Source organism: Silurus aristotelis (assembly GCF_946808225.1).
Source record: "Silurus aristotelis genome assembly, chromosome: 2".
NCBI lineage: Eukaryota > Metazoa > Chordata > Actinopteri > Siluriformes > Siluridae > Silurus > Silurus aristotelis.
In genome coordinates this window covers 22,796,983-22,869,071 of record NC_139575.1, presented here as the reverse complement: position 1 = coordinate 22,869,071, position 72,089 = coordinate 22,796,983, and the positions used below count along the sequence as shown (strand labels likewise).

Genomic DNA, 72,089 nt, shown 5'->3' with positions numbered 1-72,089 from the left:
GTTCCTTTTCGAGCCATTGGCTGAGGCATTCTGAAGGTTCCTCACATTTAAAACTGTATTCCTCCTGGCCATTTCCTGTGTCAAGAGAGTAGGGGACCTTCAGGCCCTTTCTGTGACCCTCTCTTTTTGGAAGTTCACTCCAGGCATGGCCAGTTCCTTCCTATACCCAATAACCAGGTACATTCTGGGAAAAGCTGAATCGGCTGTCGGTGCGAGTACTGGACATTTACGTCCACAGTCCGTGGAGGAAGTCGGAACAACTGTTCATCTGCTATGGCCCTTCTAGGAGAGGCCTCCCTGAAAACAAGCAGACGCTTAGCAGGTAGATTAGCAGGTGCATCCTCCTACAGGTCTTCTGGTCGCCCCGCTCCCTTTGGAGTCGGAGTGCACTCGACCCAGAGTGTGGCAGCCACTAAGGCTAACACACAAGGCAGGGACTGGTCAGTCTGGCGGTATTGGACTCTTGTTCCCAAAAGTTCTGTTGTTCATGCAGCTCGAGTTCTGGCATGCTGGTTTCACTCCATGCGCATTTTATAGCTTCCTGGTCATGACGTCACCCCGCCGGTGACACCGCGCTTTCCATTGGACAGATTACACATATGATTTAAAAATTCCCAAAGCATTGTTGATGCAGCATCTCATTCCCTCAGGGAACCAGGATTACATACGTAACCTTGAGATGTTCTTCATATTCTCACCTCAGTGACAACCTGTCAGACTTTGTGGTGACTGAATACCCTGTGCTGTTCTACAAGTCTTATTACTATCATTTGTTTAACATTGTAACAGATATTTGTATGCCAGCAGCAACCAGAGGTATATACAGTACAAGCTTTAAATTTAGTAAACCTGACTTGCCCACTTCTGCTATCTAGGACTCCAGAGCCATAGTGTCTTGCCAGCATTGAGGTTCTTGAGTTGTAAATGAACATTTTGTTTGACTTTATTTGCCATTTCGGTGATTTGCAACAAAAGCGCCTCACTAAAGTAAAAGTGAAAGTTGTTATTGATCTTGTCAAAGACTTTTAAAGCTCATCCTTGCTATTCGTATGAGCTTCTTGAGGACTTAAACACACCTGATACAAGGCACTGATGTAGTTTTTACAGATAGACCATCACTTACTACTGCACTCTGACACTACATCTTTATCCAGTCCAGTGGACTGTGTTTATTTCTTAGAGATTTTACCATCTATGTATTTTAAATAGTGAGCTGCCTTATCGAAGGACAGAATGTGGGCACTACTTTAAGACCTTAAAGGCACTATTAAAGGCATTTGCTGCTTGATCTGCTTAGCTATTAGATTTCAGGGTATGGTATCATTATTTCCTCTGTACCAACCCCTTTGCTGCAAAGCTGATAGATATTGCAGACATGGTCTATAACTCCAGTGACTGTTGCTTATGTCTGCATCATTGTTAAACTGCTGCCAGAGGTCCCTGTTTGCACACTTTGCAGACCACTTTACTCACTTAGCAATGTTCACATGTATTGCCTAAAGCAAGAACATGAAAGGTCTTGACACTGTGGGGCTGGTCCTCCATCTCACTAGGGGCTTCTCACCACTTGCTTCTTTAAACATTGCTGACAGACTTTGGCCTCATGAATTTTCAATCAGTGTTTTTTTTTCCAAAACTGTCCCCATTTGCATACAGCACTTTTCATTTGATACATTTCAACAGCTGCACTGTTAACACTGTATATTGGTATTTTCTGGAGGCAGGACAGAGGCTGCTCTCGCTTTTAAACTAGTAATTAATTGCTTTAATTTATTTAAATTTACACAAACAATTTATTTATTCATTTTGCAGATGTTTTTAGGCAAAACAGCTTACAATTGCTAAGGCAATACAGCCATAGTCATGCCATGTTACTACTAGTTATTAAAATTAATAAATATATTTGCCAGTATATTAGCTTTTTTGGCTTACCTAATATCCTGTGCATGAGTAGTCCTATTTCTTCCTCTGTCCTGACACTGGTTTGTTCCTGAATGTGTCATGGTTTCCAGTAAGCAATGTTTTCTATATTCTATATTCTGTTTACTGGTTTTGGCTATCACCTGCTCATGTGTGTCGTGCTAGACAACCTACTGGTATAAGAGTGGTGCAAAAAACTGGTTGTTATGAAACACCCAAGTAAAAGAAATATGTCAGAGGTCTCCAGCCTTCTAAAAAAAATACCAGTTCTTGATTACCAGAGAGTACCCTCTCCAGAATTATTTTAGGGGGCCACTTACTACAAAGCCCCTCGTGGACAGTCAGCTAAGCCCAAGTGATCTCAGCATCAGGACAACAAAGACTGTCCTGCCTGAGGCTGGAAATATGGCTTTTCTAGTTAAACCAAAGGGTGGCAACACAGCTACACCATCTTTGTTTGAGACCTGTGCAGTCATTGGATAGTTCTGTTTAAGGACCTATCCTGAATGCAGTTTTGCTTTAGGAGCCACACTTCATAAGTGGGTTCTGTTACAAATTCCTCCTTATTAAATAGTTACTCTCATTCCCTCTGAATTCATGTACTTCATCATAGCAATGTGCATTTGATTTTTTGATTTTGCTTTTTCTTAGCCCTTTTCATGACTGTCATGACTGTGTTTCTTGATTGTGTCCAGGTGTTCTTTTTATATTACCTGTTGTCTCTTAGGTTGGTGAATTGTTTCTTAATTTTGTATGAATTTGGTAAGTAATATGTATCACTTTTGTCTCTTTATTAACAGTCAATAAAAAACACTAAATTAATTGTATGCACTTTTGTCCTTCTTTATCCATTTACTGCACATTAAAATATGCAACAATTATTACATCCAAATTAATAGATATCTAATTCTGATTACAGAACTATGCCATTTGTTCAGTTGTTGTAGCAAATTCTGATAATAGGTTAATTATAAATGTTTTGGATGTCACATTTTTGCACAGCTTATCATTAAATAATTAAATAGTAAAAAATGTTAGTGTTCAGTAGACTGTGAATATAAAAATACAATATGTTCTTAATGTTTTTAATAAATTTCATAGAAGGTTTAGGCCTTGAAAAAAAAGATGAATGTTTACTTGACAAATATAGATCGTTCATAGAAAAACTAATTCAGGTGTTTGCCCAAGCAAACACACTCTTTGCCTTTCAGACATTATTGATTTTAAAGGGTTCAAAATCAGTGACAGAGCATATACAGATATGAACTGAACAAATTAATATTTTATTAATCTGTTTTATAATTTAAAATATTGATGTGCTCATTAGTTTTTGTAACCCAAACTGATGCATCTGGCTCAACCTCTGGGCTAGGCTCTTTTTTTTTTTTTTCCAAATGACAAAAATATGGGGTCATATGACAAATATGGGGTGAAGATATTGGCTATCAGATTCAAGATTGAATATAAAAGATAAAACCATAATAAACCATTTAATTTAATAGGTTAAATATTTATTTCTTTGAAATAGAAAAAAATCTAGAAAATTACACTATAGAGTACAAGATTTTCAAAATAGAATACTTTAGGAAAATAATACATTGTTACAAAATTATATAAATTATATTAAAAATGACTTCTCTGAGAACTTGTAGTATTGGCATTTAGACATAAGTTACTGTGTATTTACTACTGTGTAATACTAAAAAAAAAAAAAAAAAAAAAACAGTATACATGTGAATCTTTAAGAAACAAGCAAACAAACTAAATAAAGCATCTAAAACTAAGCATTATATTATTACATTTTGACAGATAAAGTGCAGCCTCAAACATGAAAAAAAAAGCTTTCCTGGAAATCCTACAAGTGTTTAATTCAAACATAGACGTTATAAAGGCAGAAGTTACATAAGCCTGTCATTAAAAAGACTTTGTTCTTTTTCTGTGGCCCTGATGGTGAAATCAAGAGATGTGTAAACATGGAATATGAAGCAAATGATGATGCCATAACCCTGAAACATTCCCAAGCTAATATATTTTAGGACAGGAAGTGCTTTAACAATCAATCATAAGAAAACTTGTTTTGAACCTTAGGGAAATGTTCTCTTTGACTTCCATGGTTTGTGAAAAGTCTAAAAAGCTTAACAATATCTAAACAACAGTAACATGTCTAAAGAACAAGTCTTAAGTTAATAAAAAATAAAAAGACATCTATATCATACATGCACAGACAACACAAACACACATACACACACATACACCATTTGCAAATGCTAAACGTAACAAAAACAGTACATAAAAAAGATTTGAGAACTTTGGTAAAACATATGTTTCGTCTGGAATGCAGATTCAGACATAATCTAAGTTATATCTAAGCCTTACAATCCAATAGCCAGCAGACATCACTATTCCATTTACCACCATGTCTTCTTAGACCTTCATTTTAGCATGTGGCAATAATTAAATGTTTACCCATCTCATTGGGTAACCAGGCAGAGGTCAGGCCAGTGGCCTCAGATGAAAACTAATCAAACAGTACAGTGAAAGGACTTGAAGCCTCTCTATAATTGCTTTAGAGGTGTCAGTTCAGTATATATAGCTGATTTGAATGGAAAAAGAACAGAATGATTTATAAAAAAAACTCTGTTCTGTTGGGTTGCTTTATATTATTACTGCACATATGTTTCCATGGGTATTTATATGTGTGTTTACAATCTCAGAACCTTTATGGTAAAAGTGTCTTTCTGCAACATGAACTTGACTCTAACACTTCTTATGGGTTTATGTGCACCCACAGGACTCCACGATCATGTCAGGTACATCAGTCTTCACAATGCTGTGCTGTGAGTTAAAATAGACCATGGAGAGTGGACGTCTCTGGATGGGAACACAGCAGGATGAGACAGCTGTGTGAATGCCATTGGCTTTCAGCTGGCTGAACACTGTGGCATGGAAGGAAGAAGCAATGCCTGGTGAGCCGGCCAGGTGCTGAGGGCACTGGCCCATACAGTAGTTCATGTGGTAGCCCTCAGGAGCGATGATCCAGTCCTGCCACTGGATGTCCTGGAACTTGATGTAGAAGTCTTTCTTGCAACAGACACTGACGTCATCACCACAGCTCAGAGAGCGCTTGCTCAATGTATGCTTGGGGTCATCATCACGAAGCTGCACCTGTGCCACCAGGTAGGACCTTTGGGATACATCAGCACTACTCTGGCTGCACAGGTCTTGGCCTTTCACCTCACAAAGCACTTCCAGCTGCAAATGCTCCTGCCCACCATCCAAGAAGGCCTGCATGGTGCGGGTGATGGGAAAGGTCTGCCACCCACCCCGTGATATCTCAATGTTGCGCTGAAGCAGGAGGGTTCGGTTGCCACTGCTCGTGTCTGACAAGTACACCTGAGCAGAGACTCTGCCTGCTGGAAGGGGACTGTTGGCTGGGCGAACATATACCCATAGGGAGGATTGCAGCACCTGGATGCTTTGACCTTGCTCCTGCAGAAATTGGAAGGACAAGATGGAGCTGGTCCCAATGGCATCATCTGGAAAGAAAGAAAAACTTCCTTTATATAAAAAAAAAAAAAAAAAGAAAAAAAAAAGAGAAATAGATGCAGGAGCAGGAAGACATGAAACTAATGGATCGTAATAGAAGTTTTTCACAGATATAACCTGCCTTAATAAATCTACACCTTAAGTTGTTAGAAAGACCTTAATTAAGAATTTGTGAAGTAAGTTGTAAATGAAGTGCCACATTCATGGCACTGTGAGTCACAGCTAATAACTGTTAAAGCTGACACCAAAATAGCAGGTGTTTAGATTCCATTCTTGTACACTCTTAAAACAAATCTAATCTTAAAGCCTCTGTGTAAAACCCAGCAGCTGAATGCTTCCTGGTCATAATGACTACCAATAAGAAGTTCAGAACTCCTAAGAATCCTTGAAGAACCCGTAGTTGGTGCAAAACTGTATTCAAAAGATCGGATAACAAGGGTTTCCAATCATATCCAGTAAAGACTGGAGCGGGTTTTTTCTTTCCAAGCAAGCAGGAGCCACAACTGAGTCTATTGAAAGTCAAGACTAATTAGAGTAAACAGGTGGAAACAAACGTGGCTCCTGCGTAACTGGAATGACAAAATGATAGTATGTCAACCACATAAATCATTGTGGTCTTTCATTATTAGGATATGTTCACAATATATTTTGTAAAAAAAAATTCTTAAAAAAAAAAAATTTAATAAACCAAAAGTGTACAGTTGCTTTGCGTGAAACACTACTGACATACTGACACACTAAACAGTATTGATTTTAGTATTTACTAACTACTAAAATTATGCTGGTTTCTTGAGTCTTTTTTTCATTCCAAATTCAACTCCTTACCCATGTTAGCGAAACTGACAATCTCGTACGCCTGGTCTGTTTGCTGTGCGCTCGCCAGGTTGTTCTCCAGCTCCACTGTCCCGTCCCCCCGGACGCGTCCCGCATTCAGTTTGCGCAGGGCAGTGGCGAGCGCGGCGCGCGGCAGCGTCTGCGTAATGTTGGGTCTCTCGCGCAGGTGTAGTTTGCTCAGGATCTGCTTTTTGGCCAGTTCGATGAGGAACTGCGCCTCGGAGCCCTTGTCCATTTGGTGAACGCCACACGTCGTGCAGCCGGTCACCGCGCCTAGGCCCTCGGGCACGAGTGCGCTGAGCAAAACGAGCCAGGTGAAAACAATGCCGCGCCACCCATCAGCACACAGGTATGCCCACACAGCAGGATAGAAAAAAGAGACCGGGGCCGAAGATGAACACATTTTGGAATCGGTCCTTTGGCATTCACAAGAATGTGGGGCTTTGAAGGAGAAGAAAAAGTAAGTGATGCTGTCGCTCAGAGGTGAAGTGACTGTGGAGACCGGTGTGTTTCAGAGGCTGAACAAAAACTGGGGTAATCCACCAAAAGTTATGACACGTCCAAAGAGCGCACCAATGAACGAGTCAGGACGCGCGCGCGCACGCACTCACGCACGCACTGTACACACACACGCACACACACACACACACACACACACACACAGAGAAGGGGTAAAGAGAGAAAAGGAGCGAGAGAGAGAGAGAGAGAGAGAGAGAGAGAGAGAGAGAGAGAGAGAGAGAGAGAGAGATGCAACACTGTATATGCAATAAAGAGTATTTATTATTACTTCTGTCTATGCGCACACAAAAGCCAAAAGAAGAGACCCACAACATGCAGTATAGCTACACTAAAAGGCCCAAATTGCTGGTCCTTAGTCAGTGCATCACTTGCAGTGAGAGTGAGAGGAGCTAGAGATTGAGACAGAGAGAGACAAAGAGAGACACAGAGAGCTAAGTCCGGAGCTCATGATCTTTATCCCAATGACCTCCATCCTGCCACACATCCAAACTAAACAGTCAGCTTTAGGAAAGCATGCGGAAGCACGTGTTGTAAATATCATGCAATCGGCTGTTCACCTCTATGGGAAAGAATAGACCCTAATCTAACAGACTTTCAGGGTCGGGGACTGGAGGCAGCTATTTTTATATGGCTTGCTTGCTCTTGCTGCTGAAGCTGTGACTTGAGTGAGAATAAAGCTCTGCACACACACACACATATATATATATATATATATATATATATATATATATATATATATATATATATATATATATATATATATATATATATATATATATATAATATGTGTGTGTGTTTAATGACTGCATTCGCACAGATTATTTTGTGATAACCAGACAATTTTCCCTAGAAAGCCTGTTCGCCGCCTAGCTGTGGGACCCTGGAGGTGCACCAAATGTTACTTGGGCTACAGTCCTCGAATATCTCTAAGAAACTCAGACCTCATTAGTCAAATAAAAAAAAAAAAAACAATAGAGGCATGGGACATTTTACCTTTCACACCGAAGCTGGTCAGGGAGACAGAGGGACTCGTTCCGGTCAACAGATTGGTACATCATACCACCCCCTCCAAAAAAAACACAAACCAAACTTTTGTGTACCAGCAGGATAAGGTTTTAGTTGAAGCAAACGGATTTTCAGGAAAAGTCCACAAAAATAGGACATGCATTACACAAACCCCATCATTTGCTGAGAATTTTAACCCTAGAGAGAAAGAGAGAGAGAGAGAGAGAGAGAGAGAGAGAGAGAGAGAGAGAGAGAGAGAGAGAGAGAGAGAGAGAGAGAGAGCGAGAGAGAGAGAGAGAGAGAGAGAGAGCACTTTTTTATCTGTGCTGGACTATGGTGATATATTATATATGCATTCATCTGCTCAATGCCTTCAAATGATTGACGCAGCCTATCATGCATCGCTGAGATTTATCACTAATTGTAAAGCTCGCAGCCACCACTGTGAGCTGTACTCTCGTGTAGGGTGGTCTGCTCTGGCCACACGGAGGCTTTGTCATTGGTACACATTTATATATAAGGCTATTCTTGGTGTGCTTCCATCCAATTTATGTTCACTTCTTATGAAAAAAAGTGCTGGTCATTACTCTCTCCGTTCTCAGGCTGTTGTCTTGCTTTCTGTCCCACATGTCAGTACTGAGCTGGGTAAAAAGGCCTTTGTTTATTCTGCTCCCTTTACATGGAATTTGCTGCAGAACAACTTAAAACTTAGTAAATTGATTCCTTTGAGTGTTTTTAAGTTAAAAATGAGATCTTTTGAGTTGGACTCCCTCACATGTCAATGTTTTTAATTGAGATTTCATTGTAAGTGCATAATTGGCTTTCAAACTGTTTCTATTAATTTATTTGTCTTTATTTTCATGTTTTTGTGTGTCTTTGTACGTATGTAATGATGTGATGTAATTCAGCTGCCTATCTTGGCCAGGTCTCCCTTGCAAAAGAGATTTTTTATCTCAATGGGCTTCTCCTGGTTAAATAAAGGATAAATAAAATAAAAAAAATCTATAAAAAAATTGACATTCAAGTAGCACAATACAATTAAATAACACAAAATCACACAATGGGTAAGTCAGTCTGCCAGGTGAGAATAAGGTTACAAGAAGGTTACATTTGGCACAAATGCTTTCCATCAGAGGATTCAGAATAACTTTCACAACACATATTTTAGAAGAATAATGCAAGGAAACTAACTTTCATTGTGTGTGATTGCACCCACAAGGTGCAGCAGAAAGATGCATGGATTAATGCTGTATGGTTTATTTTATTTTCCTTAAATCCTCTTATATCTATCATCTTATAAAATTTTATTTCTATTATTCCAGGTGAAGGATACACATTAAAGGTGCAAAAGACAAACATATCACGACAGTGCCCGAAGAAAGATACTGTTTATAATTAGCATTAGCATAGAGTGTACTTTCTTTTCTTTTTTTTAAAACATTACACAAACAATTGAATCGTGCAGTCATGCAACAGTGAGTTAACCTGTACCTTGGACTGAACAAGAGCAGATCTGGATTTTACAGGTGGCCTCATATGCACGCTGTTGACTGTGGAGCAAAGGTCACAAGAACCTTCCAACTAACAGTACCATTAGACTTCCAGAATATCTGTGAAAGTTAACAATCTGGATGATGTCTAGGCTATGATGTCACTTTAATTAATGTTTATTCATGTGACTTCAGTGCCAAATGACTGTACGGTTAATGATATCAGAGTTTGCTTACAGTATACATGACGTGAGTCAGCTGATCATAGTATCTATCTATATTTTTTATCTATTCGAATGACAAGGTACTGACAATGATATAGAATTTGATACTTTTTACATTGGTATAAGAAGTAAAATGAAAGCGGTAAGTACATTTATCTCTCATTCTGTTATTGAGTAAGATGTTCACAACCCAATAAATATGTTGGAGACTGATTACCATTTTACTTGTGCTCTGACACACATAGTTTATAGCTCATAGCTCATGAAGAGCTTCTTTATGGGATGATTGAATGAATTAGATATGCAAACTATTTAAAATCATTGGACTATTAACTATATGAAGGGCTTTCAGAGCAGAAGTTGGTGACCTTTATAGAAGAGCACTTGATGGTTTCCAGAAACTGCCTTTGTGTCTGCCTTATGGAATTCTGAAGCTTAAACCTCAAACCCTGGATGATAATTATTTTAAGAGGAAAAATTAGGTAGAAAGCTGATATAAACACAAAAGACTGCAATGAAGGAAATTGCAATGTCTTGCTTTTATATATAAAAAATAATGAATTACATTAGGGAAAAAAATCTCCACAAAACTGCACATAGTGCACAATTCAAGAAAAAAGCCTGTAGTCCACTATTAGTGTTGCAATGGTATGATTGTGTGAATATCTGTAAAACATCGGATAGACCACAAGGTGGAGCTACACAGAAGTACAGAGAAGTTTAGGTCAAGATGAAATTTTTGATAAACTGAAAACTAAGCTATTTAATGTACTTTCACACCCAGACCGAATCAGAGAACAACACTTTTGGTTTACTAGTTATTTGATTTAGTTTGACACTACATGCAATTATCATATAGAAAGATTTAAGATGTCCTCTAAGGTCACCTTCTGTAAGATTTGACATTTTGTGAAATAGTGTTATGAGACTTAATAAATTGAGTGACTTAGTTTAGTTGTTTCATGAGTGTGTGTTCTTCTGGGAAATCAAATAAGCATATAAACATAGGTTAAATGTGGCCTTACACTTAGTTACATAAATGTAAATCTTTGGACACTATCAACTACCTCCTATGTTAATATTTACTTCTATCTGGCATAGGACAAAATGTATATAATATTTAGGATTTGTTTTGTTTTTTTTAAGTTTTGTTGTTTGTCTTTAAAATATTTTTTGTTTTTATTATATAAGGGATCTTGCAATATATCAGTAAAATGGATCCAACACAAAGCGTATGATTCAAAGGCACATTAAAAACAATATTTAAAATAAAACAATGTTTTTTTTATATATCAAGGACCATAAATATGGAACAGTTTCCATACTGGTCCACAAAACAAAACCAAACAAAAAAAACTTTAAAAGGTTTTGTCAGACTATGCTTTCCAGTTGTGTCTATATAATTGAAACGGATTTCATCACCTCAGCTCTCTCTTCATAGCTCTCGAACATCTAGTGACAGAATGTGATATTCGATCTTGTAAAATAAGTTTAGCCATTGTAACACTTTAACATTGTAAAAGGAATACCAAAGCAGAACAACAATCTTTGTGTTTTTTATTTTTAGCTGTTCGTGTTAAAGGTTCCTTATTGTTGCTGCTCAAGTCACTATCATATATTACTTAATGCATAAAAGAGCTTTAAGCGTCGACGTCCATGCCACAAAGTCCTAAGATCACATTTTTCCTATTGTGAAGTTTGAGGTAAACAGTAACTCTAGCTCATGACCTGAACCTGCATGAGCTTCTGAGTGTATAAACAAAACACAACAGAAGTACTGTGCAATTCCACATAAAAAAATCTAATTATTTAAAATGTTATCAACATAATTCACCTAATAACCAAATTGAATTATTTCGTAGTTTGCCAGCTGAATATTTCCTATGATGAACACAAAAACAAATACTTCAGAAGGACTATACTGAAAATCTTGTCCACAAAGTAGAAACTCATTGCAGCAATAGTGAATACACCTGTGATCACTGGCACACAAGTTCACTAAGCTTATAAACAGTGTTTGAGTACAGCTGTGATTTCCACTTTGCCAAATTTCTTAACTGTAGTTATAAAATAACCTGTAAACACCAGAACGTTTTCAATTTTGGACCTATGGGTTGTGTCTCCAAAATGGCTTTACTTGAAAAAAATTGGCAAAGGAATAAAATAATCTGACTGTGAGATGTAAAATGATACAGTTAGATCTGTGATTAACAGTATTCAGGAGGTATAGAACAAGCCTTTCTCCTAAAATGACACCAAATACAGTGTGCTACTTGTACAATTTAGCTCTGCATGACTTGGCCCAGAGGTTATCAATGGAAATTTGATATCATTGTTTCATTTTAATCTAAATATGTTTAGTGTGGATGGGGGTCTGGAGATCTTTCACTTTAACCTTTGGCAAAACATGTTTTCATGGATTTTGTGTATTATCTATTATAATAAATGGACTATTATAATAAATGGAACATGTTTGGGCCCTTAGGTGGGCTGAACCCTAAAAATGGTGTGCTTAAAACTTTGTGGCAATAGATAGATAGATAGATAGATAGATAGATAGATAGATAGATAGATAGATAGATAGATAGATAGATAGATAGATAGATAGATAAGTGAAAAGTTTAAACTAGTCAAACACTGACTTGATGTAAATGTAATATCGTTTATAACAATGGGATATAATTCACACATATGACAGTTTATTTTGTGAATAAATGTTCCCCTTGTATTGTATTACATTTATTGTATATTACACCAACAGCATGCGGGTTTTTTCAGGTGACATAATCCTGTTGCTATTGTTAAAAGTCTACACAGTGTGTGTTCATAGCGGTTTTGGGTTGAAGTGCGCTCTTTCACACAGCGAGTCTGGTCAATGGCGGAGTCATGAGCCCGAGCTAAGCTAAATTAAGCTAAATTAAGCTAAGCTAAGCTAGACGGTGTCTAGCGGCTCGAGCAGCAATAACTAGCCGCTGTGTGTAGCTAACGGGGGGCTTTTAGGCAGCGGCCAGTGAGAGGCACGAAGCGGCGAGCTCGTGCGCAGGAGCTGCAGCCTGGTCCTCAGCGAGCAGAACCACATGCACACACGCGCCGACTGCAGCACCTGTTCTGCACGCAGGCGGTTTTCTGAGTGGGATTTCTGGCACGCTGCAATAAAAGCTAACGACAAGTTACGCTTAGCCAAACCCGTAGAGCAAGACGGACATTTTTCAATCAACCGGTGTCCAAGCTCGATAAATAACAGTGCTTTTTGTTGTTGTTGAATGTACACCAAAATACACGGTAAGTTCCTTCAAGTTTGAAGCGCTATAGACACTTATGTAACGTAGCCGGTGATGGTAATGTAACTTGTAAGCTGGTAAATGTAAGCTCGCTAACCAACCGTCAAACTTGCCCATAGCTGCAGCTAGCAGGCTAGTTAACCATCCATCAGCCGTCCTGACCCGGCTTACTGAACATAGCATAAAGGCTAATTAGTTAGCGAGCAGCCTGGCGTGATACCGCGTAGCTTAAAAGACACGTTTAACCGTGTATGTGTGTTCGTTTTATTTTCCACGAATTTTCTAATGAATAGTATTCTTCGAGACAATAGGCAGGTACATGGGCAACGTTTTCATTCAGACTAGCTGAGGAGGCTAACCTAATAATATTAGCCCTCATAGCTGTGGTTTCACACTGATGGATTTGTCGCATCCATGATGAGAGAGTGAGTTCTTCTGAGTTTTTGCTCCTGCCACACCGGGAATAGTCACTCCCTGTCCTGCACATCCAGAGGTGACAGATGTGAAACTCGCCAAGTTTTCCTTCCAACAAGCAATCAGTCACAGGATTTGTGATGATTGTGGTCCAAATCTGAACCATGTCGGTTTAAAAACAAACTCTAATCCATTATCACGCACCACAGAAGACTGTTAAAGGGTTGCAGGTCATGATTATTAATAATGAAAAATATTGATCTGTAATAGTGATCAATTTTATTTTTGTTTTTTTAGATGAAACCGTGTTAAGTTGGCTCAAATTTTGTAAAGCGTGCAGTTTTATAAAATTCATGGCTGAGAAAGTGAGTACCCACCAAAGTCACCTTTTATTGTTTGAGCATTAACAATTGGTTTATTGTAAAATGAAAAAATAAATCCTTGATTAGTTTTTTTGTATTATAAGCCCACATTATGAATATATGACTACACGCAGAAAGTGTTTGGCCAATTTTTTTTTATAAATGTTTCTAATCAGAGCACAAATTAACGCAAATGAAAAATCTGTGAAAATATGAACCTTCATCGCTTTCTGAAGCGAATGACACCTTTCCTGAGAGACTCTGATCCCCTTCAGCTGTTTTTATAAATGCATGTGATTGGACAAACCAGATCGGAGGATCTGCTTCACAAGTGGTTCACGGTTTACGTCAACACTGTTACTGTATTTTCTTTAGCTTTGTCTGCCGATACGCTTCGCTGACTCTTTCAAGATCGCCGTCTGTCACTTTATGACTTTTGGCAGGTATCTCGCAAGTATAGTTTTGACTGGACTTTAGATTGAAGTGCGTCAACGTCACTGTGAGACTTTCACCGTCACAAGGCTTTACATTTTTGGATTGCCCAGCTGTAAAAACGTGTCCAGTGCTCATTTATGTCACCACAGTGTGAGATAAGCGAGATAACACAAATGCAAGGTGTTGTGAAAGTGCAGTTATTATGCTTGGCAGCAGCGAGAGAGAGGTTCAGTAGTTGAAATGAGTAGCCAGAAGGAATTTGTCCTCCAGTAAAGACTCCGATAGGCCGTTGCAGTGGCTGAACGCGGCCCGCGGAAATGCTCGAAGATGGATTTATACGCTGTTGAAGATAGTTCTTCTGAAACGCATGCTGCAACTGGTGTCCGCGTTTTAATTATTGCGTACTTTACGTACTGCTTTGTAAATTGAAGAGAATAATCCATGGCCTTTCTAGAGCTGGGATCCCGGTTGCATTCTAAACATTATCTGTTCTACCTTTTTATTTCCTTTTTTTATACACAGTGTAAAGTATCGTTAATGCCCAGCTCTTATTTCATGCTGAACATCAACTGCTGTTTGATGTTTTTAACCAGTATACAAATCATCAACAATACAACAAGTCTAAACTTCTTCTTCTTCTTCTTTCGGCTGCTCCCATTAGGGGTCGCCACAGCGGATCATCCGTCTCCATACCACCCTGTCCTCTATATCTGCCTCTTTTACACCAACTACCTGCATGTCTTCCCTCACCACATCCATGAACCTCCTCCTTGGCCTTCCTCTTTTCCTCCTACCTGGTGGCTCCATCTTCAGCATTTTTCTACCAATATAATTCATGTCCCTTCTCTGCACATGTCCAAACCATCTCAATCTCGCCTCCCTCACCTTGTCACCAAAACATCCTACATGTGCTGTCCCTCTAATAAACTCATTTCTAATCTTGTCCATCCTCGTCACTCCCAACGAAAACCTCAACATCTTCAACTCTGCTACCTCCAGCTCCACCTCCTGTTTTTTACTCAATGCCACTGTCTCTAATCCATACAACATCGCAGGTCTCACCACAGTCCTATAAACTTTCCCTTTCATTCTTGCAGATACTCTTCTATCACAAATCACTCCTGTCACTCTTCTCCACCCACTCCACCCTGCCTGCACTCTTTTCTTTACTTCCCTAACACACTCTCCATTACTTTGCACTGTTGACCCCAGGTACCTGAACTCCTCCACCTTCTCCACCTCTTCTCCCTGCAACCGCATCACTCCACTGCCCTCCCTCTCATTCACACACATGTACTCTGTCTTACTCCTACTGACTTTCATTCCCCTTCTCTCCAGCGCATATCTCCACCTCTCCAGGCTCTTCTCAACCTGCTCTCTACTCTCACCACAAATCACAATATCATCTGCAAACATCATAGTCCAGGGAGACTCCTGTCTGACCTCGTCCGTCAACCTGTCCATCACCACTGCAAACAGGAAAGGGCTCAGGGCCGATCCTTGATGCAGTCCAACCTTCACCCTGAACCAGTCTGTCGTACCTACTGCACACTTTACTGCCGTCACACTGTCCTCATACATGTCCTGCACCACCCTCACATACTTCTCTGACACACCTGACTTCCTCATACAATACCACAACTCCTCTCTCGGCACCCTGTCGTACGCTTTCTCTAAATCCACAAATACACAATGCAGCTCCTTCTGTCCTTCTCTATACTTCTCCATCAACATCCTCAAAGCAAATAAGGCATCTGTGGTGCTCTTCCTCGGCATGAAACCATACTGTTGCTCACAGATGGTCACCTCTTCTCTCAGCCTGGCTTCCACTACTCTTTCCCATAACTTCATGGTGTGACTGATCAACTTAATTCCCCTGTAGTTACTGCAGGTCTGCACATCTCCCTTATGCTTAAAGATCGGTACCAGCACACTCCTTCTCCATTCCTCAGGCATCCTCTCCCCTTCCAGAATCCTGTTAAACAATCTGGTTAAAAACTCCACTGCCATCTCTCCTAAACATCTCCACGCTTCTACCGGTATGTCATCTGGTCCAACCGACTTTCCATTCTTCATCCTCTTAATCGCTGCTCTCACTTCCTCCTTACTAATCCTATCTACATCCTGCTTCACCAACTCCACATCCTCCAACCTTCTCTCTCTCTGATTTTCCTCATTCATCAGCTGCTCAAAATACTCCCTCCATCTTCTCAACACACTCTCCTCACTAGTCAACACATTTCCCTCTCCATCCTTTATTGCTCTAACTTGCAGTACATCCTTCCCAGCTCGGTCCCTCTGCTTGGCCAATCGGTATAAATCCTTTTCTCCTTCCTTAGTGTCCAACCTCTTATACAGATCCTCATATGCCTTTTCCTTGGCTTTCGCCACATCCCTTTTAACCTGCTGCCGCATCTCCTTGTACTCCTGCCTTCTCTTCTCATCACTCTGTCGATCCCACTTCTGTTTTGCCAATCTCTTTCCCCTAATGCTCTCCTGCACTTCCTCATTCCACCACCACGTCTCCTTGTCTTGCTTTCTATTTCCAGATGTCACACCAAGTACTTTTCTAGCTGCCTCCCTCATCACTCCTGCAGTAGTTGCCCAATCATCCAACACCTCTTCACCACCACCAAGCCCCTGTCTGACCTCTTCCCTGAACCTCACACTACACTCTTCCTCCTTCAGTTTCCACCATCTTATTCTTCTTTCAAACCTTACTTTCCTCCTCTTCTTCTTCGCCTCCAAAACCATCCTACAGACCACCATCCGATGCTGTCTAGCTACACTGTCCCCCGCCAACACCTTACAGTCTCCAATCTCCTTCAGGTTGCATCTCCTACACAGAAGATAATCCACCTGTGTGCACCTTCCTCCACTCTTATACGTCACCCTATGATCCTCCTTCTTCTTAAAATACGTGTTCACCACTGCCATTTCCATCCTTTTAGCAAAATCTACCACCATCTGCCCTTCCACATTCCTCTCCTTAAAACCATACCTACCCATCACCTCCTCATCACCTCTGTTCCCTTCACCTACATGCCCATTAAAGTCTGCCCCAATCACCAATCGTTCTTTCCTAGGTACACCATCTACCACTTCATCTAATTCACTCCAGAATCTTTCTTTCTCCTCCATCTCACAGCTAACTTGTGGAGCATAGGCACTGATGACATTTATCATCATCCCTTCAACTTCCACCTTCACGATCATCACCCTATCAGAAACTCTCTTCACCTCCACTACACTCTTACTGTACGCTTCCTTCAGAATCACCCCTACACCATTTCTCTTCCCATCCACACCATGATAAAACAGTTTAAACCCACCTCCAATGTTCCTGGCCTTACTCCCTTTCCACTTGGTCTCCTGAACACACAACACATCTACCTTTCTCCTCTCCATCATATCAGCTTTCTCTCTCCCTTTACCCATCATAGTACCAACATTTAAAGTACCAACCCGAACCTCTACTCTCCTACACTGCTCCTTTTCCTGCCGTCTCTGTAGACGCCTTCCTCCTCTCCTTCTCCTCCTTCGGCCAACAGTAGCCCAATTTCCACCGGTACCCTGTCGGCTAACGATAAATGTGGCGGTCGTTGTTAACCCGGGCCTCGACCGATCCGGTATGAAATTCTCATTTGTGATCCGCATATTTGATTTGGCACATGTTTTACGCTAGATGCCCTTCCTAACGCAACCCTCCCCATTTACCCTGGCTTGGGACCGGCACTAAGAGTACACTGGCTTGTGCCCCCCTAATGGCTGGGTTACAACAAGTCTAAACTATATATCGAAAAACCATTTGCTTTCCACAGAAACAATCTGCAATTGAATGCCTGACAACGAGCTACAAATACCAGTGCTTGTGAAGAGTGTGCTGAACCGGCCACAAAACCAGCATCTCCATTTCTGTGTTTCCTACAATTTCATTTTTAAACACCTATTTATTCCTTCACTTGTGAAAGTGATCGTTCTCTAAGGCTTATGAAGCATGTCGTGTTTTAAGTATAGATCCAGTAGGTACAGTGGTTGTAAAACACAACCCTCTTCACGTCTCTGTGAGTTAATAGTAACACGTCAGTCCCTCACATGCTTATTGGAGGACAAACTTCCTGCCTAATGGCCAGATACATTGATAATGCAGATAATTACAACTTGCTATAAGTACAAGCCTCGCCATCGCGAATAATTTAGATACAATCGATTTTCTCATATTTCTTCTGTTTTTCTAAAACGAGTCCCAGTCTCATTGTGGTCAATTTCTAAGATTGTTGTGCTTAATGTATGACATGGGATTAAAACTACACAGACCAATACTTCATATTGTAGTCTTGTTTTTGGTGACAAAGTCTGAAGCAAACTGAGCTGGTCTGACTGTTGTTTTTAATCTTTTCGTGTTGTCGCTACAGCCAAGTAGTAGTGAAGTATAGCAGTGACTCCTGCCTTGTGTTCATACGAGCGAGCGAGCGAGTGAGAGAGCGACATTGTGACTGGTGAGCGTTAATGTTCTCTGTACTTGTGTGGCACAGAGCTGCGATTGCTTTGAAAAGCGACAAACCGCTCTCTCTCTCCAGCAATAGAAACCCACAAAGGCATCGCTTTCCCTTTCTTTTCCTGCTCTGTTCTCATTTTAGCACTAAAATCTGTCTGAATGACATTTTCGATATTTGTACCAAGTACATTTGGCATTTGCATGTGTTTTCTTTTTGCATTCCCTACAATATACATGGGCATGTATGTGCAAAATAACAGGCATGCACAAATGCCTCCATGTGCTACCGAATAACACGCTTGGTTCAAATGTAGTGATATGGACTAACACATCAGTTGGGACAGTTGCAAAGAACGGACGTGTTTTACTAAGGGCTCATGCAGCATTTAGACGAAATTTGCAAAGCATAAATTTATAAATATTAATACTAACGATGATGATAAATGTTAACGTCTCAATTTGGTTAATTCGACCAGAAGTCACCAGTCTTTTTTTCTGTTTGAGGACCCTCTGCTATTTTCTCATATATTTGGCTATGAGCGATTGGTGGCAGCTATAACAATGTGCAGCTTTTTTTTTGGTGGGGTCCTCCCACATACAGCAGTGAGTCATAGACGCCGGTGATTCTGGCTCATGTTTAGCAGGAAGCACTGCTCAGATATTGATGAGGGAGAACCCACAGTATTACGTCTTGATGCGGTTTGTAGAAAACGTTTTTTTTATTTTTAAAAGAATGTTATAACTGAAGTTAAGAAAAGGCCTCATCGATAAAAATGTTCATGTTGATATGCATGTACTCGTGAAATACCACAGACACACACTGATGCATATTTTGTCCTTTTAATAGATTGAAATTGACACACATAAGCTTTCATATAAGTTGCAGTATTTCATTTGAAGCATATGAGTCACGACTGAGATTTCTTTCAGATAAATTTATACAGTTTCTTTTGTAGGACATGTTTTTTTCCACCCAAACAGGATTTTTGAACATTTTTGTCTATATGTTCCTGCAAACGATTTGCATATAAAAAATGGTTTGTTTTTAGAGATGTTACTGCATCTCTAAACTCTGCTGTTATTGTTTTCCTCATGGTTGGTTTACAGCACAAGCAATGTGGTTTTTTATTTATTTATTTATTTTTCCTTCAGAGATTGGAGGTGCTATTTATAGACACCTACTGGAGCAAGTGTGTGGTGCTGCTGCATCTCCCACCCTTTCTTTCTGTCACGCTCACCTACAAGATTTCTTACTTTCCTCCCCATATTTACCCTGCTGTTAATTTCTGTATTCTCACCATTCACAACTTCATACCATTTTCTATATGAAATTGCTGCCTATGTTTCTTTTTTGGGTCTCTGTGCCCTTTGTCTTTCCTATTTAGCTGGCTTTTATTTCTTCGCTCTCATTTTCTGGTGCTTTTATTCGATGCCGCTGCCTTTTTCTGTCCTCCATGCTCCTTTTCCCTCTGCATCACTGCACCTCCCTATCTCTTTCTCTTTCCCAGCGCTCTTTTTTTTTTTTCCATTTTTCTCTCTGGATTTTTAAATGTTAATTATTTATGGGTGCTGGAGGGTGGGGATCGCTGTTTTAGCAAGAGAGGAGCCTGATTTCTGGTTGGGCATACAAGCCTTTTCAGGCACTCCGATATATATATAAAAAAAAAAAATGATGGCAAAACTCAAACATCAAGATTTTCTAACTTTTAAATAGCTGAAAAATGCAGATAGCAGATTGCAGAAGTTGTACGTGCTGAAACACAAACACTCACATCTCCGATTCTATTTTATGGTAATTTCCACTAAACAGTGGTGCAGTGATAAATTGCTCCAGCAGTCGGCACGTCTGGAACTGACTGTTCTCGTGACTGTCCCAAAATGAACATGAATAAGCTTTCCAAACAAAGCAGCTTACTTTAGAGTTACTGGTACTCAAAGGCAGGTTTGAGTAATTGTGGTAGCACATCGTACCTTCTGAGTTTTTACAGTAACTAAAATATTGTTCCACTGTTTCCAACATTTAAACAGGTACAGTTTCACTATTGCCTGTGGTTTTTTGTTTTGTTTTTGTATTTACAGTAATTAGACTTTAAAATAAAAACTGCTGATCAGTACATACAAAGAAAGACAGGACGATGTTAAGTAACAATATGGTGTGACGCTGGCTGTGCTCTAGAATTCCAGCTAGCTCAACATTCATCTCGCAGAGATTTATGGTAGGATGTGTTTCTAAGCAATTTTGTTTGGCTGTATAGTCGACTTCATTCATTCATTTCATTAGAGTCGCATTCGTTTCTCAGACTTCTGTAAACCTTTGTTGCTAACTAGCTCTTGCTTAATTTATTTGACAAGCAGATCGTTCTCTCGTAGGTCAGCTAAGATATGTGTCACTTTACCAGAGTCATGCTAGACTTTACACTGGCAATCTGTGTGTTTGTTGTTTATCTGGGTTGCACGTTTATCGGCATCGTTGCGCATTTAGAAATTGCGATTCCGATTCAAAATTGATGAATGATTAAACCGTATAGTCTGTGTATATGGACCATACATTTCATGTGGCTCTACCAAATCTTAAGGCAAACCTGTGTCAGTTCGTAAATAGTTTGAATTCCAACACTGTCACCAACAGTGGCTGTGGTCTCTGAGTGAGGTGAATGACATACTCTCTCCCTTCAATACAAAGTCCTCCCATTTTTTTCATCGTTGTATAGAAATAGTTAGAGCAGTAATTTAAAAGGTGTCAGACTCTTCACCGAGAGCTTTAGTTTTTACAGAGATGCGAAAGAGAATGCAGTGTGAAGCATGTAATGCCTTGTAAAGCCTGGGTTTATAAAGTCCACTATAGCACATTGCTCCAATGTATTGGCAATGTTAAGCTCACATAATACCTCACAGCCAAGCAAAGTGGCGTCTATATTGTGTGTGTCTGTCAGTCTGTCTGTACTATATGTCTATAGCGCATTCTGTATACTTGTACGGTTAAAGGCTCTGCACATATGTGACATCTGTGCCTTCATCAACTTCGTCTCTTGGTTGCTGGACATAGCTGGTGTGCTAGTTAAAATGATTTCCAGCTGTTTTTGTTAAACCCGGGCCTGAAAGTTCGAATGGAAATCTGCACGTTTGCAGACAAAAATGTGTGTGTGTGTGTGTGTGTGTGTGTGTGTGTGTGTGTGTGTGTGTGTGTGTGTATGTATATATATATATATATATATATATATATATATATATATATATATATATATATATATATATATATATATATATATATATATTAAAAGGCAAATTGCATGATTTCTCCAGCCTAGCCTTATTTGATACATATCACTGTCTTTTAAGATGCTTGAGTGTAGGTGGGTGTAGCCAGCATTTATGTCTGCTGATATCTCTCTCTCTCTCTCTCTCTCTTTCTCTCACACATACACATCCCTCTTTAGCCTCTGCAGTATTAGTAATTATTAGTACAGACTCTCGTTTTTAGTCACATGAAGCTTAGCCTGTGCTTTACGTCTCTTATTAGAGGTCACTGAATAGCTGTATTAGGCATTGAACAAATTAGATTGTTTTTCACTGTACTATAAGTTTTATGGAACCATAGCACTTGTAATTTGAATCAGTGGCGGGCCGTTAGGGCGAGCATAGCCTTCTCTGCTGGTCTAAAATTGTTGTAGAGGCGATAAGCGGAGGAGGAGGAAAAAAAACTGCTTTTTTTCACTGCTGTACACTACGTATCCCTAAACTTTTATTTGCTTATCTTAGTTTTCGTCACAATCTTCGCTTTTTGGCTTTGCCTCGCCCTCTAGCAGCGGCATTTCCAACTCGTACCTCAATTTTTTGCTCGCGTAACAAAGCAAAAAATCGATCGAGTGACGACTCGTACCTCGGAAAACACGTAAATTAATGCACTCGTAGGTCAAGGTACCACTGTAGTACTGATTGTTTCTATGTTGTGGCATCATGTTGATGTTATTTAGAGGTGTAGGTATGAGACCACTGAAGGAAATCCATGGACGTCACTGATTTAAATTTAATGTTTTGGACATCGCAACATTTATTGCAGAATTTACTTTTGGCGCACGTCCCTCAATAAAGTTAGATTTTTGGCCATTTGTGAGAAATGTATGCTTTTATACAGTTATGGCTTAAAGAAAGCATGCATCCTCCTTTAATTTATTTTTTCCTTGTTTATTTTTTGGGTTTTAGAAAAGTTGTGTTCCTCTTCACCATCTGATGGCAGCAAAATACACACTACTATTTCAGAATGTAGTAAACAAAAAAATTCTGTTACCAGTTGGGGAAAAATATTTACACCCTGTACTTCAGAAACACGTAAATACATTTGTTTGAAGTGATTTTGCTTCTGCGTGAGACACCGCTGCTAGATGGCGACGCGAAGCCAGAAAGCGAAGATTGTGATGAAAATTAAGATAAGCAAAGAAGAAAAAGTAAAAAATTTTTAGTTTAGGGATACGTAGTGTACAGGAGTGATAGTAAAAAACGAGTTTTCCCTCCGCCTCCGCTTATCGCCTTTACCCCCCCTCCACACACACACACACACACACACACACCCCACCAGCGTTTTCGTTAGCTCAAGTCGTCTCATCTCAAAGGTAAATACACTGAATAAAACCTTATTATATCTTTACATACTGTTTCTATTATGTTTTTATACAAGATTTGTTATTTAGAAATGTATTTTCCAATTTAATAACATGAAACATAAAAACGGGGTGTCATTTTGAGGGTTGGAACGGATTAATGCCATTTTAAGTATTTTCAATATGGAAAACTGATTTGATGTGCGAGCAAATTGAGATTCGAGCTCGTCCACGGAACAAATTTAACTCGTAGGTCAAGGTACCACTGTATTTCTCTGGGGAGTTTATCACACAGGTGAAGTGCGTTTTTTTTTTTTTTTTTTTTTTTCCGGTTTTCGTTCGGAAATTTAATCGGTCTAATGTTATGGGGTTCAGTTTTTTTGGCTTGAAGTTTGTGAAACCAGGAAAAATCCATAAATTAGCCGCTTCGTTGTTTAAGCCGCGGGGTTCAAAACGTGGGGAAAAAGTAGCGGCTTATAGTCCGAAAAATACGGTAAGCCCTTCTGGGTATACGGTAAATGTAAATCGTCCAATTTAGAGAATTTCAGCAGGAATAACCTGGTTCTTTGGAGAACTCATAATGCAGTCAGGACTCACAGAAGCACCTGAACCACCAGATTTTCACTAAACAGCACCAAGGTATCAGTGATCCACATTATACTGCAGGGATTTAAGATGATTTAAGACACGAGGTTTGTTGGGAATGAGAGAGAGATCATACATTCATTTAATTTGCATTTGTTCAAGATTGTGATACAAGTCATATATATATATATATATAAAAAAAATTATTGAATGTATTCTATTTTTATTGTATGTTTTTATGATAAATGATTCCTATCTGTTTTTGAATTGGGACACTGGTGAGATCGATACTCCAGTTATTTCAGATCTGCTGCACCTTAGAAAGTATTTTGAATGAGAGCAGGTTAGTGGAGAGAATGAACGAGCGCATGCTCGTAAGTTGGGATGAGTGAGAGAGAGAAAGAAAGGGAGTGGGAGAGAGAGAGAGAGAGAGCAAGCGCATGAGTGAGTGCAGTTCAGTTCTTCTTGCGCTTCATTCAGAAAAAGAAAGGGGGCATCAGAACCGAAGCATCCTCCGTTCACGCTAAGTGTAGAGGAGGAGAGAGGGACGAGCAGATCGTAAAAGAGGGGGGAAAAAAGAAGGTGAAGATTTGTCTCTTTCTGCAGGTGAGTGCATTATTGAGGATGTGTAGCTGCAGCTTGATTATGATTACTTATGATTAGGGCTTTGCACTGTAGTTTCAGTCGGTATGTCGTGTACATTGTACTGTTCGGAATCCCAGAGAATACGCCACTGACGACAGTATGGTGTGTGTGTGTTTGCATGCATGCAGGGTTAAGTTAATTGAGAAGACTTAATGATTTGTTCCGACAATGCACCTTCTTCATCCTTTGTTTGAACTTCGATCCTACTGTGCGGCTCTTCTGCTGTCTCGGTTCACTGTGTTACTTCATAGAGTTTCTCCTTTTCCTCATAGCTCATAGAATAGTGCATTTATTTAAACAAACCATTTATATATTAATGTATGATAACTGCCTTGCATGAAACAGACTGTCAAGATGGTGTGTGGAGGATATTGTGATATATCTAACTCATTGTGTGTGTGTGTGTGTGTGTGTGTGTGTGTGTGTGTGAGTTATCATATTTTTTTTCTGAACAGGGGGCAGGTGATAACCTACCAACTAATTAACTGTTAAAAAGTCACTTTTTATTGTTTGTGTGATTCTCCTTCCACTCATTGCTAAATTGTGCTGTTGATTTGTCAGTAGTCTATTATGCATGTGTTGTGCCCATTCACATATTGTGTGTATGTGGCATTGAGAGAGGCCCCTGTGTAGCCACCCACTTGTGTAGAGCGAGCGAGCGAGGGAGAGAGAGAGAGAGTGGAGGAGGGATGGAGGCAGGGCCATTTTCTGAGGTAATAAGGAATTCCCTTTCAATGCGTCCTTCCACACCACGCGTTGGAGGTGGAGGTGGAGAGTTGGTGGGGAAACTTGCCATGCTCTTGTCATCAACATTGTCACACACAGTTCAAGGAGTGTGCAACCGTGTGGGAGGAAAAGGTGGAGGATGGATAGATTAAGAGCCTTAAGAGGAGGTGGTGAAACAAACCCATAAGAGAATTTTCCAGACTTTGTTCTCAAGGATGCTTACCTTTTACACCCACCCACACACACACACACACACACACACATACACACACACACACACACACACACACACACACACACACACACACACACACACACAAAAAAAAGCTTCTTCCCCCACTTCTCTGTTCAGCTATTTCTCAGTTGCTTCTCTCGTTCTCTCCCTTTCTGTCTCTCTCTCTCTCTTTCCCTTTCTCTCGCTTCGTATCTCTTGGCCCCTGCAGAGCTGCCTCTACCATCAACAGCTCTGTCTGCACCTCCACCTGAGCCTAGTGCACACACGGGTTGTTATTTTTGAACACTGTTTGTTGGAGCAATGTCAGAGCAAGGATTAAGTAGAACTACAGAATAGGAATTGAAAATAGCGATGTAGAATAGAGAGAGACAGAGAGAGAAAGTGAGGAGGCACAGAGAAGCATCGCCTGAATAATAAAAAAAAAAAGAAACAGCACTATAAATAGCAGACAGTTCTCATGGCCTCGACACACTGCAAGGTTTTCGTTTTTTTTCTCTCTCCCCTCGCTCAGGCCTATTTCCTGTCTTTCCCGCCTCTGAACATGTCAAGTCAACATCTTGTTTTAAATGGATGTGTTATAGTATAATTTTCCACAGTCGGTCCAGCTCTCATGCAAGGTTTTTAAAAATGCACGAGATCTATTTATTAGAAGAGGGGAAAAAAGCCGCAAGCGCTCTTTCACCTGAAAGCGGTGATTTATGCGCTGACTGGAAGTTGTGTAATTGGTTTTTAAAGTCGGTGAGTTCACACTCCTCTCATCGGAAATCACAGCATCAGAGGCTGCATGCATACATCAATCATAGTGATTACAGAAACGAGGCTTCAGATGATGGCTGTGTTAAAACCCAACAAATGCATGCTTTAAAGCTTTTTTTGGAGCACATTCATACAAATGTCAGATAAGTACGTGTCAAAAGTGAGCGTCGAAAGATTTCTTGTGGTCCTATTTCATGCTTCTTTTTTTACACCTTTTCATTCTGGACCGTCATTTTTTTCCCTACATCATATGGGCATTGTGTTCTTTTTCTAACCCCAAACCTTCAGTGTGTTGTGGTTTTATAGATAGATGGGTGAAAAGGTTTTCCTTCCATCCTCATTATCTGTACTTCGAATGCCTTCGTCTGCTAAAAATGCCCAGGAAGGATAAGGCCTTGCTCATGTCCAAGAACTGAATGTGCACCTGTGAGCTTAATGTTGCTGTTATTGCGCTTCTATTTTATATAACAATGATTTTTTTCAAAATTGAGACTTGGGAGTGTGGGCTTTTTCTTGCCCATCTCCACTTCGTAAATCTGCAGTATTCTGCACCAAACCTTGACCTTTGCACTTTGTGTTAGCTGCTAATGGGAAATTTGAATTGGACTCTTAAATAGCTAGCAGATAAACCTACATAATTAAGCAATATATGTATATTTGCTGTGTTTATTTGCTCTTGATTATTTTCTAATAGGGAGTGTAAAATGCCAACACGGTAATTACTAAGCAGCAGTTTTAACATTGGTCTCTGCTGTAAAATGTTTACACGTGACAGTCAGATTCCTGAGTCGTTATAGGCTACACTGTAGTTAACTGATACTTTGCAACTAGTTGGCTTGGAATACATCACTGTTGATGCAGGTACAAAGTAGTAAACAGATCGTAGATCTTTTCTGAGACGCTGTTAGGATAATTTTATTCTGAAACCATTCTTTACTATGGTGCCGTCACATACCGGAGAATGAAATGATGGATATTGCTGCACAGTAATGATTTACAACCAGGAAAGGCTGGACCTATTTTTCTTTAGTGGTCACACTGGCACCTAATTTAGCAAATGTGTTGAATGCATGTTAGATTGACTATTACTATCATTATTTTTGCTATTGTATTTGCCTTGCAGCAACATGGCTGACATAGAACATGCTTAGCTAATTAGTTTGTATGCATGCTTCAGCCATCATCATCATCATCATCTTCTCCCGCTTATCCGTATTCGGGTCGCGGGGGCAGCAGTCTAAGCAGATTCCCCAGACACTTCTCCGTGTCCAGGGATCGGGCTGTCGAGGCCCCCGCCTTCGACTGCTGCCCAATCCTCTCAGCACCGATCCCCTACGGTCCCTCCTGCAGGTGGTGAGCCCACGGGAAGGCGGCCCCACGTCGCTCTGACGTCACGGTCCTTGGTTTTATTTTTCTCGTAAGGGTCCCCTGGAGCATAGAGGGTTAAGGGCCTTGTTTTAGGGCCCAAGAGTGGCAGCTTGGCGATACCGGGGCTTAAACCCCCGACCTTCCGATCGGTAACCCAGCGCCTTAACTGCTGGAGCCATTGGTGAGAAAAAAATATAAGGGTTGCCAAGTCTTTTATTTTGTGAAGGGGTAATTAAAATAACTTTATTCTTGTACCAGTGAAATTGTTTGTAGAGTGTCGTCACACTGTATTTATGATGCAGCGTATGGCCACATCTGTCCACTACAACCATATGTTCATTTTGAGTTTATAATCTGGATTTAATCCTCCTTTACAATTATAATAGCCTCTACCTCTCATGGAAGACGCATCACTAGATTTTGGAGCAAGGCTGTGTGAATTGCTCTTTCAACCACATAGCATGTTCAAGCACTGATGTTGAGTGAGGAGGTCTGGGGTGAAAAGTGTGCCAACAGTGTTAAGCATGGTTCAGGAAAGGACTTTGTTCAGGACTTTAGGTCTTGGAAAGCCCTGTGTTAATGAAGCACTCATCGTGCATAAGAGGTATTGTCATGTTGGAGCATGGTTAGGTTTTTTTAGTTTTTACTTTAACTGAAGGGAAACTAAAGAATACAGAAATCTTGTAGACGTCTGTGCGCTTCAAACTTTGTGGCAACTGTTTGGCAATGTTGTATACTAGAAGTGTAACGGTACACAAAATTCTCGGTTTGGTACGTACCTCGTTTTTTTAAGTCCCGGTTCAGTACAATTTGTGTATGGATGGGGAAAGAAATGCAAAACATAAAATAGCTTGTTGATTTTTTTTTTATTAACGCAGTTTATTATTATTATTAGCATATGTGAGCAACGTTTGAAGAGTTTGCATTTTTAAAACAATTTTTAATAAAATGCCTGCTTGGTTAAATAATGTATAAAATAATATTTATAATACTAATATATATTTATTTATAAATATAAAATTAATAAAATTAATGCAATACACTTATATCAATTAAATTGGCACAAATGAAATTTGATTAAATACAATCAAATAAATGGAAAAATAAAATGAATAGTTTACATTTGTTAGACCCCACTTTGGTAATACAAATGTGTATATAAGTGTGTGTGTGTGTGTGTGTGTGTGTGTGTGTGTGTGTGTGTGTGTGTGTGTGTGTGTGTTTTACAAATGAATATTTCATTTTCTAAAGATATGTTCTACTTATTTCAGCATACTTTAACCATTGTCTTTATTCCTTCTATCCTTCATTTTTCACTCCCTCAGTATGTGGAATTTTCATGCTTTTTTCATTTTAAGTGAAATTTTTAAAGCTGGACATAAAACTCTAAAGAATTCATAGCGCTAGCACTTCTGGATTAGCGACTAATGCTATTGCTATGGATTCTTAATTGTTAAACAAATCTCCAGTACAAAGTGAGTCTGGTCTAGTCTGTTTTAATGCGCCTGACATTGTTGTGCATTGCAACCGAAAGCCCTGTACCGAAACATCTCGGTAGTAATACGTGTACCATTACACCCCTAGTGTGTACATATCTGTTATTGATCTGGCCCATTAATTCCAATGGCCACCTTATTGTAAATTGCTGATCAGTCAAGTGAACACTAACTCAAGCCATTCCAATAAGTACCAGTTCATTCAGTCAAAGCAAACGTTGTAAAGCCCCTCTTAATGTCTGAAGTGAATACGCCATTGGCGCTAGTGCTTTGTTGTTTGTAGTCATGTTCTATAATGCGTCTTCTCTTCATGCTTGCTAGAAAAAAACAGATGGGAGTGTGCTATGACCTCACACCCAGAAGGCGTCGAAATGCAGATCATAAATAGGCCATGTGTGCAAATTCAGAGATGATTTTATTTCACCCTGGTGGTAAAGAAGTGCTTAAGTGTGATGTGTTTTGCCCTCGTATGTAGTCACCCCTCTCTTCACGTGTACACTTTTGATTTTGCAGTACATAAAAGATTCATACGAGATCTATCAGGCTTTTTGTTTTCGGCGCAAGCTACATTTGAAGCCGCAGGAGGGCTGGATGAAAATAGAAACATTTATTTATTTATTTATTTTTTATGTTCAGAGGAGCGAAGGAGAGGCAACATTCGGAGAGAGAATAATAGAGGGTACTATTGAGGAAGGGTACAGTGTTTATTTAGTGCCATCCTATTTGGAGAAGTGTGGCACCTGAGCAGATGGCGTGGCTCAGCGTGATACGGGCAGTGGCAGCGCTCACAGGTTACTTACGTCACACACGAGGCTCCAACTCTGCAGCTTCGAAGTGTTCATGAGCAACCCGTGTGCAAACAAGAGGCAGCTAGAAGCCCAAGATAACAGTCTACTTTTGTTTATTATTGTAGGACTATTCAGTTCGAAATTCATCTGTGTAAGAAAACATGATGGTGAATTTAAAGTGATTAATAAAATTTGATTTTGTAGAATTGAATGTTTAGTCATAAACAGAAAGTGAGTATTCTATGTTTGATGACTGAGATGCAAAACTGGTGTTTTAAACCAAGTCATACAATAAAACTCTTCTCCATAATTTGGTTTATCTACCTATTGACTAGTGTTGATTTGATTGACAGGGGAGAGTGAGAGAAGGCTTTCCCACTCAGAGATCACAGCCAGTTTTGCTCTCTTGGACTCGCCTATAGATAGTTGTCATGTCAATGAGATTTTAACCGGCGTTCTCCGGGTGATGGAGAAAATGCTTTTCTGTGCAGCCACTTGGGAGCCCAATTTATCCAAATTTATGTCAAATGAGAGCACATGTCCTACCCCTGGTAACAAACTGCTGAAACAATTAGGGGGAAATAATCAGTGCCAAATATTGCACATCTGAAAATTAGCTTTTTTTTTTTTTTTTTTTTTTTTATACTGTAAGATGTTATTTAGCATATTTAAGTGTGTTTCGAATTAACAGGTGGTGTGATTTAACCCAAAAAGTGTTGGCTGTTGTGGAAATGAGTGCAACCCTTTTGTATGGTGGCCGAGAAGTGCAAAACACATTAAAAAATCGGAAAACAAATTAGAAAACACTAACAAATCCGAAAGCAAAATAACAAATCCGGAAACACAACGACAATTCAGACAAACTGGAAAAGGTAGGTATCGTTTGTGAATGGAACACTTACCTATCATTGGATGAGACACCTATCATTCAAGATATACAGGAAGTATAAAATCTCAGCACTTTGTTTCTTGTACATGTGTAAAGTTCTCTGTTTACTTTCAACTATTTTTTATTTCGATTAGTGCACCTTTTAAATATAAGAAAATAACAGAAGTAAACACTGGCAAGCAAGAAGAAAATCGAATTAATTCAAATCTACTTTAAGGACATTCATATGCAGTGATGTTGGAGATGCTGCAGTATATCATGACGATTAGTTTGTACACTTTTACACATGTTCCAACTTTCTCCTGCCGCAGACTGTTGTACTTTAGACGCTTTATGATCTGATATCCATAACATTGTCTTTGGACTTGTAATGAATAACAACAATGACAGCTTTCTTGTTAATAATATACTTCTGATGGGAAAATTTTATATACACAAATCAAAATACTTTTTTCCCTAAATATGTGTACCGACTATAAGCCGCTTACGTTTTTTAACCTTGCGGCTTAAACAACAAAGCGGCTAACTTATTTTTTTCTTTTTTCTGGCTTTTTCCCGGTTTCACAAACTTCAAGCCAAAAAACTGACCCCATAACATTTAGACCAAAGAAATTTCCGAACGGAAACGAAAAAACGCACCTCACCTGTGTTCTGAGCTGCACGGCATCGGGAGAAAAGACTTTTTTTTAAACGCAAGACGATGCCAAAAGAAAAACCCCTAAGAAAAATAGTTGTGAAAGGAAGGAGGAAGACAGTGAACATTGACTTTCTTGGTCGGCTACTGTTTAGATACAAGCCGTTGTAACGCGTTGAGTCTGGGTGAAGGGAGAGCTCACTAACTCCAGTTGCAACACAAATCATATAAGCACAGACAGGTTTCCAAAACTCGTGCTTTTTTATTTTTCTTGGCAACAGTGTTACGGGTTAGTCAAAGAAACTTAGAAATCAGCATCAGAAAATAATAAGGACATATTCCTCGGTCTTACACACATGCTGTAATAGCGGAAAAATGCACTGGCAGGCTTTTCCCAAAATACCGTTATGCTCTTAAAGGAAGCGCAACATATTTCAGCCGTTACACAGTGTAACAGACTTAAAGCCTGTGTAAAGTTTATTAGTTTCAGTGTAGACAGGTGGCTTATAGACAGGTGCGACTTATTTATGTTCAAAATAAAAATATTTGTAAAATTCAGTGGGTGCGGCTTATATATGGGTGCACTTAATAGTCTGGAAATTATGGTATATATTTGTATTTTCATGCACCTGTTCTGTGTATTGTAATGTAAATTGTACTTGTTATTGCCACGTTTGTATATGGCTAATTGCTTAATAAAAAAATTAAATTAAAATGATCGGTAAGTGTTCCATTTGCAAACTGTTTTCGGATTTGTTTTTTGTTTTTGCATTTGTTAAATTGTTTTCTGATTTGTTATTGTGTTTTGCACTTCTTGGCCACCGTACTTTTGACACGCTCTTTCCATCTCGTTCCTTCAAAAGGAAAATGTCGTTCCACTTTAAAGATGGGATTTAACCTAATCTCCAGCTAATCGAAACCTAATCTTTAACACACAAATGAATTCTGACATGTTTCCTTAAACTAAGAAAATAATGCAAAACTGTTTCCAAGATTATAATGGCGCAAGTCTGTTGAAGCCATCAGTTTCTGTATATTTTTGTCAAATTATTTCCACAACAGCTTGTTTTATTTAGCAATAGGCAAAAAAATAATAATTTGTACCCAACATTTGACACTGTATGGGCAAATATTTAATGTGTACTTAATCAAAAAAGGGTTCCCAAAGATGCCAAAGGCAAAGAATAGATTATTGTGTGTTGTCATGCCAACACAGACTGACTGACAGCCCATAGTAAATCTGGTACCCATTTTAATGCGATGAACTATTAGAATTGTCACAGACAAAAGAGTAATATGTACCAGTGCTAATAATAAATAGTCAGTAGTCTTTAAACACCACTATTCCAATCAAGTTATTGGACCAGAGCTAACTGTTATATAATTGTCATGGAAAGCTTTACTGGTCCAGTCATTCCTGCTCCTGATTATTTTCATGGAATTACTATTTTTATATTTGATATTGTTCCAGGATTAGTTACAAGTTTGAATAATCAGGGGCAACTTTAATTATTTGTCGATCAATATATAATATATTAAATATATAAAAGAACACTATTTTATTCCATAATCAAATAGTGATATTTTGCATACACAGCGTTTGTAGACGCATAACTCTTGATGCACTCAGGAGGATATTTCCAGTAGGATTTGAAGGCAACCTACATCCGTTTGCACAATAATGCTGTTTTCAGCTAACTAAGAATATTAGATCTAAGATAGCGCCAATGCATATTGTTTTTTTATTTATTTATTTTGTGTTATAACATTTGACCAGAGATTTCAACAGAAAGTGAATGAAGTGAAGTGGTGTCGACATCGCAAACTCACAAATACTGAAACGCCACATTAACCATTCTGTCAAAACACTCCACTCACGAATGACCAGTGTACTGAAAAAACAGCCTTGCAATATTATTTGCATGTATTGCAGTGCCAAAATATGCTGAGAATTTATAATAACCAGTTCTTTTTTTATTTATTTTTTTAACTAAGTTACTAAAAGTGACTTTTAATGCATTAAACTTGCATAGTTTAATGCTACAGCATATAGATAGAGAAATCAGTTTCTTCATCCCAGAGGACTAGATCAATTTACATTACAACATTACAATTTAGATAAAAGATATATAGATAGCCTTTAGTTGTCGCATATGCATTACAGCTCAGTGAAATTCTTTTCTTCACGTGTCCCAGCTTGCTCAGAATTTAGTGTCCGAGAGCAGGGTCAGATATGATATGACACTCCTGGAGCATAGAGGGTTAAGGGCCTTGCTGAAGGGCCCAAGATTGGTAGCTTGGCAATACTGGGGGCTCAACCTTCCGCTCAGTACCCCTGAACCTTAACCATGGAGCTACCACTCCCCATACATGTAGATAAAATGTATATCGAAAATAAAATACAATATATTTTCAACAACACAGATGGAGTGTAAAGAGACGTCTCGTGTCTCCTAAGACGTGAGCTGCTGTAATTGGCTGTTACTAGCATGATGCCATCAGTATGTTTACATTCCATACAATAGCATGCTTCCAACCATGTGGCAACTGTTTAAGGAGAACTCAGATCAGGATATGACAATAATGTGATCACATACTTTTGGCTGTGTAGTGTGTGTCCGACATCCGTGTAGAAGAAAGCATGAATCAATGCACATGGATACAAGGTCTTCTTTAGTAGTGGAGAAAGACTAAGATTTAAAAGCACCTCTACAGCTAAAGACAGCTTGGTTAAAAAAATTACTAGTGTACGGTAAAAACACGAACAAATGACCAATGTACTGTAAAAACAGCCTTGCAATATAATTTTGTATTTATTGCAATTCCAAAATATGCTGATAGTATGACAATTTTGAATAGGGGGTTTTTTTTGGTTGTTTTTGTTTTTTCACTTTGTTACTAAAAATCAATTTTGATGCATTACACTTGCGTGTTATACATTTATTGTCAGAAATATTATGAAATTCTCCACACATTATTACAGCTTGTACTGATGCAAGAATTTGGTTCGGCTGCCATTTAAGCAGTTAGTGATGGTGAAATAGTTGGTTCATATTGCCCATCTATTGTTCCAATTTACTCCAGCATCCCTTATTTGAATCCCTGGGCATTTTGTTATTCATGAGGCATGCAAGCAATTTGAAGGGCTTGTTGAAGTTGTGGTTAAGAAGTATATATGTTTTGTGTAAGTGCTGTTACTCTTACAATACCATCTGTCTCTTTGGGCTTATTTTTACACCTTAAAGAAAAAGACTTGATAGATATACACTGCTGATGCACTACATTTTACTATGCAACCCTCGAAGAAATCGCAAGGGGTGAGCATATTGCCAGAGGAAACACGGAAAGGCCTGCTGGGTTTGCTGCTTTTAAAATGCAGGGTGCAATGCAATATACGGAATATCAATGAGAGATGCAGTATAATGATGCATATTGATATTTACAGTAAGTTTCATTTAACATGAGCAACATGCTTTGCTTGCCATTAAGTGTGGAATATTTGAAGGTTACTCCTGGCTAAAGGACTGTTTGACTTGAATGTCTGCTCTGCATTATGTGTGTCAATTAGCTCTACCAGCCAACAGACTCCTGACTGGAGGAGGCATGTTTTGAAAGCACAAGGCCAACATGGCCAAATGGGCAATCTGTGTAGAGCCTTTACATCGACCAGGCATAACATTATGACTACCTGCTAAGTATTGTGTTGGTCCCCCTTTTTGCTGCTAAAACAGTCCTGCTCCATCAAGCATTAACAGTCCTCACTGGCCAGTCTTCACTCCCCACATGCATCAGTGAGCATCGGCCGCCTATGACCCTGTCGCTGGTTTACCACTGTTCCATCATTGGACCATTTTTAATAGATACTGACCACTGCAGACTGGGAAAGCCCACAAGAGCTGCAGTTTTGGAGCTTCTCTGACCCAGTCGTCTAGTCCTCACAATTTGGTCCTTGTCAAACTCGTTCAAATCCTTACGCTTGCCCATTTTTCCTGCTTTTAACACATCAGCTTTGAGGACAAAAAGTTTGTTTGCTGCCTAATATATATCTCATCCACTAACATGTGCTTTGATGAAGAGATAATCAGTGTTATTCCCTCACCGGTCATAATGTTATGCCTGTTGGGTGTAGTACACCAAACCCTGTTAGGCAGGGAGACTTGAACAACATCCACTTTCTGGAATGGCCAGCTTTTGAGCTTTGGAAAACAATTGTGTGCAGAAAACGAGTACAATATTTATGCATCAATACAACAAAAGGCCAAATTTAGTTTTGTACCTGATCACCTGTGATTGTTGATAATCCCATTCCATCTTTTTAGCCTATCTTCAAAGATGTTATAACCTCTGCAAAGCTGGGTAAATGCTTTCCACTAGATTTTGGATATGTGACATTAGTGAAGTTAGTCACTGGTGTTGAATGAGGAGTCTGGGGTTGCAGTAAGCATTCCAGTTCAGTGTTGAATTTGGGGCTCTGTGTTTGTCCAATCCATCATTCTGAAACCATGTCTTTACAGGCCATGTGCATAGGGACATAATAGAATGAATATGTAGATATGCAAAATATAATGCAGAAACTGATATGGCATGGACAGATGCATGCTTTAAAAAAGGCGTCGCTTTGCATGCTTCCAATATTGTGGCAACTGTTTTAGAACTCACAACTGAATATAAAGATCAATTGTTTATATACTTTTGGCTGCGGAGTGTTTGTCTGACATCTCCTGTGCCTTTCTCTAAAACTAAAAGCAAGCTGGAACAAAGCACAGGGTTGCGGTTGTGGAGAGAGAACAAGATTCACAAGCACATCTACAGCTACAGAGAGCTGTCGGTTACTCTGACAGCAACTAGCTAACAGGAGAATTAGAAAAAGTCTGGACTGCTTATGAGTCATACCAGTGAAAGTTATTTGATTCTGTAATATGAATGCTTTTTGCACTCCATAAATATTATGTTTTAATTATTCCATGTTTTATAAGGTTTAATATTTTAATTAATTGAAAATTGATAAGTAAGGTACACACACTATATGGACAAATGTTGGGATTTGGGGCAAATATTTGGTTTTACTACAATCTGTTTTCACTATGTTGAAGGCACAAAATTGTAGAGGAGGTTTTGGGATATAGTGGAATTAACTTTGACTGCACTTGAACTAGGAGACCCAAACCTGTCACAACACGACCATGCCCCTATGCACAAAACCACCATGAATATGTGGTTTAAAAGGGTTGTAAAGAAAGATCTTTGGTGACCTGTTACAGAGCTCTGGCTTCAACCCTATTTGAACACCTTTTGAGATGAAATAGAACACTGCACCCCCCACCCCTTTATTACTAAATCTAGTGGCACATCTTCCCAGTAGAGTCTAGGTTATTATAACAGCAAATGTGGAATGGGATGTTTATTCATCATGTTCATGTTTTTGTCTGATTGACAGGAGCAAAGAAATTTGTGGATCTTGTATTAGAGCAGCTAAACTTTCGTGCTTTAAGTACAATTCTCTCATACTGACCACCTAGATGTTCAATATGGCAAATACTCTCTGAGGATTTGAGAATTAGAAATGTTGCTCTCCACAAAGGCTATAAGAAGATCAGTAACACCATGAAACTCAGTTTTAGTACAGTGGCCATACAGAGGTTTTCCAACAGCTCTCGCAAGGGTCCATTAAAGAAGTTTAGTCCTTTTCAGTGCTCAGACCATACGCTTCATGCTGCAACAAGTTCGCATGGCCGTTGTTCCAGAAGGAAGCCTCTTCTGAAGCTGGAACAATGTCCTGTGGTCTGATGCAACTAAGGTAAACTTGTTTGGCTCAAATTGGTGGTGTGGTGAGAAGTACCAAGAAAATTGTCTGTTGCCTACAATCAAGCATGGTGGTGGTAGCATCATGGTCTGGGGCTGCATGAGTGCTGCTGGTATTAGGGAGCTGTGGTTCATTGAGGAAAACATGGATTCCAACATGTACTGTGACATTCTTGATGCCCTCTCTTCAGAATCTGGGCCGAACAGCAGTTTTCCAACATAACGACCCCAAACACATAGTCAAGATGACAACTGCCTGAACCCTATTGAGCACCCTATTGAGAGGATATACTAAAATGATTGCTGTATTTCATCTAAAAAAATTTACCATATTACTTCGAGACACCACTGTTTAACCATGCTGTATTTGTGTTTTGTGTATAGTTACAAATCTAATATATAACTGCATATTTTCTGTCTTTGAAATAAAAAAAACAATGTTTATATAAATATACAAACTGTTTTGTGGTATTACAAGATTTCTGCTTTGTGATTATGCACAGGTGCATGCTGGAAAGACCTGGTTATGCAACAGCTCGTAACAAAAGCATGAACTTACCTGAAAGCAATCTAAAGCCGTATACTGTAGGTGCACGCACGTAACAGGAATATATAACAGTTTGCTTATTTTCAATATTTTAAATCGAAACTGCGGTTTAATTTCTGGCCGATATCATTTGTCTCGTATTGACTTTGCCATTTGTTAAGACACACAATGTGACACACAATTTCCATATATTGCTGTGAAACCCAATGGAGTAAATGCATATTGGAGAAAAGAAACATTTGTTCTACATCAATTGAAAGCTATTACTACCTGTCTAACCGGAAGGAGGGAATTAGAACAGGGACAGGATGTGTGTTTGAGTGCAAGAGAGCGAGTAAGCATGTTTTCTGAACTCCTCTCTCAAACATGGATAATTTGGGTGATGCGGAAAGAGGCGTGTGTGTGTGTGGGTGTGTGTGTGTGTGTGTGTGTGTGTGTGTGAGAGAGAAAGAGAGAGAGAGAGATTGGGGAACAGGGTTGAAGTGAAATGGATGGGGGGTAGAAGGAGAGATCACTGTTCTCTCTTGGTGACAGAGCCTGTTGCCATGGAGCTGCCTCTTCTATTGGCGAAGGCATCAGCCAATGGCACCGCCGCACTTACCGTTTCATTATTGAGAATTTTTCCCTTCTTTCTCTGCCTCTCGCTTTCTCAACCTTTCTCAATCGCCCCCCAGGAGGGAGAAGTGGAGGAGTTGCATAAGGTTTGCAATGGGATCCAGGTTTTTACCTGACACACTTATTTTTAGAGCATGGAGGAGAGAAATAGCACTGATTCTCAACAACTCTCTCACACACACACACACACACACACACACACACACATCCTCAGTGTGTACATCCTCAGTGCACTTCCTTCTATGTCTTAGTCTGAATAGCAAAGAAAAAAGCCTTTTTGTGGAGTTTTTGCATGTTGTCAATCTCTCTCTCTCTCTCTCTCTCTCTCTCTCTCTCTCTCTCTCTCTCTCTCTCTCTCTCTCTCTCTCTCGGTTTCATTCTCTCTACTTCGTCAGAGAGAGGATCCCCTTCTGCAGCCTCACCCTTCCCCTCTCTATCTATTTCTACTTAGATAAAGGGTGTGTGTGTGTGTGTGTGTGTGTGTGTGTGTGTGTGTGTGTGTGTGTGTGTGTGTGTTGCTGACGCCATCCTCCTCCTCACATCCTACTCAGTCCGGTGGGACCAACTCTGACTCATACCCTCTTCTCTCTCTCTCTCTCTCTCTCTCTCTCTCTCTCTCTCTCTCTCTCTCTCTCTCTCTCTCTCTCTCTCTCTCTCTCTCCCTACATACCTCTGGTTTTATCACAGTCATTCTTGAAGTATGCTTGTGTTGGTGTGAATTAACGCTCACTTCACAATCTCTTATTCATATTCTCGTTAATGAATTCACATTTTTTCAATGATTGCCTGGTTCTCCTGGATCTCACTTCATGCTAGTGTAAACCCCTTTAACACCTGGTCACTACATATGCAGTATTCTATACAAATAGAGATTAATCACCGAAAAATGCAAAACAAATATAAAGCCACTTAAATCTATATATATATTATTTTGAACATAAATTTGCCGCACTTCTCTATAAGCCGCAGGTGTCTACACTGAAACTAATGAACTTTACACAGGCTTTAATGAAAGACAGTGTCTGTTACACGGCTTGTATCTAAACAGTAGCCCACCAAGAAAGTCATTGTTCACTGTCTTCCTCCTTCCTTTCATCTTTTGGCATCGTCGTGCGTTTAAAAATCACCATCTGTAAAGCTTTTCTCCCGATGCCGTGCAGCTCAGAACACTGTTTTTTTTATGCCCGGTTGTTTTCAGCGTGACGAATGATTCACATTTCCTGTAGACACTCCGAGTGAGCGGCAGGTCAAACGTCAGAGGAACATCATCCATATTTATGATGTGCTGCGGCCCGATTCAGTGGGAGCGCGTCTGATTTAATATAAAGAGTTTTAATGGTTCACCTGAACCCGTTTCACAATTTTATTGGTCTAGATATCGAGATTCGAGCTGCGGTAAAGTGGGGGATTACTGTACTATAATCAACATGGGCATGGACAAACATGGATGCTTTATGCAAATGTATGTTTATTACTTGTGAAACCATACTCAAGATTTGACATGTTTCAAAGGCCATAGATGTTTGTTTTTTTTTTAAAGTTGGTTGTCTATTATACACATGAAAACAGGACATAAAAATACCAGGTTCCCATTACTTCTCTTTCTTTGCAGACAAGCCTGTTTCCATTTTCAGATGACAGGCTGACAAACGACACCAAACGGAACTTTTGCTGTTTCCACACGAACGATTTGCATTATTTTTCAAGGCCACGATATTCAGTAATGCAACTGGCAATTATTTATTTATTCAGTAGTTCCCCCTGTAACATGAGCGATAGGTTTGTATTCATGCGCTCATCCTAATACATTAGTGTTTCCATAGTAACAGCTCATGCACAGGGATTGTATATTGGGTGCTCCATATAATGAGAAGGAATTTTTTATAACGTCTTTTAGGTTCATAACGAAAAGCATAATCATTGACGTGGTGACATTCTGTTTTTATAGACATTTATATAAAAAATATGCGAAGTGTTACGAATTGGCCATGTCACTTTTAAGTCACTTTCTGAACTTTGGGTTGAAAAGAGCGTCCTGAGTTCCTGAGTGAGAATTATTGTTTCTTGAACATTCTTGAAAATATGCGCCGTTTGTACTGTGCTTCTTTGTGTCATAACTCGCGTTGTGTGCTGTCCAAGGAAAACAATACGCCCTGAAGTAGAGTACACTATCTTGGAGGTGTATCACACCATCCTAATGTTTAGTATTTTCATATAAAGGCAGTCCATTGTATAAAATATAATTTTTCAAGCAACTGAATTTATGTAACATACATGGCTTACATTTGTATATTTTCCTGTTCTCTGATGTGTGATGTGTCTCCTTGTTTTGATCTCCTCTGTCATGAGCATACTTGCAGGAAGAAAATGATATTTTGGTTATGTGACCATCCTGATTGAAGTGAATACATGCTTGGTTGGAATGAATCATGAGCACTGAGGAAAACTTACTGGTGTCGTGTATGCAAACCTCTGTCTGTCTGTCTGTCTGTCTGTCTGTCTGTCTGTCTGTCTGTCTGTCTGTCTGTCTGTCTGTCTGTCTGTCTGTGTTTGCAGGCCAATGTACACTTACCATCCACTAATAGCTACACTTGTACACCTGCTCATTTATGCAGTTATACAGTCATTAACAGCCTATTATTTGGCAGCAGTGCATAAATTCATGCAGCTACTGAGCAAGATCAGTTACATCCACCTTAAAACATCATAATGGGTGAAAACTGTGATCTCCATAACTTACCATGGAATGTTTACCACGTGATTTAGCTGATTTCAAGAACTGTATAAATGTGGGCATTCAGTTGTTTAGTGGACAGCGATTGAATGTAGAATTTGTAGTTCTGTGTAGTTCACATTTTTGTATGAAAATCTAATACCAGAAGATTTTGTGTACAGAGCCCAGCTGGGTTAGTCACGATTTTTGGTTCATAAATGCAGCTGAATTTAGCACCCATTGTCCTTAAACATTATTAAACAGCATTGTTAGTTCTGGGATTGAGAATGCAAAGACAAACCTTGGTAGTCATGCAATTTATTCAATGCTGTTGGTGAATCTCAACCCGAGCACATCTATTGCAAAAAAAAGAAAAACACACAAGTCTTTGCAGAATTATTATATTCTATTTCAAAAAGTATGTTATGTCTGAGAAGTCAGTCTGCATGGTGTAACTAAAGCACTGGAGCCAGGACTTTTTGCAAAAGCGGAGGGAGGGAGTGTGGAACGAAATGGTCAAAAATAGGCACAGTCTAGCAAAGTGTAGGAGAAGAGGGTTAGCAGTCGCTAGGACTGCTGGGAGAGACAGTCTCTCTTTCTCTCTCTCGTTCTCCTGCACAAAGTATGAGTGGATGGGCTGCACTAAAGGCAAGTGTGTAATTTCGGCGTAAATTGGGAAGTGAAATGCACGTGTAAATGTATATCATACTTTCAATGTTCCTGTTGTCTTTTCTCAAATGTAATCCCTCAGACACCACAAAACACCCTCCCTCCAAATACAACAGCGCTATCCAATTTTACTCGAAAACGATTATTAGTGCATAATGAAGATTTGCATTTGTGTGATGTTTGGTCCATTTTTGTGAAAGCTCAGGCTAGGGCTGGAGCAGATCTCCAAATTTCATTCATAATACTGCCTCTTATAGTATGCAAATTAGCCAAACTAGTAACTTGATGTTTTGTTCCTACAGTGTAATTCTCCAGATCGTCCTATGTATCCTTCTGGGGGCGTTTTGATGAATCACGGGATTCCCATGATCAAACAAGCATAAACTTCAAATAAGACCAGACTTTAACCATGATGCATCAGCGGTGTGCGTTTCTAACAAACAAGACAGTTCCAATTTGCAGCACTGTAACTACCGTCTGCTATCATAAGACTCTCCTGAGAAGCCAGTAATGGAATGGTGTTACTGTAGAAAGTTGATAGGAAGGAAAGGTTTTTTCACATGTAAACGTCCTAGAGGAGTTAATGCTTTCCTTCAGCACACCCATGTGATGCTACATAAGCAGCAGGTCCAAAGTACATGCTTTCTTAGGAAGCATTTGTTAGGCTTGAAAAAGAGTTTTGAACTTATAACATGGCTTCTGGCAGCTTGCTTTCCATGCTTGTTCTGGTTTAGGTTCTGCCCTGAACAAATTGGATGCGCTTTCTTGCTCAAACACCATTTGCTTTGTGCACAGCGAAGCAGCTTTACCCTAGATATTTGCTCTGCAGCTAAGTTTTTACATGAACCCCATTACCGCACCATGACCCGGATCGACACACGTTCATCTCTTCTGGATTTCCAATGAAATTGGGATCAGATAAAAAAACTGATACTGGTTTTTAGTTGCCATGTTCGACACATGGCATATCCTTGCCTACAGTGCACTGTTTAGATTTGACCATTATTGAGATGAGCGCATGTTCACATACAAACACACAGCTCTTGCGCTCACATTCGCACACACAAGCAGTATGTGCACCATACTCATGCACATTTACAGTATGTCAACGTGAACCTGCAATTGTTTCTATGAATCATTCCTGCCCTCCGTTTGTCATCAGCCCTACAAAATACAAGTTGCTTCAAGCCATATGAACATAGCAAAGCGTGTGTGTGTGTGTGTGTGAGAACGTTTGCACGTTTGTGTGCGTGTTGGAGAGCCACATAAGAACCTTATGTTGCCCATGTGTTTGCCTGAATGCAAGCGCAACACACAAGCTTGTGTCCGTGTCTTTGCTCAGGCCGGTGTAGTTAAGATTTTTTTTTTTGTGCAGGTCAGACCAAACGAGGGCACACGGTTTCTATGGTTACCAGTGCAGAGCCCAAACACGTCGTGCAACATGGTGGGACGTGGTGTTTGCCTTAAGTTGTCTGCAAAAACAGGCCACAGATCTGTCTTTTGCTTCAGTTTCTTACAGTATAACCCCTTGGCCTTTGCTTGCATCCTGATGAGAATGGCGTTGTCATCTCCATGGCAGCTCCGGCTGCCCTGCGACAAAGGGGAAACGTGTGCAGCGAGACCGGATTGAATGAAAGCCGTTGTTCATTCATAAGCATTTCTTTGATTTCATTTACTGTCACTGAAGCTTATTTCACTTCTGACTTCTGAGTCTTGTGTTACATAACAGCAACACTGTTACACAGTTGTGTGTGTGTGTGTGTGTTTGTGTGTGGTTTGCTAAAAAGTGTAGGGAGGTGTGTGGGTGACTACTGGTCAGCAGTGTCATGAATTGCTGATGACGTCTTTTCAGCAGTTGGGAATCCCTCCTCTTTGTGCTTGCGCTCTGTCTCTCTCTCTTTCTTTCTCCCTCTCTCTGCCTCTTTCGTGTTCTATTGCTCACATACGCACTTCCCCCTCCCTCTCACAGCCCCTCTCTCTGCAGTATGACGTCATTACTGGAGGTTCCTCTCTCCTTGCAGCACCTGTCATTCTGCTTTCTTTCTTTACAAAGCTCCAGGCTTTCAAAGCCTCTGTGCCTTAACATCTGAATGATGCATGTTCTACCGATTCAGTTTATGTTCCAGTGTTTTGTGTTTATATTCATGTGTTAAATTTTTGTGGCAGATGGTTGGTTACTCAGCCCTGGCACATTGTGTCTGAACTGTTTTTCACAACCCAGACGCATCCAGCCGAACTGAACGTATGAATAAAACGATGACCTTTCAGCTTACGACGTGTTCTGCATTTTGAAGAGACAAATCATACAGTGTCAGTCATAGAGCATATAAAATATTCAGTTTTTTTTTTTTTTAAAGCAACTTTTTCCTTTTTTTTTCTCCCCCTTTGGATGACTCACTCATTAAAGTTCTCCCACTCTGTGTGTCTCCAGCAGGAGGGGTTTATGTGACTGTGTGTGTGGGGAACTGCAAGATGCCGGAGCACTGAGGACGCACACTCTCACCATGGCGTGTCCCCTATCCCCTTCCCCTGTTTAAGAGCACCATCTGTCCAACATCTTGTCTCTGGGGCTTCAGAGTGGAGCCCCAACACACTACAGTTTCAGGTAGTGACCTTTTATTCTCTTTGATGTTTATGATTCATTACTGTGCACAGCTATGCATTTGAACAAATATCTTTTCGTTTTCTTTTTTTCGTCCTGCCTCTGTTTTCTCAGTCTTCTGTGGTAGTGTGTGCAAGAAGGTGTGTGTGAGTTGGGTTTTAGTCTCTTTGCTAAAGTAAGATGTCTGTGTTACTGCCTCTGGATGGGGTGAGAGAGGGGGAGAGCGTGCTGGTTACTGAAAATCCTGCTGCCAGCCGCTGTAAAGGAACCACAACCACACTGAGCAAAGACAACACCGAGAACAATGGTGCAGATCCCGACGACATCACACAAGACACACAGGTAGAGTACAAACTATCAAGGCCGAGGTATCATTATGAACTTAAATAATATGCACTCTTTTATATAATATTACACGCTAATGTATTGTTATATGGGCTGTAAGTGATCTGTTTTCCCCTCATCCAAAATGTATTTAAGTTTTACATGTTTGCATCACATTAAACATTTTTTCACTGATCCTAGAGTAAAGGAAAGTGCTCTCTGCCCTTTTCCACATACATTAGCTCACTTAAGCTCATGGTTCAGCTTGTGGTGCAATGAAATGCAATTAAAGGGTACACTATCTCTCCCATCCAGAGAACAGAGGCATATTTGCTCTTTTGAATCCTAGGCATCGATGCTGCTGAGATTATTAGCAGTCAAACTCACAATCTCCATGAATGTGTGTAAGCGCTTGTCTATGAGATAAAGTCAGTAACTGAACTAGCAGGGCAAAAGAAATGACCTGCTGCTAATTGCTCTGGCACTTTTCTCATTAGCTATGCTGGATAATGTGACATGCATGTGATTTTACAGACATCTTTGTAAAATACCATTTGCTAAATAAATATTCATTAATGCACATTCAGGACAAATCAATACATTTTCTCTTCGGATTATCTTCATGTCCATATAAATATGTGAACTACAGTAGAACTTGGCTCCTTTTTAGAGATGATCGGATAGTGTTCCACTTAACCCATGCACCTGCCATAAAAATAGCTGTAGTGAAAGGCGGATTTAGGAATCTGGGAACAGCGTCAAGTTTGCTGTCAGTGTGCAGCTTTTGTTTGTATGCTGCTTTGACCATCGTCCTGATCGTATGACCACGTGTTTAAAGGTGAGCTGGAAAAGTTGTTTAACGGCTCTATACATCTATAAGATAAGTTCTGAATCCTGGTTCATCAAAAAGCAAGTTTTTTTTTTTTTTTTTTAACTCTAATCTCTTTATTATTTTTTTTATTTGACTCATTCCTATTCTCAGCCTTTCATTCAGTAAGTCTAAAATTCAGCAGTGCATAATGTCATTTATGATCCTTTCATAAAATATAAATATTGTACACTTTTGTATTGTACAAATCTTGAATTTACTGTGATGTCCTGTATTTAAGAACTGTATGAATCAAGATTTGACATAATGAATGAGTTCGTTTTCAGACGCGATCTGAAAGCTTCTGTGTTTTTAATGTGCCACAGAAACGCTGTCAGAACCATGGCCATAGCAGGAAAAGAGCCAAGGTAAACACTGCTGCATGATTTACTGTAGTATAATGTTGCCATAAGTGGTGTTTGCGAATCCTCCTGGCAAAATTCCAAGTGTGGCAGGGGAAAGACGCACATGCACAGAAACACATACACACAAACATTTCAGGTAGATATGACTCACGGGCTTCAGATGCAGGGAGTTAACATTTCCCCTGCTTCATTTACTCTGTACATTTGAGACTTTTTAATCATAGTTCATCATTCAAATGTAAAAACATTTAAAATCTATTTATCTTTAAAAATGTATAATTTAAATATTACTAAGAGCTGCGATTTATTCATATCTGCTGTGTTCTTTCTCATAGTCCAATGCTAAGCTAAAGCTGGTGAGGAGTCTAGCAGTGTGTGAGGAGTCATCAGGCATGTTTTCTACTGATGGCCCTGCCGAGAGTCAGGTATTGTTCTGTTACCTCACCTGAACTTCCAAAAGAATTCAACTGTGTCCTGCATAACTGTGTGCTGATCTGTGTTTCTCTTGCTATTCACATTATACATTTTATAGGATATTATTCAGCTCCACATTAGCTGCCCGTCAGACAAAGAGGAAGAGAAGTCTTCTAAAGACGAGTATGAAAACGAGGAGAGGGAGAAGAAGGACAAAACGCCGCACAAGATGCTCTCGCGTGGTAAGTTCTCCTGTCTGTTTGTGTGTGTGTGTTTGTGTTTAAAGGTCACTCTTTCATATTCACCAAGGAAAGTCCACTGTTACCTCATCCCCCACATTTCTAAAGTCACCTACCACATCTCAGAAACGACACCTATGTATTTTGTGTCCAGTTGCAGAAAAAGTCTGATGAATAGAAAGACCTATTTCCAATCACAGACTATTGGGGAGCCACCAGAAACAGCTCACTGCTTGTATAATGGCTACATTAATGTATGGTGCTTTATCATTATTTCATGGTGAGACACTCGAGAGAGCTAAATGACTGACCTGATTTGGACTTTGCAATAGAATCTTTTTTTTTTTTTTTTTTTTTTTTTAAATCATTTGAGCTCCCGAGCTGTAAAGTTCTGTAATGAATGCTTGCACTCAGGATTTCCTAACGACCAAATTGGTTAGCGCTTTAGGCACTTCCAGTGTAACAGAGTGTTGTTTATCCTGAGGAGGACTCCTTGTTCGAAGACATTCCTTATTTCAGTTGGATTGCTTGTAAATTACATGCTGTTTCAATGACATAAGCGTTCCCATTTTATAGCGAGTGGAAGGCAGGTAGAGATGTTAGAAGGCAACATTTCTTGCCATTTTGGATTTCATGATCTAGATGGCAGAGTGGATGTATACTTTCTTATCCTTCTTTTTCTTTTCCTGCAGACTCCAGTCAGGAGTACACAGACTCCACAGGCATTGATGTGCATGAATTCTTGGTGAACACACTGAAAAACAACCCCAGGTACAAATCGCACAACAAATACAAGATCCGCACCAATGCTTCAGAATGTGTGCCTCGCCCTTCTAATAAAATACATTTTCAGTTTTTATTGTTTGTAGGTTACTAAAAACTTAGGGATGATGGGTAATGTATTGTGTCCTGATGAGAATGTAGTTCCTGTTAATTATTTTCGTGAATTCATGCAACTTACCATAGTGACTGTTGTACTGCATGTAGAAAATGTATCAACTTTAACTATTTAACATTTCTGTAAATGGATGCATAAATGGATTGAGACAGACACCCAGACACGCACACACCCAGACACGCACACACCCAGACACGCACACACCCAGACACGCACACACCCAGACACGCACACACCCAGACACGCACGCACCCAGACACGCACGCACCCAGACACGCACGCACCCAGACACGCACGCACCCAGACACGCACGCACCCAGACACGCACGCACCCAGACACGCACGCACCCAGACACGCACGCACCCAGACACGCACGCACCCAGACACGCACGCACCCAGACACGCACGCACCCAGACACGCACGCACCCAGACACTTACGCACGCAGACAGACAGACACGCAGACACGCAGACAGACAGGCACACAGACACAGGCACACACGCAGACAGACAGGCACACACGCAGACAGACAGGCACACACGCAGACAGACAGGCACACACGCAGACAGACAGGCACACACGCAGACAGACAGGCACACACGCAGACAGACAGACACACAGACATACAGACACATCCTGACCCAGTTTTAGAGGATTTGCCATGAACAATGGCAGAAAATAGCCCAATCCAGGTGTGCCAAGCTTGTTGCATCATACCCCAAAAGACTTTAATTAAGGCTGTAATTGTTGCTAAATGTGCTTTAGCTAAGTACTAAATCAAGTTTACAAAATTAAGTTAGTAAACTAAAGTAATGTGAAATTTCTTTAATAAATTAAATCACAGACATTTCTAGAAAAACAAAAGCAATGCAAATAAACCTCTTCTATCAACACTCTTTATCCTGTTATTTTTGTCTTTACTGACCCGTCTCTTGTCATTGTTTACCCACGTTCACCAGGGACAGAATGATGCTGCTGAAGCTGGAACAAGATATACTGGAGTTTATTAATGATGATAAGTAAGTGTGTGTGTGTGTGTTACAGAGGTATTTAGCAATAGATACTTTGTTGCTCAACAAGTCAATAAGGTTATGATTGAGACCGAAAAAGATTTATTTATATTCACATTATAATTATTTAGGATTATTTATATATCGACTAGAGAGAATCCTGTATGAACTATTTAAATTGTTTTCAGTTAGAACTGAAAAGGAGATTATTAAGATTTTATGTTGGTACAAAAAAATAAAATTTTGACATCAACTCTGTAAGCACAATGTTTTCTTTAAAAAATAAATAGTTTGGCAATTCAGGGTACGCTACTGGCTTTGGCAAAGACCCTAAATTTGTTCATTTGAAAGTTTGTCCCTCTGTAAAATAAATGTGTTGCTTATGGCCCCCTGTTGGTATCTTGAAGCTTTGCTTTTCGATTAGTTTCCTAATGTTTTCAGAGTATTTTGTATTGATTAAAATGTCATAGAAGTTAACATTTTAATTAGAAAGGAAACTGCTAAACATTTGTACATACTTTCTTACTCTTTTTAGCAATCAGTATAAGAAGTTCCCTCAGATGACCTCATACCATCGCATGCTGCTGCATCGAGTTGCAGCCTACTTTGGCATGGACCACAATGTGGACCAAACTGGCAAAGCGGTCATCATCAATAAGACGTGCAACACTCGCATGTAATCATTTTTACTCAGATTTCTGAAAATGAAATTCCTATTTAGCACAATGGTTTATTAATTCTGCAGCTGCCTCAGGTTTTAAAATATGTGAAATAAATGAAGTGAATATGTACACAGTAATTCATGGGCATTAGCTTTATGTCAGAACAGCATTTTTATTATGCATGCTATTTATTATTTTTTTATGTAACATGCTATTAATGTATTAATTATAGTGCTAAAGCCCACACTAACATAACAGACTGCATCTCTCTCTCTCTCTCTCTCTCTCTCTCTGTTCCTCTCTCTCTCTCTCTCTCTCTCTCTCTCTCTCTCTCTCTCTCTCTCTCTCTCTCTCTCTCTCTCTCTCTCTCAGCCCTGAACAAAGGTTTTCTGAGCACATTAAAGATGACAGAACCATGGATTTCCAGAAGAAGTTTATCTTGAAGAGGGACGATGCAAGCATGGACAAAGATGACAACCAGGTGAGACTTCAGTTCTACAAATCACAATAAACCCTCTTTTCCCCGTTTTTTTCTTCCCTCTCCCCAATAGGCTTATTATGTTACTTTTCAGATTCGGGTTCCTCTGCAGGACGGTCGTCGTAGTAAATCCATCGAGGAGAGAGAGGAGGAATATCAACGTGTCCGAGATCGAATCTTTGCTCGGGAAGTAAGTACACAGCCAATGCAGGAATGCCATAAACTAAGATCTGTATTGCTAACGGAGTGAATGCAGTAGCGGAAGTAAGGAAGTATCTGTGGTGTAATTTGTAACCCAGGGTGGCATCTTCAGATCATTCCCTCGTCCAGCCGGTTTTTTCAATTATTATATCATGTCAATTTCAATGAAGCTGGTCGGGGCCGCCTGAAGTTTCCCTACTCATACACTTAGAAAGTAGTGGTGGGGGTTGGGTGATGTCATGTCAGTAAGAAGAGCTGAACCCAAGTTAAAATTATGGATGACAAAAACTCTCAGGAGCCCAATTTAGAAAAAGAATAAAGACGTAGGGGGAAACGTGCAAAAGATAAAGGTGTGTATGCAGCTCTATCACTATGTTATGAGGATAGTATAAGCTAATGTATTTAATAAAACTAGTGTAACTAGTGTAGTAGGATTGTAGTTAAACAGCACTTATTGATTTGGTTACCTTTAATTGAGGTGATTTCATAAAGGTTTTCTGTGAGTGTACTGAATAGGTGTGAACTGAGATCAGTAAGGGTAGTAAAAGGCTAATTTAAAAGACGTTATATGGATGTGGATGTATGTATCTTATGGCTACAATTAGTCAAGGAATTTTATGGTTCTGAAATTTTGATAAATTGTGCACAATGACGTGTATATATGAAATGGAGCTCTCATAAATGTTTCCAAATTTGTGGACTGCTCTGAGAATATGTCTTACTCATCCAGTGACAGTAGCTAAAGCAGAGATGAGCTTTTCAAAGCTGAAACTAATCAGTGGGGGAGACGTTGGGTCATGGCGTGGTTCACCCAGAGCGTCATTCAAGCTAAAAACCCACCATTGCCGGTTGGTGGTATTTACTAAGAACCAACATACAGTTCAGCATCAGATCATCAGCAGGCAGAACATTTTGTGAGGAATAAATGATGGAAGGAACTCTTGACTCGCAAACAACTCCGGTGGCCTTATTTGCGCAATTTATTTTCTATTTAAGTCGTTAAAAACAAGGTTTTGGTCTCAAGATAATTCATTGGATATCGATCAGTGTTTAACTCATTAATATCATTCTATTAATAGATTGGTGTGCAGAGAGTTACATTTTTTTTTTACGTGAACTGAGTTAATTAAGCAAATAGTCTTGTGACAGTGATAATAGGGACATTTATAGCCATAATAAATCATAGTGCTTTGTATACTTAAGTACAATTGAAGGCAAATATTTTTGTACATTTACTGGAGTAATATTTTACTGAGTACATCTCTACTTACACACAAGTACCTGCTTTGTGTACTTTGTCCACCACTGATAAGTATATGCATATTAGTAATTAATACTTACTATTATATATGTGTGTATATACACGTTAGTACATATAGTCTGTAATAATGCATATATTATTATTAATCTGCTAGGCCACATGAAAATGCCTTTTCAAAGGTTGCCTGTCTAAATTAGCATTTATAAACAAGTGTTTATTCAGTGGGGCTTTAGCTTAGCTGTGGAGCTGTTCATAATGTGCAGGTGTTTTTTTCTTCACAGTCTTCTCAAAACGGATACCTCAACGACAACAGGTAAGACACACCTACACCGGTGAGCAACGCAGGTTAGAGTCAGTGGGGGTTTTGTTTGTAGGCATAGATAAATTGTTTGTCTGATCTTGTGTGCGTGCCAGAGACATGTAGGTAAATTGATCGAAGTACTTAAATCTTAAATAAGTTTATATAAGATGCCTTATCGTTTTCAGTTTAACCTCTTGGATATTGCTTATTAATGATTAATGCTTTTTCTACACCAAGACCTCATATATTGAAAGTGTGTGTATATGTAAAGGTTACACCGTACACATAAGATTCTGGTAAAGTTTTAAAAGAGCACAGTTATTAAAAGTTCAGCACTTTTTGCTGAGAGGAGGATGAGGTGGAGGAGTGCTGAGACGGATATACACTGGGGGCTTGTGAGGAGAAATTCTGCGTTGTTTGCATTTCTCCTCTCCTCTATGCAGTTGGCTGGTCTGTGATCAGATCAAATAAGTCCACTTAAAATCTTTCTTTAATCTATAAACGTTTATTTTTACCACCTCAGCTTTGGTGTGGAACGCAGCCTGGTCTTGGCCTCTCTCTGCTAATGTATATCCTTCCAGATTCAAACACACACACACACACACACACACACACGAACAAAAAATGCCAAACAAACATGTTAAGTCACTTCCTACACTTCACACAATGCAGTAACCTGCAGCGTTTCTCTTCCCAATGTGACCCCCACAGACTTTCCACTGAAGGCTACTCCTCTTCCTCCCAAAGGAGGAGGCAAATCTTTAGGTACTTAGTGTTTGCTGTGTGTTCCTATAAGCGTTTCTGTGACAAGCGTATGTGTGCTTAGCGTCATCTCGATGCATGGCTGCAATGTGGATTTAAAACACTGCTCTGTAAAGGGAAGGGACTCGTTAAGTCACGACCATTCTTGCACTTTTCTCTGATTGTGCACTTGCACTTTGGTGGGTGGGAGTGTGTGTGCGCGCGTAAGTGTGTGTTTATGTGGGTCCAGGCTAAGCCTGGTTGCTATGGTTGCTGTGAGGAATGTTCTGGAATTGTCATTTGCTAACTAGCGCATGCTATGGAGTTATCTGTCGGGTGTCTTGCTGTTCTAATAGCAGTATGCTGGTGGTGTTTGACTTGTTCCTTTTTTTTTTTTTTTTTTTTGTGTAAAATGTGAAATAAACAAGTAATATTTATTGCTTGAGTTTTTGTTGGTGTAAAAAGGAAGGAATGATGGACAAAAAAGAATGGAGGAAAAATGCTGTTTCTCTCTCTCTCTCTCTCTCTCTCTCTCTCTCTCTCTCTCTCTCTCTCTCTCTGCGCAGTAAGTCTGTGTCAGTAAGGGGCTGTGTAGGCAGCAGCTCATTCATTAATTGCATACACAAATGTTCACTACATTACTGCACCTTTTAAAAGCACACCCTCTTACACATAAAATCCAATAGTCCTTTGTATTAATTTATGCGTGTTAGATTCCAGTCTTCATAGATTTTGCTTTGACATCTGGATTATGTCCAGTTTCCAAATATAGTGCATGTGATTGGTGGTGTTTATAAGTGGCTTAATAAGAAATTGTACTTTATCTTTTGTGTTCCATACTGCGGTTAGAAGAACGACTTACAGCATTTTGGGGCAACAGAAAGGACTTTTTAGAAAAACAGATATTTCATGCTGAAGCATTGTGTTGCTGCTTATTGTATTTTATACTATAGTTGAATCCTCAACTCTGATTGGTGGATGTGAATGTATTCTGTATAACGGCACGACTCTGAGAATTCTGGCAGTAACAAGAACAACAGCTTTATATTAAAGCGCGTTATTCTGGTTGTTATTATAGCAACAGCTCATACACAGGGACATGTACAGAGGAAGCTACTCATAATGCTAAAGCTAATAGAAAGACTTAAATCACTGCCAAACCAATGATAATTTTCTCCTCCTGGGGAAATGTATTTCATGTTTATGGAAGGAGATTAGGTTGTAAGTGCTTTGGAACGGTCTAAGCTACCTCAAGTCTTCAGGATAAGAGGAGTTTCTGTTTTCTGGACAGAGAGGTGTGGGAATGATCTAAATCTAACTTTAAACCCCTCTCTTTGCTTTTTATCTTTGCCTAGGTTTTCTGGACAAAAGGTCATGTGTGAAGCCACTTTAGCAAACACAGCAACTGTCTAAAACCTTGCTAGCTAAATGTGATTTCCTCACAAAGTGAATGCCAGGATTTAATCGTGTTGTTGGCCAGTAATGTAACATAGTAAAATAGGCATACTTGTTCAGTTTGTGAATAAAAACGGTCTGCAATCTGCCTGCTGTTTAGCATAATTGCGGTTGAGATACATTAAGGTTATTTGAAATGTTTTCCCCCCAGACCTTAAGACACACATTTTGATCCTAAATTACCATATTCGTCCTGCAAATATTGGCATACTTGTGTTAGAGATTCATGTAGTTTCTATTCCGTACTGCTGAATTATTTGTGTTTGTAAACGTGCATATAGTGTCCCTGACACCAAATTGTAATCCAAAAATTTAAGGAGTGAGTTTATAAGCACTACCAACTCGGGCATGTCACTGTAATATACAGCTAGCTCAGTTTAATCTGTACCGTTCACTGTTCATTACAAATGACTTCATGCCATAGACTGGTGGTGCTACAGAATGCAGTATTCTGTGAGTATCGAATATTGACTCATTTTATGGCCAATTCCAGGAGCCCTAAGAGCACTAGGATAAAGACCAACATTGAGTAGTTCAGATATTTTCAGGTAAGTGTGTTTACATGATTGCGAAGTAACTAGTAGGGGATACAGCAGGTGGTCTCTGTGTGAGAACTAACTAAAGGGGTTTGCAGTGTCTTGGTCGAGTGAAAGTAGGGACCATGATTGGAAATGAATTGATTCCCCAGTTATAATCTGAAAATGATAATACATTGATTTTAAGGTGGAAAAAAAAACAACAAACCCCAGACGAATCCAGGCCTGGGCAGCTCCCGAAAAATAATATAGAGTTATCTGGCTGTTTGTGACTTTCTTGACAAATTTTTCATGGTGGCTGCTCCTGTCTAAAGAGACAGTGTAGCACACAGACAATAAGTGTGCATCCTAGCAGTGGTATGTGTGAATGTTTCCATTGTTTTTTTGTGTTGCTTCTATTTCAAGTGTTCAAAGGGCATGAGTTTGTGTTAATAATCAATTGTTTATATGTGTGTATTTGTTTCCTGTTTGTGTGTGATTTGATTGTGTTTAATGTTGTCCGGTTTGTGTTGCTTGCTTTGACAATACTCAATTTCTTGGCATTTACCAAGTGTGCATCTTGAGTGGTTTGTGTAACTGGGGCCTTGTCCAATGTAAATATAGTTTTCAGGTAATCCTCGGAGATGCTGATACTTCACCTTGTTGTTTATTCGTAGCCATGTGTGTGTATATATATGTAAAGATGTATGTTGTGTATGTGTACAATATGTCTGATTTCTTCCTTTTAAAATGAAACATGAACTTGATTCAAGTGCATCATTGTAGAACTTGTAGCTTTTGTACCTCTGGCCTTATTAGTATTACACAAATAAGGTGGTCTCGTTTCTTTCATCCTGTTCCTTTATGCTTTGGCTTCCTCTTCCCCCTTTCCCCTCCTGTTCTTTCTCTCGCTCCCGTTCTGCTGGCTCGTTCTGCAGGGGGAATAAAGAAAACTCGAGTCGGCCTTCAAGCAGTCGTCAAAGCAGCACTGACAGCGATATGAAGAGTCTGGAACCACGACCCTGGAGTAGCACAGACTCTGACAGCTCAAACCGCACACTCCGGCCTCCCGTTACTAAGGCCAGCAGCTTCAGCGGCATCTCCATCCTCACACGCGGAGACAGTCTGGGTAGCAAAGGCTCACAGGGCAGTGCCAGGGGCTCACGCACCGGTATGCACGCACGCACACACGCGCACACACACACACACACACACATACACACACACATACACAGAGAACTAGTATTTTGCTACAGTTCTGTCTCTTCGTACATCTAATATCTAGAGCCCTCTGGTGCCTGAGAGGTAAATTGCAGCTGTTGAGGGGTTCATTCCCTCTGCAGTTGAGTATTCATTAATAGAACATGTAACCCAGAGAGTGGCCCACAGGTCACTCTTCAACTGTGTAAAGTTGGAATGGAATGAGTTCTGGATTGTAGAGTAAATCCTGCAGGAGCATGTAAAGCTCACCAGCATTACTGATTTGACCCACCTTTGTAAAGAGGACATTCCAAAATCCAACACTAAGATTTTAAGATTTATTTTGCAGGTCTTCCTCTTGTAACCACAGAGGCTTGCCCTCAGCCACTTCAACAGAGCCGCACGCTCCTGCCCTGCCCATCGGGCTGCCCCTCCAATGTTCCTCAGAGCCAAGCTCCACCACCACCTCCACAAGCTGCTCTGCTGCCCACCCCTACTCACACTCACACACTATCTCACCCACAGCACCCCATCGGCAGCCATAGCCACAATCACATGCTGCCACAGGTGAGTCAGTGGGCCTTTAAGGGAAATAAGTACACAATCCAACACACTTTGTGATTTTGCTGTTGGTTTATTGTATATTTATATTTTAAGATATTTTTTTATTAACCTAGTCATGAGAATTGCTTGTTGGTATATTTTACTTTACTACCTGTTTTTCTTTTCTTTTTTTTTTTTTTTTTTTTTTTTATTCCTTCTTTGTTGGTCCCTTTAAAATCAAAAATGTTTTCTCCTGTCTCCTTTTTTCCCTTATGCTCTCTCTTTGTTTATCTCTCGCACTTCTCTTTCCCCTTGACTGTATTCAGCCAGTGGCATCTCTGCAGCCTGCTCCACAACCTGTAACATACTCCAGCACCTCCTGCCCTCAGGTCATCCTGCCTGTTTCTCCTTCTCAGCAGTATAACTTGGTACTAATTACTCTTTCCTGCTTTACATTTTTTCTGCTATGTCCTCATTTCTTACTGTGGCATAAGCTCCAGTTTTTTAAACAGCACAACACTTTATCCCCACTTTTCATCTTCTTTATATCTGTCTCTTTCACTTGATCTATTTTCTGAACGTTCTTCTTGTCTCTTTGTGATGGGTAATAGATATTAGGCTATTTGGGTATATTTGGTATGTAAAGAGCATCACAATCGGGTCTGAATTATAACCTTTTTTTGTGTTAATTAATTGCGGAGCGTAACAGTTGACAGTTGGAGCAGATAACAACAAATATTCTGACTCTATGCTATAATTATTTTCCTTTATCATTTTTCAGCTGTACATCGGAAGTTCTGACCTTATTAAGGATTTCGCATTTCTCCCGATTCCACAAACACACACAAAAATATATGTATATTTTGTGTAATATGTGTATATACACTATTAGTCAAAAAGCTTGGGCACGTTTTCTTATTTTATATATAAAATTGTATATTACTAGTGAAGACACTGAAATTATGACCGAACAAATATGGAATTTATTCACCAGAATGTTAAATTTTTGTTTCTTCAACATAGATACCTTTTGCTTTGATAACAGCTTTGCACACTCTTGGCAATCTCTCAGTCAGCCTCATGATCTAGTCACCTGGAATGGTTTTCCAACAATCTTGAAGGAGTTGCCAGAGGTGTTGAGTACTTGTTGGCTGCTTTTCCTTTACTCTGTCCAACCCATCCCAAATCATCTCAGATTTAAATTGGGTTTTTGCAGCAACTGCAAAATGTAAATATCTTGAGATTTTTCGGATTAACTGACCTTCATCTCTTAAACTAACGATGAACTGTCTTTTCTCTTTACCAAACTGTTTGTCATACTATGGATTTGTACAGTAGTTGTTGTAGCACTATTGGGGCTATTGACTCTGTACTCAACCTTACCTCTGCACAAGGCAACTGATGATCTAAAGCACATAAAGAAGGCACAAAATGTCAAAAGTGAACAAAATTTGTGAATGGAAAACATATACTGTGTTGGGTCTCTTTTTGAAATTTTTTTTTAATGGTAATTCCATATATGTTCTTTCATAGTTTGGATGTCTCCAGCAAGAATGTAAGATGTTAAAAATAATAATAAAGAAAAAAAAACACTTTTTTTGTTTCTTGTGTTTGTGGGTGTATTAAGTGATAAATACAGGCAGTCCCCGACTTACGATGGAGATGTATTACAATGGCCCCATCGTTACTTGAAAATGCAGTAAGTCGAGATATGGCCTGGCCGACCCAGGAATCCTAAAGAACGTTGACCAGTATGGTGTAGTATACTGTTATTTGCTAATAATTTAACAAATTACAGTACATCATTTAGCAAAACAGAGCAATTTACATTAAATGTATAAACTTTGTAGTGTATATATGTATGTGGCATCAGGGGTTGTGTACGAGCACCAGTGCGGGCGTGTGGGGACGAGCGCCGGTCCGCAGGTGGAGCCAGACGCATTCTTTTTCAGTGTCCAGCGATGCAGATAAAACAGGGGCTAAAATTGGCCTTTAAAACACAGAATAAAGGAAAAAATATGTGCACTCTAACAGAGATAACTGTAGTCTCGACCGCTGGTGAGAGTAAGGCATCTCATAGGGCAGGAGATGCGCACATCCTCACTAGCGTCCCAACATATCCTACGAAAATGTAAATATTTTCGTATCGCCATCGTAAAGTCGAACCATCGTATCTTGGGGACTTCCTGTAGGGGGTAAAATCTTATTAGACAAGAACAGCCAGGTGGTTTTCTCATTGTTTGTAGTTTTATAGAAGATCAGGTTTGCTTTCCAAATATTACAGATTGGTGTACATTTGAAAGTATACTTAAAACGTGTATAGTGAAACATTTTGTGTACATACTTAGTGTTTGTGTTCCCTGTCCCCCACAAACCCCTCCCCACCTACCCCAAACCCCTCCTTCCCAGGCTGATGAGTTGACTCCAGGTTTTGGACAAATGTCTCTGAGCCGCCAGGGCTCCAGTGAAGCTCCAGAGCCACCAGGACTCTATCAGCCTCCACCTCCTGTGTTATCCCAGCATCCTCCTCCACAGCCAAGCTACATTATTGCCCCTCCTCCATCCAGCTACCAGCCGCCCACAGCCCATCCACACCCACCTCCACAAGCTCCACCCCAAACTCAGCCCGTCCTTCAGACAGCTCCGCCTGCACAGGGCTACATGCAGCCCCCTCCACCTCCTCAGCAGGTGCACCTTAAACATACAGCTTTGGCAGTGTATTTTTTAAATGGGTGCTGTTTAGAAATGTTAAACCATTCTAAGGAGGGAAGTTATTTTTTTTTTTTTTATTATGTACAAGCAGTCAACAACTCCTTCATTCAAGAATTTCAATGAACAATGCAGTATGGGTTTGTGTGAGGATGTCGGTGTTCTTCATTTTTCTTTCTTTCTTCTCAGATCCAGGTGCAGTATTATTCTACTGGTGGACAGTATCCAAGTTCAGGACAACAGTACAGGTCCATATCTCACCAGGTGTCGTATCCTGCTCAGCGTACTCAGCCCATGCCACCGCCAGCACAACCCTCTGGTCAGTCTCTTCTGAATCTGTTTGGTTTTATTTTTAGATTTTTTCATATTTTCTACATATTAAAATGTTCTTATTAATGCCATGATCTTATAAGGGATCAAAGATGTTTACATATAGTTTAATAAAATGTAATAATATAATAGGGTAAACCAATTTACAGTCTGCACAAACATTATTTTCCCTGCTGTCCAAAGTTTCATTTCCCATCTCATCACTACTTTGGGTGGTAAAGACATATTCTATGCACATAATTCAGTATTTGGAATATATAAATGAGCATAATAGGGAGCTAACGCCCTTGCACTAGGGCTGTAGCTATCGATTATATTAATAATAGAGTATTCTACCGATTATTCCTACGATTGATCAAGTAATCGGATAAGAAGTGCTTTTTCTTTATTAAAGAGCAAAACTACATATACAGGAGAAAATAGGATGGTCTCTTAAAATGAACAAGTAATTGCTTTCCTTTTGTTTTGTTTTTTTAATTGCTGAAATTGTATACAAGATGATCTGTGAAAACTAAAAAAAACAACTTTATATGGACTGTATAGTGTCTCCTATGTGAGCCCGTTTCCGCCACGTTAAATTTATTTGGCCTAATTCCGACTTTGTTTTTGCAATTGTGACTTTAATAACTAATAATGTTTTTAGTTTTTTTGTTTTATAACAAGTAAAAATAAATTATTTTTTGCTTTTAAATACTTTGAAAATTGACAGCAGAGCGAAATCGTGTTTTTTCCCAATATTGCTGGTTGTCTGGCCAATGATATGTATAAAAGACTGACTAAAGGGGAAAAATAAAGCTACAAATATCAGAGCAAACCTGCCAATGCATTGGATTTCCAAATGGAAAGTACTGTTGACTTTTTATTATTTGTTAGACATATATTTAAAACGTTTACTATGTTTGTTTACGGTGTTTTCTTATGCTAATTATTATCATCAGGAATTGAGTTTTTCTTATTCCTTATTAATCTGGATTTGTCTTTTTTCTAATCAGCTCCTCTTCAGCCCATCATGGCCAGTCAGCAGCCAGCATACCAGGGAATGATGGGAGTTCAGCAGCCGCAGAGTGCCACTATCATGAATTCTCAACGTCCTGGCATGAGTGGACAGATACAAGGCATGGTGGTACAGTACACACCTATTCCCTCCTATCAGGTAAGTGTGTTGCATGTGCATGTGGAAATACTCTTGTACAGGCATACAGAATACAGAAACCTTATTGTACCGACCACCCTTTTGCTTACCCAGGTGCCTGTAGCTAATGAAACCCAGCCTGTGGTGCAGCAGCAGTACCAGCAGCCTGTCATGGTGCCTGTTAGCCAGTCTGTTCAGGGTGCAATGCCAGCAGCCCCACCTATGCCAGTGTACTACAGTGTCCTGACGCCGACGCAACAGAACAGCACAAGGTAATGAAAAGCAATAGAAAGCTTACATAAGACTTTTTACTAATCTGTATTATCTATTGTATATATAATATGTGCATTTGTGCCATATTCTGAATTTATATGTATGTATATGTGTGGATTTATGTATACACATTCCAGTCCATCTGTGGGCTACCTGCAGCCTCCCAGTACAGATCAGTACCAGATGACTCAATCCCCTTCCCCCTGCAGTCCTCAGCAGATACAGCAGCAGTATTCAGGTAAAGGAATAAGTTGGCTGTTTTTACTTGGTTAGCATTGCATTTTTTATTAGTATCGAAATTAATCAGTGTATAATGCAAGCTCCCAGAAAACATGACAAATTCAAGAAATTACATGTAATGGTTATACTGGTTTCTCTGGATATTATGTTTTTATTTTTTTTATTATCAGTTTTATAAGTAGATATGTACTGGTTATTTAAAACTGACATGTTTAAACCATTACCATAGATTTATCATATAGCACTTACTTTACTTATTTTTAAATGTTTACATACCTCAGTCCTTGGTCAACAAATTCTATTGACCAAATCAATTCTTCCTAATCGGATAAAGGGTGTTCTTACAAGATTTGTGTACACAGTGAGAACAACTATTTACAATTTGTTATACATCAGCCAAAGATACTCATTTTGCATGCTGGCCCATAAATGGTTAAATCTGCTCATTGTTGTTGGCTGGAACCAGTTTCAGCTTTTTTGGCTCCATCAAACATCACGTGAAGGACAGACTGTCCTACTGCAAAACATTTACTTCATCATATTGAGCCTGATCCAGCCACCAACCGTAAATAGATTGGCATCTTGCAGCACAATTATCATGAGCTCTGCATCTTCTAAAATCACCTTGTTGTCACTCTCCTTTTGTGTAGCTAAAACTGTCGGCGATCTAAATCCAAACAAATATCAACGCCCATTCAGCTATATACCAGGCATTACACATGCTAAGAGGTACATATGAAAGACCTAAATTAATGTAATAACAATATAGTATCCTCAATTCGAATGAATTATATACTGCAAACTCAGAACTTGTATAAAATATCTTAAAGGGTATTCCAGTTTGAGAGCCCGTGAGTGAGAGTTTGACAAATATTTACTGCAGTCTTGTACCGTGTTGTAAACTTATTGAACCTGGTACAGCATATGCTGACCTTATGAGGTCAAAGAAGTAATAGTGGTCATTGCCATGATCTTTGTCACAAATAGACCGTTTTACCTTTCACCCAATTTCATCTAGTTTCGTCAGGTGTCTGATCTCAGGTATATGCTTAGCCATACTGCCATGGAAAAGTGTTTTCGTGTCAATTCTGCTTACATCAGTAGATAAATAGTTTATTTATTTATTTTTTTGTACATCAAAATGTAATTTTTTTTTTTTTTTTTTTTAGATATTTTAGATAATTCAATCAGATATAATATTTATACAAGCAAAAGAGAACTGATCCAGCAATGTGTGGTCCACTGCTGATGTATTACTCGGTTATGAATGCAGCTCATTATGAATGCTTCGTTTGCAGCACCATGAAGACAATTCTGAACTGGATTTCTTTAAAGTAGTGTTCGCATTAATTGCTTATTCTAATCTGTGTGCGATTAGGAGTGCCACCTCCTGGTACAAGCGTTATGGTGATGCAATTGAGTGTTCCAAATGGGCCACAGCCTACCCAGAATCCTCCCATGGTGCAGTGGAATCCTTGCAAGTATTACAGTGTGGAACAGAGACCCAGCAAACCTGAGCAACAGGTATTACACAGCTTTAATAATAATAAGCCACAAGCACCTACTTATATTCATAGGCAGCCTAAATACACATTATACATTTCATGTTCTAATTTTAGTAGACCCTTCGCCTGTAAGCATTTAAAATTTTTTGGGATGAATGAAGTAGTCACCTGATGTATATAATACACAGAAATTGATTATTTCTTTCACATTTTGTGTAATTAAGCATATCTTCTGTATATGTGTACTGTAAGTGATGTTAAACAGTGTTTCAGTACAACTCCAGCATTGTCAGAGACATGGCTGAACAGGCCATACTAAGCACAATATGCCCTTATGGTAAACCATGTCTGATAAGCAGAACATTTGGCCCAAATGTTCTAGGGGTACCCTAGTGTGAAAACTTGCTTGCTTTTATTTATGTTTAAATGTCTGTCTCACTATCTGATTCCTAAGAAAATAGAAATTGAATAGCAAATACTGCAACCTGTACAAAGATGAATACAATTAATGGAGAAATGAGTCTGAATAAAAAATAGTCACAATGCTGAGCACTGCGCTGAGTCAACTAATCATCATTATTTATTTATCTTATTCAAGATGGCAGTTTTGCAACCGAAATGATAAAAGACCATCAAAAAGAACAAAATATTATGATTAGTATTTAAGGGATAAAGGAATAATGGAAAAATGAATCAACAAAGAATAAAAGGAGACCAGTACAGTGTGGAACATCTAACTTTGATCTTCAAGAGCTTTGATCTAACCAGATGTAAACACAAGGGTATATTTGAGATTGATTCTATTTCTCTCTCCCTTCCCAGGTCAGCACTCAGTTAAATAGTCCTCTGGCATCTCCTACTCAGTCACCCACACCCACTCCATCGAGCAGTGGAAGCAATGTGTGTCCTGGGCTCGGCCCACTGCCTCTCATTTCCCAGTTTCCACGGCCTGGTGGACCCTCACAAGGTAACACATGTTTCACTACATAGTATGTATGCACCAGGATGGAATTATTTTGCGTTTATTGATTATTCATTCATAAATAAATATATACGAAAGGGAAATCGCATTTTAATTCCCAGCAAATAATAAAATGACACACTGACGATGGTTGTTATTTGGAAACTATTAATAACCTGTTCAGAGTGCCATCTGAAATGCTGTGTTGTGACTCATGTTTCCTTGTTCTCCCAGAAAATTGACAGTTGCAATGGATTGATCATGCCTGAGATATTAGCATTGACATGTGGTCCTCATATTGAGCAGAGTCAGCACCGTGTCAGCCTCCAATAGACCATTCTTTGCTCATGACTACTGTAGTTGACTAAGAGCCTGTATTATTTCTCAAAAAGATGACGTATGTTAGCTGTTATTTTTTAATAACTTTAAGGCATTCACAGCTCATTGTTTTGCAGATGCCTAGTGGGAAAATAAATCCATGTTAAGTGTGTAATGGTACACATAAGGTGGTATTAAAAAGTTTTAAAACTAACATGCCACACATGTCCTCCCTTATACACCTGGGGAAGAATTCTCGATGCACAATGCAACCAGTGCCAAAAAAAGACAACAAGCATACACTTGGTCAAGCTGCAGACCTGCCTCGTATTTTTGTCATGAAGGTGATGGGCTTTTCCACTGTGAAGACTGTTGCTTTGACTCAGGGTCATACCCATACACCCAAGTCTAGTTACTGGTTATGATCGTCGACATGAAGGACCGGCTTATACATGGCACACGGACAGAGTTCTTGGCAGACATTGTTGTGGTGTTCCTTCTGCTCCTGGGTCAGCAGCCTGGGGACAAACTTGGAGGCCTCGATTGTTCCGTTTGACGTTTTTCTGACGTTCATCATGCACAAGTTACTGAATGGTTTTAACTTGATTTTCGGGGTTTGAGCTCGTTGAAGGTTTTTCAGATCTCTTGTTTTCAATTTATGTTCTTCTGCTCTTGAAGCATCTAGAATCTAGGCTTAAAACTTTTTGATACCACCTCATATTAGTGCAAAAAACAAAAAACAAAAAGAGAGGCACATATTGCCTCAGACACACTCACACAAGCAGGCAATTGACACTGTAGTACCCCAGGTCAGTACTCACTATCACGTCTTTATCTTCGAAGAAAGATACGCATTCCCGTGTAGTTTCAATAAGATGTAAATATATATATGTTCTCATAGTTGTTATGCCAGTCACGGCAATATCAGATTATCCTGACCACCGCTCATACCAGGCGTGTGCAGAATAATGCCAGAGATCAATTGCATGTGTCACTGTCACCCTACTAGCCAGCAGATCAGTGTGACCTGATTAAGTTTTACTGTACACAGACAAATACAAATATATTAAATCCGGTTTCCCTACTGCTCTACTGATTGTGTGACCTGAATATGTTGCCTTGGTCCTGCTTCAGAAACCCTAACCACTTTCTGTGTATGATATAGGAGATGGCCGCTATTCGTTACTGGGGCAGCCTCTGCAGTACAGCTTGTGTCCTCCAAGCATCATGCACAATCATAGCCAATCCTTCTACACCTCCCACCAGGTGAGCATGCATGCATATATACGGTCTTAAACGATTATTATTTTTTTTGTTGCATGTACACGCTTGTAACTTATCCGCCCTCTTTTCTTCTCATCGCTGTTGTTTATATGTTTATGGTGTGTGTCTGTGTGCAGAGCTCAGGAGTGATCAAGCATGGAGCCAGAGGAAAGAAACAGACACTGAAATCTGCCTCTACAGATTTAGGAACAACTGACGTGGGTATGCCCTACACACAAAATACAACTGAAACTTCTTCAATGAGAGCAATATGACCAAAATATTAGATAACAGCACTCGTCTGTACCTCTGCCATTCAGTGAATACATTTTGTCTATAAATTTATATCCAGACTGGCTGAGTTTATGTTGCTGAGATCCACCCTTGCATTGCAGAAATTGAATTTGAAAGTTAAAGAAAAAAGTGGATTATCACAGACACAGCCACTTGATGCATGCCTTCAAAGTATCAACCCATTTCTCTGTGCAGTGGTGAGTCGTGTGCTGGAGGTTACAGACCTGCCCGAGGGCATCTCTCGTCCAGAGGCCGAGAAGCTCTTCAACCAGCTCTCGATGTGCGGGGCCAAGATCCAGTGGCTGAAGGAGCCGCAGGCATCCCGGGGACCTGGCATTGCCCCAGCGCATGGAGCTGGAGGGGGTGGGGCAGTAGGAAAGTATGACTCGCACGACCCAGCCCACCTCTACACGGTGGTGGCAGTGTTCCCCAACACCATGGCTGCACAAAGCGCTTCCTTTAAGCTTAACAACAGCGGAGGGAGTCTTTTCAAACTACGCGCTGCCAAAAAGAACTATGACCTGCGCGTACTAGAGAGAGCCAGTTCACAGTGAGGACAGAGAGAGAGAGAGGGAGAGGAGTGTGGTGGAAGAATGGAGAGAAGAAAGAGATCATACTGATTTTCTCAGTCCTTTGTTTTTGTATCATTACGCAAAGAGGACATAACACGCGTAAGCATGTGTACCTCTGTTGTACCTCTGTATATATAATTCCTTATGTACACAGATGCACACACACTTACACACAGCCATGCACTGAACAGAGGGTGTTGGACAGGCTCCTCCCCATCTTATTCTATCTCTCTTTACTTTCTGCCCTCCTTCAGTCATCATATGCCCTCTCTCTCCTCTCTCTCTCTCTCTCTCTCTCTCTCTCTCTCTCTCTCTCTCTCTCTCTCTCTCTCTCAATCTCTCTCTCTTTCTCTCTTTCTCTTTGCCTCTGTTTCCCTCTGGATCTTTCTCTGCACTTTCAAGATGAGTTCCTCTCCCTTGCTTTTCCGTTTGCCTTAATGCTGTTGTGGACTTCTGTACTGCGCTGTTCTTCCTCATTCTCTCTCTCTCTCTCTCTCTCTCTCTCTCTCTCTCTCTCTCTCTCTCTCTCTCTCTTTCTCTCTCTCACAGATAAAATATTGAAATATTGTTCCTCTTTTGTTCGATATATTTATATAAGTGATGTAAGGATTATAAGAAATCTATATATTCAGTGATTTTTCCCCCCTGGTGGATAAGTTAAAGTTCCTTTACAACCTGCCCTAATTCATGTCTTTCCTCCCTTTTCCACACCCCCCTCCCCAATCCCTCATTCCTTCCTTTTTTTATCATTGTGTTCTGCATCTTTTTTTGTGATAGCTGTGCAGAAAGTTATCTGAGGTATTTAAGTGCACAAAGATTGCAAATGTCTACTGTAAATTCCATTTATTCTGTTTTTTTTTGTTTGTTTTTTTTTGGTTTGTTTTTAAAAATATAAAAGAAGACAAAAAAAAAGGAATCCTGTTGTGTGTTTTTGAAGTGTATGTATGATTTATAATACCTCTGGTTAAATTGCTGAACATTATTCAAAATATTGTGAAACTTAGTTGAACAGTTAAGCCCACCTCAAGATCGGTCTGAAAATTCCAAATATTATAATGTGCAATATTCATACAGTGGGTACGGAAAGTATTCAGACCCCCTTAAATTTTTCACTCTTTGTTATATTGCAGCCATTTGCTAAAATCATTTAAGTTCATTCTTCTTCCTCATGAATGTACACACAGCTCCCCATACTGACAGAAAAACACAGAATTGTTGACATTGTTGCAGATTTATTAAAAAAGAAAAACTGAAATATCACATGGTCCTAAGTATTCAGACCCTTTGCTGTGACACTCATATATTTAACTCAGTTGCTTTCCATTTCTTCTGATCATCCTTGAGATGGTTCTACACCTTCATTTGAGTCCAGCTGTGTTTGATTATACTGATTGGACTTGATTTTAGGAAAGCCACACACCTGTCTATATAAGACCTTCCAGATCACAATGCATGTCAGAGCAAATGAGAATCATGAGGTCAAAGGAACTGCCTGAAGAGCTCAGAGACAGAATTGTGGCAAGGCACAGATCTGGCCAAGGTTACAAAAAGATTTCTGCTGCACTTAAGGTTCCTAAGAGCACAGTGGCCTCCATAATCCTCAAATGGAAGACGTTTGGGACGACCAGAACCCTTCCTAGAGCTGGCCGTCCGGCCAAACTGAGCTATCGGGGGAGAAGAGCCTTGGTGAGAGAGGTAAAGAAGAACCCAAAGATCACTGTGGCTGAGCTCCAGAGATGCAGTCAGGAGATGGGAGAAAGTTGTAGAAAGTCAACCATCACTGCAGCCCTCCACCAGTCGGGGCTTTATGGCAGAGTGGCCCGATGGAAGCCTCTCTTCAGTGTAAGACACATGAAAGCCTGCATTTGCTAAAAAACACCTGAAGGACTCCAAGATGGTGAGAAATAAGATTCTCTGGTCTGATGAGACCAAAATAGAACTTTTTGGCCTTAATTCTAAAGCGGTATGTGTGGAGAAAACCAGGCACTGCTCATCACCTGTCCAATACAGTCCCAACAGTGAAGCATGGTGGTGGCAGCATCATGCTGTGGGGGTGTTTTTCAGCTGCAGGGACAGGACGACTGGTTCCAATCGAGGGAAAGATGAATGTGGCCAAGTACAGGGATATCCTGGACAAAAACCTTCTCCAGAGTGCTCTGGACCTCAGACTGGGCCGAAGGTTTACCTTCCAACAAGACAATGACCCTAAGCACACAGCTGAAATAACGAAGGAGTGGCTTCACAACAATTCCGTGACTGTTCTTGAATGGCCCAGCCAGAGCCCTGACTTGAACCCAATTGAGCATCTCTGGAGAGACCTAAAAATGGCTGTCCACCAACGTTTACCATCCAACCTGACAGAACTGGAGAGGATCTGCAAGGAGGAATGGCAGAGGATCCCCAAATCCAGGTGTGAAAGACTTGTTGCATCTTTCCCAAAAAGACTCCTGGCTGTATTAGATCAAAAGGGGGCTTCTACTAAATACTGAGCAAAGGGTCTGAATACTTAGGACCATGTGATATTTCAGTTTTTCTTTTTTAATAAATCTGCAACAATGTCAACAATTCTGTGTTTTTCTGTCAGTATGGGGTGCTATGTGTACATTCATGAGGAAGAAGAATGAACCTAAATAATTTTAGCAAATGGCTGCAATATAACAGAGTGAAAAATGTAAGGGGGTCTGAATACTTCCCGTACCCACTGTATATGAATGAACTTGTTGGAATACATTTTCTTTTCTTAAGTAACTCCTTTAAAGCGACTAGTAGGGTACTACGAATAAAGAACAATTATAAACTAATGTGTTTAAGGAGACTCCAGGTTCAGAGTTGCAAAGTAAAAGAACAAGAGAATCTGGTGAAGGAATAATTGTATAGCTGCTATCACTGGGTAAATCCAGTATAAAGAGTCCAAATATACAATATGCTGCTTTTATTATTTAATGAAGACATTGTAATTATATGGCAAATTGTTGAGCTGTAAGAGAAGTACAACTTGTGTTAATAGTGCATTGCATAACCCCATTACTGATTATATTATTATAAGAGCGTGCTCAAATGTTTTCTGTACTTACACAATGCACATACTCCAGCGCTAAGTTTATATCTACTTAGATGAAGTTGAGCGTGTTTCTATCGTCTGCTAATAGCTGTATTCAAAAGGGACCATCAATTAGAGAATTTAAACAATTGCCCCTTTGACTTATTTGGATGTCTTTCATTGGGGTGTAAACTTCTGACAGGTGCAGCTGTTTCGAATACTGTTTGTGCAACACACCCATTGACTCACACTTCCGAGGGGACCAATGCATTATTCCCTGAATTCCCCACCTGTTGGGAATGGGTGAGTGGTTTGAGTTTAGCTCTGTAGACTGTTTGCAGCCAAACCAGTGCATATTGACTAAGGTAAGATTACATCCCGAAATGATTGCAGAGAATTTTTACCAGATGTATCCAGAGCTACATGTTATATACACTCCTAAACAAAATCTTAAGACCAGGGAAAACATTCCAAGTATTTGCATTTCGTGCTGGTGGTTTATACCCAGGTTATAAGAACTGCTTCAAAATGTCAAAAGAAGAAAAAGGATAAAGAGACAAAAAACACATTGGAAATTTATTAAACTCAAACAGGCTGTTCATTAGCTGTTCAAAGGTTTAAGACCACGGCCCAAACATAGCCACAACAGAACTGTCAATAAAAGGACTCAGTAGTTAGTAGCACCACCTTTTTTATGTTGCTTGATGCAACTGTTTCCAGGAGGCTGGTGGAAACGTTGCTCCATGTGGTAAAGATGGCTTCACCTAGGGCATCCATAGTCTGACGTCCACTGGAACTGACGTCTGTTTTTGTAAACTTCCCCTGCCATCCATCCCCAAACATTCTCAGGGAGATTTAGATCAGGGAACAAGAAGTCCTACATCAGGCGAGCATTGTGAACTGCAGCGTTGTCCTGTTGGAAAAACCCAGTCATTACCACAAAGAGCAGGTCCCTGCTGCAACATCTCCACAGATCATGAAGGAGCCTCCTCCACTGTGCCGTGTAGAAAACATCTCCACTGGGATCTTCTTGTCATGCCAGTATCATTGGAAGCCATCAGGACCATCCAGGTTAATATTTTTCTCGTCCGAGAATAAAAGGTTCTTCCTTCATTCAATGTCCCATGTTTGGTGCTCCCTTGCAAATTCCAAACGGGCAAGTTTGTAGTGTGAAACGAGACGTGGCTTTTGAAGACGTTTTTTGTTCTTTAAGGCCTTCATTTGCAGATACCGGCTTATGGTTATTGGGCTGCAGTCAGCATCAGTAAGGGCCTTAATTTGGGTCTGGGATCGGCCTGTGTCTTCACGGACAGCCGGTCGGATCCTCCGGCTTAGTGCAGGTGGATCTTTTTTGGGTCTACCACATGATTTATCCCGTAACTCTGTTTTTTTTATTTTTTATTTTTTTAAGAAATTTGCTGTCTTACTGCGCCCAACCTCGGCAGCATTGGCGCGTTGTGAGAGACCTTACGTTAAAGCGTTTTTGCTTTTGCCAACAGGAGATCATGACCATGTGATTGTCGGAAAGACAATGACATTAAAGTCATATTTTTTTTCTTTTTTTTTTTTATACTTGAAAAGGCTATGGTCTTAAACATTTGATCAGCTGATGACCAGCCTGTTTGAGTTTGAATGAAATTTTCAAGTAAATTGCCTACTCTCAATTTTTTGTCTCTCGCTCTTGTCTCTTCTTTTGCCATTTAGAAGTATTTACAACCTGGTTATGATCCACCAAAACTTGGAATGTTTCCCCCGGTTTAAATCACTATCATTTAATTAATAACCTATAACATCACCACGTTTCCATTGCCTCTCCATCAACAAATCTACATATACTTTAAATATTACATACAGGAAGACTTTTAATACATTTTGACATCTTGACAGTTTAATATAATAAGCATTGTTCTAAAAATATATTTTTTTAAAAGCCAAATTTGGTTGTTATGATGTAAATAATGCATTGGGATGTTTAATGTTACATTACCCCCTGTTGGTTGTACAGCAGTTTGCAGCTGGTCTTTATTCATTACTTTTTGTGTTTATTTTGCTGATTTCTACATTTTCAAACAAGTACATTTCCCTGTTCCCAGCTTTTCCCCCCAAACAGTTGACTACAGTAAAAGTGAACCAAATGTAAATAGTGGACAGGAATTCTCAGGTTTGCATTTGTTGAATGTTTGCAAATTTCCTGACCAATGATTTGTTGATAAGAACATAAAAAGCTTAATATTTGCCATTTAGGACATAGCTTTTTTGTTCCTCTAGGTGTAAATAAGAAAGATGATGAAGGATCAGATGACCATGTTGATGAGAGATTTTCATGCATCAGTAGTAACTGTCCCTATATATACAATTTTCTCTTCTATAATATATAATATACTCTCTGGACCACCATGACAATCCTCCTGATCCTGACAGCATATTGAAGAAGGATAAAAACACAGTAGGTTCAGTAAACTCACGTGTTGTAACCTTTGTAACAGTTTTCCACCATGAAGACCACCAGGTTTTTCTTCTAACCTGCAGCTTGGTCCTATTTAAATTGCTGTAAATTTGTGAAAAACAAACAAAATTCCTTGTAAACCCTTTATTAACAGTTGATTGTGTTTGCATTTAAAATGTATTTATGACCCCATTTCTGTAATCTCCATTTCTATTTCTATATTCCCATGTGTGTGAGCTCTGCTGTGAAAACCACAGTTCACAACCATCAAGAGGGAATCTCAAACTGGGGGACCTCAATAGATTTTGTCATTCTTTGCATGAAGCCGTCATGAAAGAGATCTAGTAAATGTTTCAGGTTTATTTGAAACCTTTTTCTTTTTACCCCGTAACCACTTTAACAGCATTAAACATCACCTGGACTCATTTAGAACAAATGTATTGATTTACTATGAGCATCTCATCTCATCTCATCTCATCTCATCTCATCTTCTCCCGCTTATCCAGGGCCGGGTCGCGGGGGCAGTAGTCTAAGCAGAGATGCCCAGACGTCCCTCTCCCTAGACACTTCTTCCAGCTCTTCCGCAGGGACACCGAGGCATTCCCAGGCCAACCGGGAGACATAGTCTCTCCAGCGTGTCCTAGGTCTTCCCCGGGGTCTCCTCCCAGTGGGACGCGCCCGGAACACCTTCCCAGAAAGGCGTCCAGGAGGCATCCGGAACAGATGCCCGAGCCACCTCAGCTAACCCTTTCGATGTGGAGGAGCAGCGGCTCTACTCTGAGCTCCTCCCTAATGACCGAGCTTATCACCCTATCTCTGAGGGATCGCCCAGCCACCCTGCGGAGAAAGCTCATTTCGGCCGCCTGTATCCGGGATCTTGTGCTTTCGGTCATGACCCAGAGCTCATGACCATAGGTAAGAGTAGGAACGTAGATTGACCGGTAAATCGAGAGTTTCGCCTTGCGGCTCAGCTCTTTCTTCACCACGACAGACCGGTACATCGACCGCATTACTGCAGAAGCTGCACCGATCCGTCTGTCAAACTCCCGTTCCATCCTTTCTTAACTCGTGAACAAAACCCCAAGATACTTAAACTCCTCCACTTGCGGCAGGAACTCCCCACCAACCTGAAGTGGGCAAGCAACCCTTTTCCGACTGAGGACCATGGCCTCGGATTTGGAGGTGCTGATTCTCATCCCAGCCGCTTCACACTCGGCTGCAAACCGTCCCAGTGACTGCCGAAGGTCTTGGCTTGATGAAGCCAACACGACAACATCATCTGCAAAGAGCAGAGATGAAATCGCGTTGTCACCAAACCGGACACCCTCCGGCCC

At 39.9% G+C, this 72,089-nt stretch overlaps 2 protein-coding genes across 16 annotated transcripts; one reads left to right on the top strand and one right to left on the bottom strand.

Annotated features, from left to right (window-relative positions):
* Positions 1-3,314: 3,314 nt before the first annotated feature.
* LOC310720233 (inhibin beta B chain) lies at positions 3,315-6,970 on the bottom strand. The gene is made up of 2 exons (XM_083530662.1): positions 6,292-6,970; positions 3,315-5,456 (listed from the first exon to the last, which is right to left on the bottom strand). The coding sequence occupies exons 1-2, from the start codon at positions 6,701-6,703 to the stop codon at positions 4,696-4,698; spliced, it is 1,173 nt and encodes a 390-aa protein (XP_083386788.1). The 5' UTR covers positions 6,704-6,970; the 3' UTR covers positions 3,315-4,695.
* Positions 6,971-12,359: 5,389 nt separating this feature from the next.
* Positions 12,360-66,185, top strand: r3hdm2 (R3H domain containing 2). 15 transcript variants are annotated; one of them, XM_083529184.1, is made up of 26 exons: positions 12,360-12,820; positions 44,029-44,199; positions 44,311-44,538; positions 45,715-45,756; positions 46,089-46,178; positions 46,286-46,409; positions 47,099-47,177; positions 48,265-48,324; positions 48,851-48,991; positions 49,350-49,458; positions 49,550-49,645; positions 51,181-51,230; positions 51,930-51,983; positions 54,868-55,100; positions 55,479-55,696; positions 55,999-56,100; positions 58,082-58,360; positions 58,571-58,700; positions 59,704-59,864; positions 59,958-60,115; positions 60,254-60,354; positions 61,735-61,880; positions 62,684-62,828; positions 64,306-64,406; positions 64,541-64,625; positions 64,893-66,185. In XM_083529184.1, exons 3-26 carry the CDS (start codon positions 44,377-44,379, stop codon positions 65,249-65,251), a joined length of 3,225 nt encoding a protein of 1,074 aa, XP_083385310.1. In that variant the 5' UTR covers positions 12,360-12,820; positions 44,029-44,199; positions 44,311-44,376; the 3' UTR covers positions 65,252-66,185. The 15 variants fall into 15 exon arrangements, with proteins under 15 accessions (XP_083385310.1, XP_083385314.1, XP_083385303.1 ...); XM_083529188.1 differs by having other exon boundaries at positions 44,026-44,199; positions 51,199-51,230; XM_083529177.1 differs by having other exon boundaries at positions 44,026-44,199.
* The last annotated feature ends 5,904 nt before the right edge of the window (positions 66,186-72,089 follow it).

Excerpts from the sequence above, each read along its gene's own strand:
- r3hdm2 (XM_083529184.1), top strand. The coding sequence starts at position 44,377 with ATGTCTGTGTTACTGCCTCTGGATGGGGTGAGAGAGGGGGAGAGCGTG. Across the intron at positions 49,646-51,180 it reads ATCGAATCTTTGCTCGGGAA|GTGTTTTTTTCTTCACAGTC; the intron begins GTAAGTACACAG and ends CATAATGTGCAG. Across the intron at positions 62,829-64,305 it reads GCCTGGTGGACCCTCACAAG|GAGATGGCCGCTATTCGTTA; the intron begins GTAACACATGTT and ends TGTATGATATAG.
- LOC310720233 (XM_083530662.1), bottom strand. The coding sequence starts at position 6,703 with ATGTGTTCATCTTCGGCCCCGGTCTCTTTTTTCTATCCTGCTGTGTGG. Across the intron at positions 5,457-6,291 it reads TGTCAGTTTCGCTAACATGG|ATGATGCCATTGGGACCAGC; the intron begins GTAAGGAGTTGA and ends CTTTCTTTCCAG.